The sequence below is a fragment of the Ciconia boyciana genome, chromosome 7 (genome assembly GCF_034638445.1).
Source record: "Ciconia boyciana chromosome 7, ASM3463844v1, whole genome shotgun sequence".
Lineage (NCBI taxonomy): Eukaryota > Metazoa > Chordata > Aves > Ciconiiformes > Ciconiidae > Ciconia > Ciconia boyciana.
Window position 1 is genome coordinate 54,156,651 of NC_132940.1, and position 71,723 is coordinate 54,228,373.

The window sequence follows — 71,723 nt, forward strand, 5'->3', positions numbered from 1 at the left end:
TAAAATGTAAGCATGAATGGAGCAGAATTTTCTTTCACTGGCAACAGTGTGCATTGAAAGAGCACGAGCAAAGCAGAAGGCATGGATTACTGTCTTCAGAGACATCTCCATTTGTGTTGGCAATATATAGGAGGAAAGAGGTAGTAAGACCTTATCCACAGCCAAGTTCTTGGACCTGATACACAAACATGACTGAGATTTGAGGAGCTGATACAATCTGATATGTAAACATGTTGATTTTTTCCAGCTAGCTGTAAGAATACACTTGGAGGCTTTTCAATTGCTAGAGGGTCAGTTGAGGAGCTCATGGCATCACTGACCTAATTCTTTAATAAATCTTAGGAGACCGGGAAACTGCAAATACTGAAAACTGAGAATGCTTGGCCAATATGCAGAAAAAGGCAAGTTTGATAACCAATGCAGATCTGATGGTGGGTTTATAATGGAAGCTTTTTTTCAAAGGAAAACACTGTTTTCATTTAAGTTGAAATGTTTTAAAAGGGACTAGTCTTAACAAAACATGCTGTAAACAAAACAGAAGTGAAATACCAACATGTTTTTGACACTCTTGGTATAGCACATTTTGAGCTTTGTTTAAAAAAAATTTCAAAACATGTTTATGTTAAAGAAAATAGAGGTTAAAATGGGAATCAAATATTTTCCATTTCCTATGGATATAGATTGCTAAGAAGATTTCATGGAAAATTTTGATGTCATCTTGTGCTTCTTGTGCTCTGTTTCATGACAGGAGAGGAGACAAAAAAAACCCCAAAACAATGGGATTTCCTGTGAACTGGAAACTCAAGTTCTTTGTGAATCTGTATGGGTCACTGCAGACTCATTCACAGACTGGTCAATATGGAATTGCCCACATATGGAATTTCAAGGTGTCAGTGTAATTAACTAGTAGCCAGTGATCGTGGCTCTATGGGAGCAGATATTCCCAAATGACCTTTTTCCATCAATAGTATTTCCAGCTTGTCTGGTAACTGTGGGTAGATAGATGTGGTAGTGTTTTGTAAGCATCACCCTGTGCACATTAACAGCAGGTTTTTGGTTCTTCATCCATTAACCTATAGATCTCAAAAGATGAGAACTTGTCATTGAACATGTTTCTAATGGGAGTCAGCGTCTTCATGGCTGATCTGGAGATAAATAAAACATCATTTGCTAATAACCGTGGCAGATGGCACAAAGATTGTCTGTCATCGCTATTTCCCGCTTCACCAAGCATGCAATGTGATCTGGCTTGCCTGATGAACTGGCCCCAAGCAGATACAGTGCAGCATAGCAAAAAAATTCATCTAAGATCATGCTGGTGGAGTGCCAGGGGGGCACCTCAGCCATAACACCTCCTTGGAAAAGATGTTGGAGTGGATGAGCAATGAAGTCTGGTTTCCCACTGAGATGTGGTGTCATGAAGGAAAGAGTCAGTGGGAAGCAGTGAATAACCGTGGGTCAGGGACTTCACCTCCTTGTGCAGCCCAGGCAACAGGAGAGACATCTCTGCCACCCACGGTCTGAAAATTATTAAACAGCAAAGAAAAGGAAGAAAACCTTTTGGAAAACTTGAGAACAAACCTTTCACGAGCAATGGATTGCCAGATGATTTGGCAACAGTATGCAAATACCCCCCATGGACAGAAAAAAATCTCTAAGAAGTCTCTTTGCTGCAGCAGAGGAAGGTAGAACAAGAACCCTGTCTGGAAGCAAAAAAGAGGCAAAACAACAATCAGGCATGATATTAAGGGTGAGGCTGATTATTCACTTGAACAAATACTGATGAGTTGGAAAACTCTTTGATGTTTTCAAGCCAAATGACTTTGTGGCAGATACATTTTAGTAAAGTACAAATCATTAGCCTGATTACAGGCATATCAGTGTAAATGTTGTGTCCCCTGCGTGTCCCCCTTACCGTGTCTGGTATTATGAAGAATTAAAGTCATATTCTTCTACAAACCATTCTGCAGCGCTTATGTGTCTCATTAACATCTTTACAAAAGGGGCCTGAGTGGTCCATTCATTATGTCTTTTTAGAGCTGCAGCCTCTCCACAGCATGACCAGTAATGGTACGTAGCATGAACACCCACGTGAACAAAAGTCAAACCTTGCCTCTTTCACATGGATTTGGGCAGGGAGCTACGGGGTCACTCATTAGTGTTTCTCCCTACTCCTGCCACAGTGTTTTAACTCATGCATTTCCAGAACAGCACTGCCTGTTCCTGGGTGCCAGATGGGGCCGGGTGGCTGGGTGGTGAGCAGGGAGCACCTACATTCCCCAGGCTGCAGCTCCGTGCTAGGGGTGCACCCTCTTGCGTACCCTCATATGGTCTCCCCTCACCTGCTTGAAGTGGCTGTGGGTTATACCCTTACACTGGCTATGTCACACTGGGTAGACACCATCCCAGAGGTGGTGCCGCCCTTAACAGAGGTTTGTGGTAGACCAACAGTAGGAGAAAAAAAAAAAATATAGAGCAAGGATTAAGGGTTTGAAGCATTTTTTCCCTATTTCTGGCATCTGTCGGTTCCTTCACAGTCTTGTCATCGTTTAGGAAAATGTCTGCTATATATACACTTAGATCAGATGCTCTGAGATCAGCATCTAGTGTAATAGATGAGAACAAAATTCTTGTTGATGTTAAGAAGAGAATTTTTATAAGTTCTTGCAGGTTAGTGATTCATCCAACATTTCAGTTGTGAGGAGCAGCCCATTATTGGCATGTCCAGTGGAACTTGCCAGGGAGAGACCTCCTGGGTACCAGAGCTTTGCAGTCACTAAAGTGGAGACAGGTTGATGTTGAGATGGACTAAGTGACTGGCCTGTGTTCCCTAGCTGCCTAGCTAGTTCTGTTCAGTGTCTTCATGACACCACTAGCCTTCCACAGATTAAAAATCTCTAGGTAACAGTGGAAATATTGTACTAATGGCTCTGCAGATTATGACCTGGTAGCCTTGTACTATTGCATTCCATAGGTTATATGCATTCCATAAGTTATATATTCCATAACTATTGCATACAAGGTTATATGAATGTTTTTATATTAGGATATGGTGGAAATTCTCCATGTATCCTAACTCCACTCCCCTCTGAACAGTTCTTTTCAGAGGACTGGGTAGGCAAAGGGGATGATAGTATTGTGCTGACTGTTAACTTTGGAGATGATTGTGTTTTTATATACAACTGACAAATACATGTGTACCAGAAAAGAGAGCAGTGGCTACAGTCCATCTGCACCAGTCAGTGTCAGATAGGACATGAATAGATTTTAACTGATTTTCAGAGAGCAGAATTCAAACCCTGTGCAAAGAGTTGGGTCTGGTCTTAAAGCAGGACCTTGTGCTGATGCTTGGGGGTATTTCCAAGCAACATCCTAAGCGTGTTGCTTGGTAATACCCCCAAATACAACTGAAATTGGTTCTAGGATTTAGTCCCTGTGTCCTTGCTGAGACACCCCATCCAGCACAGCATGCCTTCAGGCTCTGGGGAGTCCGGCCTCAGAGGGCAAAGGCTCTGCGCACACTGAAAGCACAACCGAAACCCTGGGTCAGTTTGGTGGGTAGTAAAAGGGGTAGTAAAATTGCACTAGCTCTGTTGAAGCAACAGGAGAAGCAATGGTCCTTACCAGTTTGCATTTGTTCTTTCATGACGAGATGGCAGTTTGCCCAAAAAGGCTGGAGCTGGCCATTTTGTACATCTGCTACAAGCTTCAGCTGTTGTTTCCTGCATCTTTGGATTGCTGTAGTTGACCAAGACAACACCATGGTCAAATAAGGGCAAAGTCTGTAAATAAAAGCTGTTTAAATGCCAACAAATAACAAATATGCTGACTCTGGAGGTTGACTGATTGCAAATTATTTGTATTTTGTAGCTTGTGTTTTCAGCTCTACCAGACTCATTGACAGTACTATCCCACATCTAGTTGTAAGCAACTGGAACCATTTAACCACTTAATACTTCTCACAAAGCATTCTGCAATTTATCAGCTTGCTTTCCAAATATCTCATTCCTGCTCCTCCTCTTTGATCCCTGAGAATAGCCACCTATGGACAACTCTTCTGAGCCATATACAATGTGTCTGCTTGAGATTACAGAGAAATCCATGCCTGGAGAGTTCTCTAGAGTCTGAATTTCTAATTCCTATGAGCTAGTAGAGCTCTTTTGCCCTCATTTTATTTAGATTGACTCAGCATCAGGCTTTTTGGTTTCTATTTTCTCGGTCTGTTGCAGCAGGGCTGTTAGGATTCAGCTCACAGAGACTTGTGACAGGAGAGCCATCAGCTGTGCTTGATCTCAGAAGGAAAGGATCAAAAAAGTCGGGGCAATACTGGGGAAAAGGGGCTGCTGAGGGAAGGAAAGCGATGTGTGAATTATAACTGAGCTTCAGCAGTATTAAAATGGGCGAGACGCAGCCCCTTCCTTCCTCACAGCTCCAGCAATTTCACTAGGGCTGCACACCTGAGGACGTCAGATAAGGGTCTGTCCTGGGGGCCACAGACCCTGTACCCGAAGGGCTCAGTTCATATTTCCAATGCAGAAGAAAAATAATTACTTGCCAACCTGAGATGCAGCTACTAGACTGACCAGAGTGGTGAAGGAGACCTTTTTTTGTCTCAGGGAAAGAAAACAAATGGAGTGTATTACCTGGTCTGGCACATCTGAGCATCAGCTGAAGGCGAGCGGCCGACTCCCAGGATTAGCACCCTTCCTCGGTGGGGAGAGAAATCATTATACAAAGTGGAATGAGGCAAGTGAAGTTTTCATTGCAGATGAAGAGTGGGAAACACTGCTGACAGCCAGCTCAATGGGCTGATGAAACAGCAGCCCCAGGGAGACTGTTCAAAGGCTCTTTCGGTTATTTAATGAAGTGTGGTTGAGTTTTGACCCCTCAGCTTCAACGCCTGAGGTTTTCTGTGGGTGTTTTAGGTCTTGCTCCTATCCCTGAGCTCATTGACTACTCGGAGAATTTTTTAAATCATATTTCCCTAGATTTGTAATGGTTTTATTTCTTGCTGCATGAAAGGCCACGCAACTGACAGAACAAATTCATCATATGGTGAAGCCGGGAGAGGGACCAAGCTGGAAGCACTGGGAACAGGAGGGGACCTCAGCCAGCTTGGGCAAACCACCTCCCCAGGCATGGCCCGGTGAGCAAGGCTCCAGCATTTACCAGTTCCCATGGCACTTGTAACAACAGCAGGCTAAAGAAATCAGTTTTATTTAGGGACAAGGGACTTGTCTTAAAACTTTTGACCAAGTGCTTTTAAACCACAGTGGATAATGCACCGTACTGCACAGCACACTCCTGCACTGGCGGGGGCTCCCATTGCCCTCATTAGCAAAGTTTTATCCTTTGCAAAATGCAGGCTTGCTCCCCCTTCTCCAGAGGTTACTGCCAGGAGCACAGCTTCTCCCCCCTCCCTCCCTCCCGACCCCCGTCTGGGGACCTGCCCTCCCGCACCCGACCCCAGCAGCAGCCCTGCGGCAAACACGACCACAGCTGGGGAAAAGCAATGCCAGAGAAACACATTTTCAGCTCCACTTTGCAATTTAAATTAAGGAGAAGGACCCAGGCAGGCAGCCTGCAGAGGCTGCTCTGTGTGTGGCTGCAGGTCTCTGGCTCAGATCACCAGCACCAGTGATATTGCTGTAGTCCTCCGTGCTGGCATGGGACTGACGGTGAACGACAGCACGTCAGCCTGTGATACCGTAAAAATATCTTAGCTGAGGCTGCAGCGATTTTCTTTCGCTGGCCCAGCACCTGTGGTGCCATCAGCCTCTTGGCTAGAGTACATAGAAGTCATTGTTGTTCGACAGGTCGCTGTAATGGCAGAGGGCAAGAGTGGGAGCCTGCGCCGGCAGGGGCTCGGGTCGACTTCTGCCCTGAACCCCCTGCGCCGCAGGCCTGCCCGAGCTCAGCTTGCAGAGATGAGTGTCCCACCTGGGCTCAGCCACAGCCCGATGCTTGTGCTTGAGTCTGCTGCTGCCATTGCAATAAGTCCCACAACACCGGCACGTCAAGAAGTGCTTGGCTCGGTGTTTGGCCTTTGACTCGGGGGCCGTGGCCGTCCCTCCAGGAGCAAGAGTCCCTGCCGCAGTGCCCCATGGGTCAGGCTGCCCTTTCAACTGGCTCCTTCTTCTCTGGACAGGGTCCATGCTGATGTCCGACTGCGAGGAGCAGCTCTCGTTCCAGCTGGCGCCGGCACTCAGGCTGCGCAGCGGCAGGGCGAGCCGCAACGCCTTCCAGAACTGGGAGCTGGAGCGCTTGGACTTCTCCCCCTTCCAGGTGACAAAGGAGACGGACTCCTTCAGCTGGAGGATGCTGGGGTGGGTGCACTGCAGTGGCCTGTACTCCACCACGATGAGCTTGGTGGCGATGGCATTCTGGCACATGATGCCCAGCTTGAACTCCAGCAGGCTGATGCTCTTCTCCGTCAGGTAATCAGGACTCAGGACCACGATCATCCTGCGGCTCCTCTGGATGAAGTCAAACACGGCTTCGGTGGTATCTAAGAGTGCAAGGGCAGAGGAATTGGGGTGCACAAGGGGGAGGGAGCAGGGAGAGAAAAGCTGAAGGAAGCTGTTTGGTGGCATACCTGCACAGATCCCCCCTTCCCACAGAGGGAAACCTGGCACAAGCCCAGTGACTTTCGACTTGCCCACGCTCCTGCTGACAGGGACTGCAGGATAATAGCAGCATTTTTGCTTTGCAGTGGGTTTTGGAGAAGGCTGAAATGGTAAACAAGAAGCCAGGATGGCAGGATAAGCCAGGACCGTACTCTGACTTCTGCAATGCACAACATCACTCCTGTCTGGGGAAGTGCAGGTGTTTGATAAAGGGCAGGTCTTGTTCGGGAACCACCTGCCCACAGCTCTGGCAGCCCTTTGCATGGGGGGAACAAAGTGAAGCAATCACGTCATCACGCCACAGCTCACACTGCCGAGGCTAAGACCCACCTCCCTCCCTCTCATGCTCTCTCATCTAGAAATGGAAGCCTCCAAACTTAGAAAGCAAAAATGTCAGCCTTAAACCTCTCCATCAGTTCCCCTACCCATGATAGGCAGTGAAAATACTGTCCTTCAAAGCATTTCTTGGGATTAATTGCAGTTTGTAAACCTCAGCAAGATGCTTGGCTGGAATGGGGCCAGGCAAAGGCAGCATCTCTTGTATTATGAATGTTGAAAAGCAGAAAACCTGAAGGATGTCCTTGGACTTCTATGGCTTGGGATGCAGTAAGCATATTGAAGGTGTCATGGCTAATGGGTGAGCAGTGGAAAGGATGAGAATTAATAGGGCTGTGGCACTTAGCAAATTAACCCAAGCTGATTAACAGAACTGTAAAAACTTAAAATACCCCACCCACTTACTTAGTGCTGGTGCCTGAGATGGCGGGGGGGGACCTGAGGACAAGGTGGTGTTCAAGCAGGACAGGGATCATTGGAGTAAGAGCACTTGCACACTCAGAGAGAAATCCTCCTTGTAGGAATGCCTTGCAAAGGGCTGTTCTGGGGAGAAGAGCTACCTGCTCCTTCTGTTGCCTTTCACACTGCTAAAGCCTGGATTCCTCAGTCTGGAGTCTCCCTCCCTCCCTGCCAGTGGAACACTGGTCTTTTATATAAATAAAAATATTGCTCCTTCCCTGCAATGGCAATGCCTTTTATTCTTCCAGCACTTGGCTGTCTCTTATCGCACAGCAGAAGGTGCACCATGTTGCACCTGGATGCATCTTATTTTAATATTGTATAGAGCAATACTTTTTTTCAAAGATATATGACCAGCTGTAAAACTCATTGTCACTAGATTATTTGGGGACCAAGAACTGGGGATAGGAAAAATGTTTGAACAATAATATCCTAATGGAGAAAATAAGGCACCGTTTGGTTCTTTAACACAATACTGGAATTTAAATCAAAATATTTGGAGTATTTTTTTCTTGTATACGAGGTTTGGAGGGATTTCCCCCCTGCCCTGACACACACAGAAACACTGATTCATTTAAACCAAAAGTAGATGATAAAGTCAGTTCTGTCAGGATTGTTACTTAATGCTGTGAAACGTTCATACCACCCTATTTCAAAGGCACAAAGAATTGGCACCAATCTCCCATTTTACTGAGTCCAGACCTCATTCAAACCTTTCTATAACTGATTGAGATCTATTCTGAAATCAGCCAAGCTTCAACATTTTGTGAAAGAAAAAGCTCCTTTGCTGGTTTGAAAGGTCTTTCTTTTTGAAACTGGAATCACAGAATCATAGCGAAATGGAGGCAGGAGCAGCCCTTGGGAGGTAACCTATTCTACCTGCCTGCTCAAAAACCACAGGTTCAATTAATGTGAATTATTCCAACACTGTTGACATGAAATGTTTTGATTGAGCTGACAGAGATGGTTTTCTTTTATCAATTTTGAATTTGCAACACTTTTTGAGGCTCGTTTTTTTTGGCACAGAAAATGCTCAAATTCCCAAAGACAGATTTCTGAGAATGCAATGCTTTTAGACTTGGCTGACCAGAATACCTCGGGATGTTCATTTTACAATGTAATCCCAGCTCATGAAAAATCCCGAGTGTCCACTTCGCAATGTACAGGCAGAATGGTCCCTCCCAGTGACACCAACAGCACACGATGGGACAGGCAGCAATAACGCTGTGGGGGTTTGGGTACCAACAGAGCTGGGAATTTGATACTCTTGGATATCTGCTTTATACTAAAAAACTTCCACCTTTACTATGTGGTTACAAAGAACACTGCATATTTTTGTTGGTTTACTTGTGTCTCCCCTAATACACCCCAGAGATGTAACAGAGGATTATAGGAGCCACACATTTGTCCCAGCCCAATAAAAGCTGGGGGGCCATAGATCCCATGCCGATATCCCACAGACCCCAAATCCATAGATTGTCACAAGTATTCATTTTGCTAGTGGTCTGGAAGTGCTAGGCTCTTTCTCAACTTACCTGCTAGCATGCAAACAAGGGAAAAAGCCAAGAAAGTGCCTTGGATGAGAAAATATGAAGCTGAATGAACCTTTTCTACCCAGCTACCTGGAAGGTGATGGGCAAAGCAGCCTAAGACTGAGTTTGATTTCTGTGGTTACGGCAGATTTCCAAGATTGCTATTCAACATTCTGGCTTGGTCTCTCAAGCAAAGGGATGGTGTTTCCTTCCCATCTTTCTATCTTGTTATTGCCGAGTGAGCACTCTTCAGGTCAGAGACTTTCTGTGTGCATGTTCACTGCTGGGTGACATTTGAACGCTGCATGTCACCGTGTTTCTGCTTGCACGGCCCTGGTGGCAGTGGTGGTGCCTCAGGATCTCTGCAGGCACACCATGAAGAGCCAGGAAAATGTCCCCCTCTAAGGAGGTGTCCCCAAGTCATCTTGATGCTGGGACTACACAGTCATCTTTCTTTAATGACCTTTCACAGATGTAATGGGGAGGAAAATGATACTTATGAGAAATGCACAAGGACTGAAATGCAAAAGTGAAAATGTTTTATTGAAAAGCAAAATAAAATAATACTGACACTTCACAGACCAAATATCACAAAGGTAAAAACATACAGAAAAGAGAAGGGAAAACTCTGGAACAGCTGTACAACATCAAATGGCGGGGGCGGGGGGGAAGATATTGTTTCCAATTTGTGCCACGCTGTTTCCCCATGAAATAACAATGAGGAACTTTGTATGAGCTGCATATTGATAAACGTTAGGTTAGAGCACAGAAACTCAAATGAATCACCTGAACTAGACAGATGCTGTGACAGAATCCCATAATGGAAACCAAATGTGGCATAGGATGAAACGGCAGGCGTATCTGAGGTGCTTTGCAGATCTGCATTACAGCTGGGACTAGGGTTTACCCCTGGCCTGACAGCTCCCAGCAAAGCCAGTGGTAAAGCTCCTGGGGGAGCAGAGCCTGCTCCAGCACTATTCCTTCCATGCTGCTCCCCCTGGACCTCTCAGGCCCTCTTCAGACCATCGCACCTTTTGCCCTGTGGGTGCTTTCCTGATGTCTCTCAGCAATCCTGTTCTGGGGTTGCAAGAGCACCAAGGGCCACTGCAATGTATGCCAGAGAAAGTCCTGGTCCATTGTTTATTTGGAAAACTCTTTGAATAAAATCAGCAAAATAAATGAGGTGGATTTAACTTCCTAAAATAATCAGACTAACTAAAACATCAAGCAAAAGTTCTCTTGGTACCTCAGCCAAAAGTGAGATGTGATGTGGTGAGGTCTGGGATGTTGATTGAATTTATGCATATCTTTGAGTCAATTTTTTTAAAATTAAATTGGAATCTAACACAGTTCTGCTTTGGCCTCAGGGCCTTCCCTCTGCCTGCAGATCTGGCAGCCGATTACAGGGACGCTGAAAACACAAACAAAAAGGTGAAGCTGGGCAAAATGACGTGGTTGCAATGGCTTCACAAAGCTGAGCATCGTTTTGGGTGCCATCTCGTACAAAAGCAGCTTTTTGGAGTGTGGGCAGCAGCTCTGCCCCTCCACAGACAGCCACAGGAGAAAAGCTCATAACAGTAAAGCTTTTAAGCACCTCTGAGCAGATGAGGCGCTCCACTGCCTTCAGTGAAGCTGACTGCAATTTTACTTGCTTAAAGCAAAGCGTACTTGGGGAGGGAGGATGAAAAGGAAGGTGAAGAAGAAGCTCGATTTGTTCCACGTTTGCACAGTACCTGCCCAACGGCATGGGTGGCTGTGGCTCCCCACTGCCCTGGAATAACATTATTAATCATAAGATGCTAGGAGCAAGGGGCTTTGCTGATGCCAGCATTCAGCCCCACACCTTTAAGGCTGGGCTGTTTACTGGGATGCCCTCGAACCTCCCTGCTCAGCTGGGTGAATAGTGCATAGACTCCAAATCGTAATGCTTTTTTAATGCCATTATAAATGGCTATGCTTCACCCACTGGACACCAACAGAGTGAAAGCATGAGTCAGAGGTGACTCAGGAGCAACCATTATCAACAAAAAATAAGCATGCACTTAGTGTGCTTAATACTGAATTCCACAATAAAGTGGGCAGGCCCTTGCATTGGGAGCTGCAGGAGTATGGAGACATCCCCAGAGCTTGTAGTTTCATGTGAAAACATTGTGAACAACAGTACCAGTCAATGCCAGGGTCCCGCTGTGCTTTGGTCTGTCCTACAAGGGAAGGGACACTCCCCTCCTCTGTCTGAAAAGCCTATCTGCTGGGGGTTAACTCACCAGGTCCTCTCCTATGCCTGCTGCCTCCAATTGAAGCAAGGACGGGTACTCAGTGGTTTTTTTATATTTCCATTTTATGCAAAGGTTGCAGAAGCTGAGATACATCCTCTGTTCTGCAACTCTAGGCTGGAAACAAGATGGGTGGAGACTTGCTTTGTAAAGCCAAGGCTAGTTTAAACCTGAGCCCTGAATTATGAGTGCTGATGTTGTTCATACCCAGGCAGAGAACACTGAGTCTTCATAGAATAGTTTAGGTTGAAAAGGACCTTTAAAGGTCAACTAGTCCAACGCCCCTGCAACGAGCAGGGGCATCTTCAACTAGATCAGGTTGCTCAGAGCCCTGTCCAACTTGACCTTGAATGTTTCCAGGGATGGGGCATCTGCCACCTCTCTGGGCAACCTGTTCCAATGTTTCACCACCCTCATCAAAAATATTATCCTTAAATCTAGTCTGCATCTACCCTCTTTTAGTTTAAAACCATTACCCCTTGTCCTATCACAACAGGCCCTACTAAAAACTCTGTCCCCATCTTTCTTATAAGCCCCCTTTAAGTATCAAAAGGCCACAATAAGGCCTCCCCAGAGCCTTCTCCAGGCTGAACAACCCCAACTTTCTCAGCCTTTCCTCATAGTCTTACCCAGCTGGACAGAGCTAGTAGTTTTTAATAAGTTCAAATAAGTTTGTAGGGTCTCCTGGGGAGTTGGACATATATCCAGTGTCATCCCAGAGGCCTTGGCAGCACCTTGCATGATGCTTTCCCCCAGCCAGCAGCACAGAGACAGTAGGCAAGTTCAGTAGTAAACTGGAGTTCCTTGCAGTGCTTGTGAAGTCCCTGAGTTTATTCTACAAAGAAGCATCTCAGACATGCCCCATGGCCTGTCCTAATGAGAGATTTCCCCTGGATTATGGGCATTACAGCCCTGAAGGATCTGGGGTACTTGGGAGACTGCAGAGTCCCGGAAACTGACCACTTAGTAGAAACGCTACAATACAAATATCACCTAGCAGAGCTTTTTTTTTTTCTTTTCTTTTAAAAATGCTTTTGTAACAGCCATTTCACATTGCCAAACTATCTGAATGCACCTGCTCCTACAGAAATGTGGGGAGCAAAGATGAGGAGCCTCGAGTCTATGCTCCCCCCACTGAAGCAGAAATCTGTGATCCCACAGTGATCAGAACAGCCACCTTTCAAACTGTTCCCCAGCCTCTGCAACAGGGACCAACAACCAGGAAGGAGTGAAGACACTTAGGAGAGGAAAGGAGCTCTGTCCTGGATGCTAATGAAGGTCCCATAGGAACTGGACCTAGGAGTATTGGCCTATACAAATACCATGCTATCACAAGGTGCTGGCTGCATCCCACCTGGATAGCCCACATTTAGACCTTGAGCCCAAGGCTTGTGTGGCTGATGACAAGGACATGCATTTGCAGAGAGGAGGTGTATGCATCTTTGGTCTCTCTACTGCCAGGGCAGTAGAAAAGCTGCAGGGAGGCATGACAGTCCTCTGAAATGCTTGGGACGCAGTCCTTCATGGCAAAAACCCTGAGTTCCTTCCCACTCCCTGGCCTAACTTGTGGATTTTTGGGGTTTGTTTTGTTTTGTTTTCTGATTGTGTCAAACATTTTTCAGGGATACGTATGAGCGCATCAAGGCTCAAACTCCTGCTAATTTTTTTCACTGGCATTTCCACCTGCAGCTGCTTCCAGAACCTGCCCTTTGGGAACTTGGATTTCTCGCCTTTCCATTTAATGACAGTCAAGGCCGCCTTGGCCTGCTTCAGCTCCTTCACTTTGCTCTTCTTGATGGCTTTGTACTGCACTAGAATGACTTTGATGTTGCCCTTGGAGGCCATATTCTCTAGACCAGCCTTGAGCTCCAGCAGGGCCTGTGTCCCCTGCAAGACGTAGTTGGGGCTCAGGACAACAAGTAGACGTCGGCTTTTCTGGATGAAGCTCAGGGTTTCATCTGTGACAACTGGGAGAAAGAAACATTGAAGTGGTTAGTGATGGCCGAGAACATGCTGCTGAGCTGCTAGTGTGACACCAGGTGTCACTTGAAGGGAACAATAAAATCCCTTGGAGGCCCTCTCTAGAGACTATACTGGTGCTTCCCAACCCTGCAAGCAATTCCAGTTACGGCCTCCTACACCATTGCTGGTACCCACTGCCCCATACAGTGACATCTTCTACTCCCAACCCCAGGCTGCCTACAGATGTGTTTCCTCCTCCCCATGCTACCTGGAGATGCCTGAGGTAGCTACATCTAAAAGGCGCTGTACTATGTGGCAGTGACACCACCCAGTGCTATGAGGATGCCATGTGGCCAAGAGGGCTGCTCTGGTAGGCTCAGATTTAGCTTCCTTCTAGTGAGAGTGGAAAAAGAAGCTCTCTGGAGCAAAGCAGGAAAATTGCCAGCTGGACAGCACATGACCTCAAGGAAAAGACTCAGCCTGAAGAAGCATCGGGAAGTCCGAATGCCTATGCTTACATCCTCCCCTGGCAGATGTCCAGAATGACTCTGGGTAATCCCTTCACTCCTCTTGCCTCGGTTTCCCCCCACCAAACACGCACAATAAGTATCTACACCCTCGCTGAGTGTCCTCATGGGTTAATTTGCTTTGGAATTACTACCAACCTAACTCCTGTTACTCATCCAGCTATTCCTGTTGCTGTCATCGATGAAAGCAGATTTGAGTATTTCTAGAAGTGACAAGTAACCTGCTCTGAAGACTTTTAATGAAGTGTCCCAAAAGTGACACCCTTTGAGCTGGAGACATGTCATGGTAACTGTGGATCCTCTTTGATTTTCTAACATCTGCAGGTAGACTGTCCTTAGGTACTTTTCTGTAATTAATGTGAAAATTCCTTGTAAGTGTGAATCCCAGTGCTTGCACTCTCTGCTGCAGGATCTCCCACACTTCATTGACAAGGGAATGCTCTTGACTGGTCAGAAAATACAATGGAGAATAAAATAATGCTGACAAGCAACTTCATTTAGCTGTCAAGCATGTTTGATTAGTTCCTGTCAGCAAACTTGCAGGATAATCCATCTCCCACTGTTTCTTCATCAAGGACAACATAACTCTCTATCCGTGACACAGATGCATACTCTGGAGGCATGACACCAGCTGCCAAAAGCTACTTCCTGGCCCGCTGTGCTTCCCCAAGAAGGAGATTAGTCAAATCCCAGCTAAGAAGCAATAGGAAAGCCCCAGCAGTGTTGCAAACGGCAGTGCAATGACGAGCCACCCCAGCAGTGCTCCGGAGGGCTGGTGCTGGATTAAGGGTGGCAGCGACTGCCACAGTGAGCAGGGATGGGAGCGCTCCAGGTGGGAGGGTGAAGGGCAGGAGCCCAGGAGAGCTGCGCTGGGAGGAAAAGGAGACCCTCCAAAGGGAAAGGGGAAGGATATCAAGAACCAGCAGAGGGAATGGGAGGGAGATGTACGTCTTGAGAAACAATTGGTGAGAGCAGCTCAGAGCAAACCTACTCTTAGCCTGGCACTGGCATCAAGCAAATAGAGCCTGGAGGGTGCCCTGCCATGTCATCCAGGCTCTCTCTAGAAGGAACAGCATCAGGACTGCAGCTGTCTCCCTGTCCCTTGAGGCACACGTATTTATTTGCCCTCAAACTTAGAGGTGCTGTGTCCTGGCAATGATCTAGGAGATACAATAAAAGATCCCAGACGGATTCTGCTCCCTCTGTCACGCGGCTTGGCTGGGACTCCAGCAGTCCCTCCTGTCCTACCCAAAAGGGACCCCAATGGACTTTATCAACACAGGTTCTGTCATCAGTGGGGTGCTGACCCAAAGCCCATGAATTCAAAGCGGGGCAGTCTGCACTGGCAAAAGTTCAGGCTTTGAACTTTTAGTAGGCATCAGGTATCATACATCCAACTGAGCCTCCAGGACACTGGAAATTGTTGGCTAGATTTGTGCCCCTGCTGTGGCACCTGCGTGACTATGCATATCTGGAGAGTTTCACAAACTTCCATTCTTGGTGATTCCCTTCCATCCTTCCTTGTATGACTTAGCTTGAACAGTGAAAAAACTTCTACATCTTAGTAAAGAGATGAGTCTCACTACCTGCAACAAAGTACTCTTAATCATAGCAGCTTAACTGTATGCCATGTTAGACACAGACTCTCTAATTAATGAGGGTGAGTGGGAGGCCTTCTGGGAGGGCACGTTATCTTCTCACTGATGTTGGCACGGTGCTCTCCACACCTCCCTGAAGCAGACACTCCTGGTTTTTACAGGCACTCACCATTACCCTCTGTGAGCTACCAGCCTGGTCCAGTATCACACACCCCCTGCCTCTTTTCTCTCTAGCCTTGACTTTATCCCCTTTTTTAAAGGCAGCTCAGAGGGTTTGCATGAAGGTCGGTGGTCCGGTTTCCTCATGTTGATAGAGCAATCACTCCCGCACATCACTCCTGGGGAGAGCAACTGAAATGACCAACCACCACCACTTGCCCACCACAGCCTTTTTGGTGGCCTGGAGCATCTGCGACATTGTCATGTGAAGCAAAAACATTAGAAGATACCAACAAAAGATCGTTAATAGAGATGGGGAAAAAACCAAAGGATAAAGTTAATCTGGATAGGCCAGTTCCTATCAATTATCAGTACCTCAAAGAACAATAAAGAGAGGATGCACACAGAGCACAGCCCCCTGTGAAATACTCACTTCCCCCAGGGAGGCTGTCTCTGTCGAAGATACACAGCTTGTATCCAAACTCGTTCTCCAAGACTCCCCGCAGCGTCAGCAGCACAAATTCCTCCTCCTCCGCATTGCGTGCGTAGGACACGTACACATCGTACTCCTTCCCGTCTGAGCATTGGGAGTGCAGAGAAACACAAACGGCAGAAGAGACACACTTGTGATACTGTGCATGCTGAGCCTTTGACTTGCTTCATGGGAAAAGCAGGTATGAAGACACGCTTTGAGCCCAGGCATGGCAGGTTAAGACACATCAATTTCCATAGTTACAGGACAGCAGCGCTGCCTCTTTGATTACCCAGCCTGAATGTGCAGGTACCCAGACGCTGCTGGGTCGCTGAAGGCACAAGACCGCAGCAAGATAACCAACCCATTCTGTCCAGGGTCCTTTTGTCTTGACATCTCTGACATCGCTTCCTCTCATTGCTGTCTATCCACATGAGCAGTCCCACCAGAGACTTGCACCCTGCCTACACCCTCTGAGAGCCGCCGCACCCCCTTGGCAGGTTCACACCACAAGCTGCGAGGGTTCGAACACCCTCCTCATCCCACAGAGGAAGAAAGCTCAGCTCAGAGTCCCAAGAGATGAGCTCCCAGTAGCACAGGGAAGCTGTGGAAGAACTGAGGACAGAAGGGTGATTTCCAGATCCATCCTTTTGGATGCCTTCCCACATTTTAAAGCAAATCATCCTGGATTCGTGAATCCTTACATAGTCACCAGAGAAACCAGGGACTTACTGAAACCTGGTGACTTATCTTGACGATCTAGATCAGATGAAACAGCTAACCATCGGCAGGGTAGCCCCCCAGGGAGCCTGACACATCTATGCTTCACCTCTGCAGAGAATATAGAGGACTTCTCTCTTCTTTCCCCTGACCCAAGCCTGACTCCTCTTGCTCTAAAATGACCTACACAGCTGAACACAGGTATAGAAATAGAAGGTCAAAATGTCATTATGCTGCTAAGAGGGTTAAAAATAGCTTATATGAAAATTCCCATATGAAAACAAAAGGTCTGGCCTGTAGCAGGATAAAATAAATGCAAGTTCTTTAACTCCTTACCTAGAATGGTTTCATCTGTTCCAAAATGAGCCCGATAGAAGAGGACCATTTCAAGCCAATAAACGTGATAGATGACTATCAGCATCACAACGAGCAGGATGGTTGCCCCCAGTCCACAGGCCAGCTCCACAGTGTACTTCGGTGCTACAACTGGGTTTGAAAAGAAAGAGGTGGTCTGCTTTACAGAACAGGTTGGGCCTTCAGCTAAGCAGGAACAAGCTTGTGTCACATGCAGCCAAACACCACAGAGGAACAGCCAAGAGCCAAGCTGGCCCTTCAAAGGAAGGTGGCCAAGCCAAGGCTTTTCTGGCACGACACGTGATGGCTGGCCACCCTGGAGTCCCCATTCTGGGTTACTAGGTCTGGTTGGGCTGGCAGAGCAAGTCAAAGCACAGGCTGGACTTCTGTCTCTGAGCAAGACCCTGGGAGCAGACAGATGGTAGAATGACCTGTTGATGGAAACCACCTGCACAGTCCAAAGCCAGCTCATGAACGTGACTGTCTCAGCAGCATATGCAAACTCTTGGGGCAACACAACAGCACTTACTTCTAGGAGAGCCAGCCAAAGCTCACCTGCAGCAAAATAAAGGCAATGGCCATCATCTTCCCTCCCCATCAAATACACACAGTTCTTGTGGCTTTTCCCAGACTGACAGCAAGGATATAACTAGCCATGGCCTGATTGTTTTCTACCAGAAAAGAAGAATCAGAGTTCATTACAGAAAAGCTGAAATGCTTGCAAACAAATAGGACAACCTGTGGACATCAAGCCAGAACATCACAGGCCCCCCTCCAACTCATACAGTGTCTGTCACACCACTGCTGCTTCTTTGTATTATGGACTTACGATTTATTGATTTAAGAGTATTATAAAATAACTCTTCTAACTGTATCCCTGAGCAACTCAGTTTTTATGGCGATCCAGGTGGCAGCTGACATGCACACTGGCAAACTGCACAGTAAAAGAACAGCAGTGTGTGGAAACATCACCAAATTCCAAGACTTAATAAGTTTTTAATAAAACTGAATTACAAAAAAGAAAATGGAAGGAATTTAACAACTTTCATTAGGTGATGAGCAGCAGAAGTACATGAGAAGGAGAGGGAAATCATCCAGAAAAAGCAGGAAACGTATATAACCTAATGTAATGAAAGAGTTGGAGCCAACTTGCTAAAAACTGGAAGACAAGTGTTGAGGGGTTAGATTCTGGCACGCTTGATGTTCCTGTGTGCAGTGGGATGGTCTACAGTGAGCTTAGCTTAAGGTTGTTCTGCCAGCAGTGGTCAAGGAGGTTCTTGGGTTTTGCTGTGGAACAGAGCAGAAAGGAGAGGTGGTGAGTAACCAGGTCTGCTCGGAGCAAATCCACCCAACTGCCCAGGAGCAGGTGGAGGAGGAAGAGAGGCACTAGTACAGGTCAGTCCACTAGAAAACAGCATTTAGGGACTGCTGTATAGAGAAAGAATCTGAAGATTTTAGATTAACTTCTGCTACATGTACAAACATTATCATCCCAGAAGAATTATGTATGTAGGATGAACACACCGGCAGATGGTTTCAGCCTCAGTTGTGTGTTTGGTCTATTGTTCCTTCCTAATGATCCAGAAAAGGTTTGTCTCAAAGGAATGGGACTAAAAAGGAAGGAGGACAAGTACCAAGAAGGAAGAGAAAGAGCTCTTCCAGTAAAGACCTCTGTGAGCTTTCCCACGCTAATAGGGCAGAGTGGAAGGAAGAAGGTGTCTGGCATGTGCTACACAAGGCAGCACAGGATCCCTTATAGGAGAGGGGAGGTCTGACCTACAGCAAGCAGGTGTTGAAGCTCTAGATGAGGTTGATAAGGAGGTGGAAATATCCACCTTAATCAGGAAGCCTCACATACCTATAGTGAAGGATCAGTTCTTATTACTGAGAGGGGGGTCTGGGAAACAGGAACAAAAACTTTGATGAAAGAAAGATGTAGGAAAAAACCCACACTGAACAGAGCTGGATCAGTCCCATACCATCCATGCTGAGATGGCTGTATCTAGACTGGAGCATCATCACAGCAAGGATTAAAACCAGAGAACGTTGCGGTTAGACTGTCTCACTCCCTGAGCAATGTCAGTGAGCGCAGTCTGCCTTCTACAGGATGCCAACTGGTAGCTGTTGTGTCACGCAAAACCCTCACACAATCAAGTAACCTGAAATCATTTCAAGCAGCCTGTCCCCTCAGGTCTGCTTCAATTGTGGTACATGGGTGGAACAACAGGTCTATCCACCCCTCTCTCTCCCCAGGCACTTGACCATGGTAGGGTATATGTGACATGCGTCCTTTGCTCCCTGCCTCCAAGAAGTGGTGCAGTATGACAGCAATAATACAGCAGTGCATACAGGACAGCATGATGGAATGGAACAGCAAATTCCATTTGGAATTTGCTGATGGAACAGCAAAAAGGCCTGATGGAATTATTTGTTCCCTTACTGTTTCGCAGGGCAAGGCTCAAGGCAGGACTGACAGCCCTCTCTGAGCATGCCTCATTTCACATCCATGCTCTGCAAGTGTTTTACCTTTCATGCGCACTATGGCCTGGCTATGGTCCTCGCCTTTGGCATTTCTGGCATAGCAAGTGTAATTCCGTTTCAAGTCCTCTGGTGTGGCTTTTGCAACTGTTAGAGTCCTTATGACAGTTTTGTCTTCAAAATCTCTAGTAATTTCACTGTAAGAGAAAAACCAGAGCATTACATACGTGAAACTGCAGCAAGTTCTTAGTGACAAATACTCCTTTCCCTGATATAACCTGACTCCTTCTTTAGAAAGACCAAAACACCTAAACTGATATTTATAAATTGATACACACTTCAGATTTTAATACAGCTGCAGCTGTTCCTTTAATTGATTTTCCTTAATATTTATTTTGCCACTCATAATTTTCTCATTGCAGTTGTGGCACATTGCATTTTAGAGGTAAAGGAAGTTCTTGCCTACAAAGCAACAAGATCTCGAACTCGGGATTCAGAGCCCACGTCACACTCCCTGTGCCATCCTGGATGAGTCACTTTGTGTCTCTGCCTGAATTGATCATCTGCAAAATGGGGATAATAGTATTTCCTTTTGCCTTTCCTTTTTCTACGTAGGTTTGCAAACCCATTGGGGCAGCGGCTGCCTTCCACATGTAATTCTGCACTCAGCAAACGGGACTCAACCTCATTTGGGTTCTTCACGTAACTGAATCTCTATTCCTCCTAATCAATACTATGTATAATACTACATTTTTGTTTTCAGCCTCTGTTTTTTGAAACATTTTTATCACTTATGCTATTTGGGAATATTCCTTTAAATAAAATCGTGTCTGCCCCTGTTTTAGAAGTCCCACAATAGCACCAGCTGTTTGCACCACTACCAGGACCTGAACAAGTGATGATGTGAACCAGTTAACAAAGCTCCCTCAAATCCTTCTGTAAGACGAGACACTGTCCAGCTCCGGAGGCCTCCTCCTTGGAGCTCCTGGTGCTCATCATGGCGTGGTGCAGACACAGGGGTTTCTGATTAACAGGGAAGCAGGGGACTCCACACTCCCTTGCAAGGGAAAATTGGGACCATCACATGTCTGTACCCACACCTCCCTGCAGGACCCAAGAAAGGGTTAGATACAAATGAAGGTTCACATTACTATATTACCTTTGTGTGACTTTTATCTTGGGGTCCATGATGTCATCTGTGTTTTTCCCATCTATGGTCCACCACACTTCAGTCCGGGAGTCCTTCAGGAAGGTGAAGAAGACCTCACAGGACAGAACAAGGTCATCTCCTGGGAGGAAAGGACCACGGTGAGATACCGCAAAGCAGGAACAGCATCACCCTGACTTTTGTGCTTTCCAGTGATCCTACCAGCCTGAGCTCTGCCTCCCTTCAGGAGGGAATGAGGCCAGCATCCACCTTCAGACATCCAATAACAGTTTAACACCCCAGACATGTTGATTTATGACAGACAAATAAATAGGAAAAAATATCCTGCCTTCTCAAATGTGTTACAAATTCCTTGACTGCACCCAGTGACCCACCCAGAGGGAGATGCTCCATGCCAACCACTTCCTTGGAAAGCCAAGCAGTGTTAATCATCCCCACTGCACAGGGGACAGATGCCATAAAGCGAAGGATGCAGCTCCACAAAAGCATTTTGGTGTGGGAATGCTTGTTCAGGCATTTAACTTCCCCTCACGATCAGGCTTGGAGTGTGAATATCTTCGTGATCAGCCTGTAAGTGATTTTATCTTATAGAGTGACTCTGGAAGAAGTCTGACCTTCTGAGCCAAAAAAGCTGTGCTTTAAAGCGAAGACTCTGCTGCTAATCATCATCATTGGCACCACATTTATTACAGCAATTTAATGAGACATGATCCATTCAATATAGGGAATTGCTCCAAAGAGCTGTCAGTCTAAACAGGAGGGGTGGGGGAAGGGGTGTGGTACCCCCTTACACAATGCTGTGAGGCCAGCAAAAGGAGAGCTGTCATTAATTAGGAAGTAATCAGCCAAAAAGCGAGAGGAGATAAGCAAGAAGTGACCAGAAGGCTGAAGCCACTGAGGGGCTGAATGAGGGAGGGTTGGAGCAAACCACAGCCAGGGACAGGGCTGAGACAAGGTCCTACAGGAACTTCTCTAAGCGGCTGAGGGTCCCCATTTCATCTGCTTCTGCAGCTGCAGTCCTGCATCTCTGTGCCTGAATATCTATCTATATTTGTGCTTGCAAAAAATAAACTTTTAAAGCTGTGCTCCCCTATTCTGGCATCGAGAACTGGCACCCCACACTGTCTGCCAGTCAACCTGTGGCAGCTCATGTGCTCTGTGAAGGAAAGCACCGGGGATGCAGTGGAAGGGGAGAGCTTCTGTGCCTGGCTGGGTCTCCCAGTCCCAGCAGGCAGGCTGCCAGGGCAGCAAGAGCAGGCAGCAAGCGTTGCAATTTACCTGCTTCCAGTTCATAGACAACTTTCTCATTCGGAGAGATGAATTGTGGTGGCAAGGCCTTGTTCGGAGATCCTGTGGGAGAGAACAGAGAGAGACCCATGGGGACCTGGACTTCATGAGAACCTGGGGTCCCTGCATCCTCGCTCATGATGCCCTTGCGCCTCACTGCACATGCCCCAATCTAAGTTGTGATACAATCCTGCTGCAGAGTTCCATGCAAAGAGAAATCTAATCCTAGTCCACAAATTCAGGGCCAGACCCAGATTTTGGGGCTCTTCCAAAGTTTAGGTAAGTCTACGTACAAATTTTTGGGCCCCTCACATCGGAAGAGCTCCATACCCCTCTCATCTCCCACTCAACATCTCCCCCAAGGCACAACCCGTACCAGTTTCTTTTTATTGCTGCTTCTAATAATCAAAATACAAACATCATTTCCTGTCGCAAGCATTTAATTCAGCTTTTAAAGCAGCAGTTGCCATGGGACTCAGCATGTGCTCTACTGTTCACTAGGTTTCAAGCTCTGTCTACAATTCCCTGGCAGGTAGCCTGAGCCCTTGTGCCTGGGGCAGACCTGTCCGAGCACTGGGCTGGGTAACTGGAGCCCTGCCTGGCCGATTAACAGTCTCAGCCTCAGCACACAAGGCTTTGCGATTGCAAGACGACCGAGGCAAGTTGGCTATAATGGGACGATCCCACAAATAATGACGAGCAAAGGGCACTGGAGACAAAAATGAGCAAGAGTGCCAGGGTTATGCATTCACCTGCCAGCAGAGGGTACCCCTGCCCATCTCATGGGCTGTACCTCACCAGCCTAAGCCTGGTCACCCTCTGTGTTGTTGGGGGCACTTGACATGGTGGGGGGTAGGACCTCCAGCGCAACATGTCCTGGACAGTTACATGAGGCTGAAGCAAAAATATACCAGGTCAGTCAGATAATGCAGATTGAGCACAACCACAAATGGATCCTGTGACAGACTCTTCTAGCTGTTTTCACCACTTCTGCAGTTATCCACCTGCATTTTACACATTTTTGAAGTCATTCTTACCCACCACCTTCATCTTTATGGTTCTGGTGAGATTATAGGTTCTTCCGTGGTCCTTGAATGTCACAATACAAGTGTAATTCCCTTTATATGCACTGCGGACAATGCCGATGACAAGCCTGGGCCCTTGGGGGTATCGCTCATAGAAGCCATGCACCAAGTTGCAGTTCTGGAGTTAGGCAGAAAAAGACTTGAGTTTGGGATTCAAAAGTAAAGATATTGGTTTAAATGCTACTACAAAGATCTGTTTTTAAACTGTGAATATGATACTTGGGATCATGATGTAGGTCAGACCTAAATACCATGAACTTTGAGCATGCTGGAATACAAACTGGTATGTTCACCTTGAAAAAGAGGTGATGAAGCAGATGACCCTAATAGTTTTATCCCATCTTAAATACAGGCAATTTTATATATTTAAAAAAAAAAAAAAAAAGAGATCTCTGATCCAGAAGTACATTTGCAATCAAGGTGAGCACCTCAGCAGGGTGAAGAATGAAAGTAAAAAGAAACAAGAAGAAAATGCTGATGTATTCACAAATGGATACTAAGACTAAAGGACATGTCCCCTGTTGATGTCAGTGTGCCTAACTCTTTTGGGACTAACCAAGCTACCCTGACTGACTTCAGCAGAGGATGAGGCCCCAAAATTGCAATTGGCAAACGAGAATCTGTAGTACAAAAACCTTAATAACTCTTCTCTTTCTATCAGGCAAGGCAGGAAACCTCTTCCAAGTACCAAGCTAGAGATCCCTTTTCAGAAAGGGGTTATGCGGATGACATCTTGATTGTCATAAAATCCAAAGATGTGCACATTTTCTAGGAGATTATTTCTGAATGGTACATTTCCAAATCAGATACATCCTAATGGGGCAGTTTAAGACAGGGGTCATATACCATTTTTAATGATTTTTATTAGGCATGGGATGACTTGCTGCCTGAAAAATTACTTCCATGGGGCTTTTTGTTTCATTCTGCTAATTGATTGTTGAGATGTGAATTTCAATGAACGGTACAAGTAAAGCATTTCAACTACTGGAGTGAAACTGCTCCTCTTGGATACAAAAGTAAGTTTTTCCTGAAGGGTTTTAGAGTTGGGGGTTTTTTTAGGGGTGGTTTTTGATTTTGGTTTTGTTGGGGGATTTTTTTTTTTTTTTTAAATCAGCAGATATATTTGTTGCCAGCTTACTTTATTATTAAATTCACTCATACAGAACCTTCTATCTAGAAATTCAAAAGCACTTTATAAGCAGTTAGAGAATTCAGTCCCATAGCCCTCTGGCTGCACATCCCCTGAGAAGTCTTATTCTCTCTTGACTAAAGGCTTCCACCTAGAAAAAAACACCGAGGTCAAAATTTAATAAAATTGAGCAGTAATTCTGTAGGCAAGAGCCTAAGGATGGCTGGAGACAGCCTAATTATCAGAGCAGTAGGGAGGGTGGGGTAGGGATGTCTCCATCTTCAGAAATGAGGTTTGCTGAATTGTGTCAAACTGGGCACCCATGGTCCTTGCAGAGGCCTGATGTTCAACTTCATTTCCTGACCTCAAAGGATTTTGGAAAGGATGCTATTTTTATTAGCAGGTGGGGGGGTGGGGTGGGTGGTTTTTTTGTTTGTTTGTTTTCAGAAGAGGGAATATGAATCACAGTTTCCTTTACAGGGATAAGGACAGCAGGTCAGGTAAACTGCCCACAGCTGAACTGAGGTTCCTAAATCCCTGCTAGAGTATTCTCCACTTGTGCACACTGGTAAAAAAAGTTTCAGTGTTAGCTCTCAACTCCCTTCCAAGAGCAGTTTTACCCTTGAACTCAATGGAAACAAAACTCTTAAAATTAGTAAATCTTCATTAACAGCTTCATCACTGAGGAGACTCCAAAACATAGCTCCATTATTCTCATGCCAACCATTGCTTTTTCACGTACAACACTACATTCCCCCCACTGCCCAAATAAGTCCTTCTTACCAAGTACCACTTGACAGTTGGTGTTACACTAGCAGGGTAAAACCCATCAATATCCGGACATATGATCTTCTCATTGGCGTGCTCCAAGTAGAACATCTCCTCAGTGGGTTTTATTGAATGGCTCACACAAGAATGTTGGTCTTTCGGAACAACCTCCAATGGAAATGCAACTTTGCTGCAGTAGGTCGTATTTCTAAGGACAGAGGAGGACAGGGCTAATTAGTTGAAACTTGTTTACTCCTATAGCAGTGGAATGAAATAAAAAAATCACATCTGCAATAACGAGCACCATAGCGTGGATGAGGTATGTACAGCCTTAGTTGACTCATTTATAAATGGGAAAGAAAACACCATCAGAGATGGCCACGCTATCTCAGAAAAGCCTATAAAGATGACTAACAAGCAACATGCACTCCCCTACTGGTAAAGCAGATAACAGGGTCAAAGACAAGACGATCAAGAGACAACGTGAGGAAGATCAAAAAGAGCTCTTGTGCTCAGTGCATAGCAGATGCTATGTTCATTTTGTACAACACTTAGAGACACTTTTAATTTCCTAGAAGTCTGAATTTCATGAATCTTTGCCAAATTAGCATGCAGTCAAAACATTACCCCTGCATCTGAAGCTATTTTTACTCTAGACATACAGATCACTTCTTAACAGTGAGTGCCTGTGGATTTTGCCATGGGCTCAGCAATAATATTTTCACGGACACTTGCAGCTAGCAGGGAGAAGCATGCTCATTAATGTTTGCAAGGCTCCAAGCATTATTACAGTGTAAATTGGCTCAGCACTGAGTGGTCTTATAATTGCAACATTCTTTTCCCATTAATGCTTATGTAAATGGTCTTCTCCCTGCAGAAAGATCTAGTGCTAACAGCATAATTTTCCCTCTTCCATGAAAGTCCTTCGATTATGCTGAAGACATACAGAAGCTGCACCACACAACCTACCTGAGCATGCACGTATAATTCCCAGTGTCATTGAGAAGAGCAGGCCAGAACCAAAGGGTGTCTTTCTCCTTACTGATGTGATTGTCCGGGAGACGAAAATTAATGGGCTCCTCCAGATCCCTGTCCTGCCCAATCCTGTACCAGATCAGGGTTAAGCCAGCAGAATGAGCTGTGCTGTAGTTGTACTTCAAGAAGGTCTCGAAAAGTGGGCATTTGATCTTGGCAGGTTCCCCATCATAAATCTGGATCTGCTTCATGGTGTCCACACCCCAGTCATCGCAGCGTTCTGCAGCCAGGAAGAACAAGGCACCTTAGCTTGCAAGTCTGCAGGAGAAAAACAGTTCTGCCCATGTTCCCCACAGCCCTTAGTCCTGTCCCCATTAAAATCAGAGGCAAAAATGTAGTGTTTTCAGTGAAAGCAAACTGGGCTTTTATAAAGCAGAGTAAGAATACTGTCTTCATTTCTAGAGAACCTGCAAACCTCTACTTTCATTTGTACACCTCCTACATTTCTTCCAAGCTATTTATCACCCATCAGGACAATAGGATAGGATAAGATACTCCTGCATAACACCAGGCTTCCTAGGGAGCTCCAAGAATATTCAATGCTAAAATCTTGTGTGGGAAAATAAATTTTGGATGAAAACAATGCTAGAGGTGTGTGTGCATCCATGCACAGTGACAGTAAAGATGGAAATAGAGGTGTTGAAATAAGACCAAAAAAAAAAAGTAACAATGCAAACATCCACCCTCCCTTAGAGCTATGGGCCATTGCCCATGCCATAAAAAGCTGGACTGGGGGTTCTGGGAGCGAGGACTGTCTTTCCTGTGATGGATTCATGCGATGCCTGTGCACACTATGATAACACAAAGAGTACAAGCACTAGTAAGTGACACGTAGCAACTGTTTATAGTGAAAGTTTGGGAAGGGAGGCTGAGCAGCAGAAGAGACAGTATAGAAGAGGTGGCAGCAGGTTCTCTTGGGGATCCCCAGGCAGCCCCCAGGTGCAATTCCCAAGCACAGTTCAACAGGCTCAATGTGGCTCACGGCAGACTCAGGCTGACATAGAAACTGGGCAGCGTGAGAAAAAGCTGTGCAGTGCCTTTTTTTTTTTTTTTTAATTTATTCTTGTCATTAGTGAATAGTTTCAGGACAAACAGCACAGTCAAAACCCATTTCTCTTCTGAGTGCTCCTTTCCACTCCATTCCTCCTACCCATCAGGATGCCCAGTCACGAAGGGACTCGGTGCAAGCAAAGCATGGTACCAGGGTGTCAGCAAACCTGAGAGCAACCTGCACTGCCGGTGCTGGCTGAGACACACGGAGAAGCTGCTGTCACTGCACCTCCTGTCTCCCCACGCTGAGGAGGCAGAGCGTGGCACAGCACGCTTCCCAGCGCATCTCTTGTAGCTGCTGGGAGGCATTAGCCAGGGCAGCCTGATGTCTGAGAGCCCAAAATGAGTCGAACAGGAGAGGGGTGTGCTGCCTGCAGCGGTCCCTGGAGGTGGTGTCTCAGCATATCACAGGCACACCAGAGACGACACTGCAAAGCCTCTCCAGTTTGCAGATATTAGAAGAACTCGGACCGAGAGGAAAAACAGAATACAATATGCTCTTTGAGCCCAATTCTTCTGAACTGACTTCACAGGCCCAAAGCAGGATTTCTGGCATTTTATCTTCCTTAAATAGACACTGGGATGTAGCTTGGCCCCAAATTCATACTTAATTAAAAAAAGCAAAGAGATAAACCTTTGAGAAGATGGGCCCACAGCACTTAAAGGCAGCAACGCTAACTCCTGTGGCTCAGCAATGGATAGTCACAGTGAGGAGGAATCTGGGCCAGTAAGAATAGAAATGTTTTCTGGCAGGTTTACACATAAATGTAAATGCAAACTGCACTGCTCCTCCCGCGGTATGCCAAACACCCATATGACAGAGTGCTACTTCTGGAGGAAGAGAGTGACTTGGGCTAGGAAGAGGCAGTGAAGCTACCCAGAGTACGAGTATTTGCTTGTAGGAACCCCAAACCCAAATGGCTGGAGAGTGCCATTGCTTGTCATCTAAGAAACATATAGACATTTCTTTCAAAACAGCACAGCATCATCCAGTACGGCTGCTACCACAGCCAGCACCAAGGCTCATTTTGAAAGACCAAACCACTATTGAAAGCCTTATACCATGGGAAGGTGCATAGTCAGTCACCACCATGGTTAAGGCCAACTGGAACCAGTACGCTGCTTTATGCTGGTGGGGTCAAGCTACTGGATTAGGCATCGTGAAGTTTCCATAGAGTGGTGAGACCAATGAGCCTGTCAGACTGCCTGCTAATTGCACAATAAAGCACTGATTACTATTCATGGAGGGGGGCATTTTTTTTAATAAAGAAACACTTTCCCTCTGAAAGGAGCAGACCTGGGTCTGTAAATCAGGACACCCGGGTTCTCTTCCCAGCACCTGACTTTGCTATCTCCTCTTGGGCTGCATAAAGGCAAATTGTCCTTATTACTTCAAATGGCAGGATTGGAAAGGAAGAAAACTATATAAAGCATTACAGTGCTGAAATTCTTGGAATCAAGATCAATGAAATTTGCAATCATGAACAGCTCTTGCATGTTGCAACAGCTCATAAATCAGCATTGTAAAACTACTTACCCGTTCTACCTGAATGAGTTATTGAAAATAAATACAACTATTTTATTTTTTTTCTTCCTAGATTACTCAAAAGCAATGCATGGGCCTTCTCTTCTTGGCTGGGGAAGAGGCGACTGTTATTGTTCTTTACTCTAAGAGCTGTACCTGGATATTTTGTCTCAGAGCTGGCTAATTCGCCTCACTTCAGAAAGACTGTCACACTGAACAGCTAGTCCTAAGGCTCCCCGCATGCGTCCTGCCTTGGGGTGCTGCATGCTCCAAGCTGAACCCCAAACACAGCACGTAACTGTGCTGGTAACAAGCAGCTACACCACAGACCACAGGAGCAGCTGTGCAGCTTGAGATCGCAGGCTGTGCTTGCCACCCTGCTGGCAAGGACTCCTCCTGGCTGCCAGGGCAAAGCCAGCCCAGCACGGCTCCAAGGGCTCAGGGAGCAAAGCCACAACCCATCGCTCACAGCAGAGATGGTAGAAACACCATGGGCTGGAGCAAGACCTCCTTCACGCATAAAACACCGAGGACAGAACTTGTGGTGCTTCGCACAACTTTCCTCCTCCCCGTGCCATGCTGCCAGTAGTACTGCTATCTCGATTTCTTGGGGTGTTTTATGCCTGAGGTAGCTGGGCTCTGCCTGACATGGCATGTGAGGGGACTGCAGGGCATCCCTCACACACACCTTTGTGAGCCGCCGCCTCCTCGGCTACGATGTGGCTCTTCTCCCTGTGCCAACAACATCCTTTGCCATGGTGGCACTTTTGCAGCAGACCCCATCGGATGGGTCAAGCCCAGGCAGCTGGCTGCACTCCCCACACACATGTAAAGCGGAGGGGATGCTCGCATTATTATTGCTGTAATTTTATTTGCATCCAACAGCTCCCTGCAACATTTTGTGGCCCTTCCACTATTTTAACCTTTATTGGATATTCAGACCCTATTTGCTGCTAACACCAGCATGCAACTACTTGGATGTCAGTCTAAACTGGAGATAGCCTGAAAAAAAAAAAATGGCATGACTTCACACTGAGCTTCACTGGCATAAAGCAGCTCCTGCTATGAAAAAAAAAAAATATATATATATACACACACATATATATTGATATATCCTGACTCCAGTAACAATATTTGAGGGAGCATTGCAGAAAGAAGATGCAGGAACCCAGTTCTAATTGTGAGAAACAGCACTAACTTCTACGGTGCTGTGCCCATTTGCAGCAACTCACACTTGTTTTCACTGGCTAAGCCTAGGAAGCGATTTTCTTCTCTCTTGAAATGTTTCCTGCACAAAACAGCCATTGGAGTTAAGAGCAGCTCCTGATTAAATCGAGTGGGATCAGCATTCATGCTCTGACTTCAGAGGTTCACTAACAAATGGAAACCAGTGAGGAGATGGGGAGCTATATGCAACTCCATGGTTCCTTCCATGCTGCAGCAAACGGAGCGCTACACACATAACTGAGGGATACAATCAAATTCTCTAAAAATCCTCCATCCCACAAATGCATCTTCCTAGAAACACCTCTGCAAAACACTTTTGAAAGAAGCCATCTTTTTCTCATTACTGATGAGGTGGTACTGCAGATGCCTCAGCTGACCCCTCTTAGTGCTGGGTGCTTTGTAATCACACAGCAGGGCAGTCTGTGACCCATAATACCTACCCGTGACAGACAATGCAGGAAAAAGGCAAGAAACGGTCCTGTTTCCACAGCCCTGCTTGGGAAAAGGGATGAGGATTATACAGGCTAGAGGGAGGCTGCATGGCAGAAGGAAACACCCACCTCCAGCACTGGAAGAGAAAGTGCAGACAGCAAGGTCAGGGTAAGGATGCCCATCTTGATTTCATGTGCCTCGAGACAAAGAGCGGGCTGCTGCACTACTGCTCCTCCCTGGTGCACGCTGGGAACTAGGTGAACTGGCAAAGGTAACTCCAAATGTCTTCCTTGCTTGGACTGTATGTCGCAATCCGTGTTCATAGGGGTATCCACTACTGATACAAGGGACAGAAACCTCTTCTGTTACAGAAATAGTCAGACCTGTCCTGTTTCTGAAGCTGCTGCTACAACGCCCCTAAACACCAGGTATCCCAAAACAGACGACTCCTCAGAAGCCAAACAAAGCTGAAGAAAGTGGCTTCTCCAGATGCAAAGTAGAAAATGAAAGGAGAGAAAAAAAAAAACCAACGATGCTGCTCAGCTGCATAAAGGGGAAAACAGACATTTCTGGAAACCTTTCCCAACCTTTCACTTATTGCACTGATTTACCCCCTTGGGAACAGAGCTCTCAATACAGGCACCTAAAATGCTCCTGAGATGCATCTGCAGCACCCATTACAAGCACCCACACAGTTAAAATAGAGACTAAATTGGTGCAATTATTTGGATTTTTCAAGAACAGACAAACTGCTTACCCCATGGATCAAAAAAGAAAACCAGAGTAAGGCCACATCAAGAAATGCTGTCCCATTTTCTCCACCGTTTGGCATTTCTATGCAGTCATTTTAAGTACCTCCATTTAAAAAAAAAAAAAATTCTCAACCACCAAAACTCTACCAGCTCCACACTGCCTCCACCCCTTCCCTCCCTGGCCCTCCTCTGGGGCTACAAAGGCTTCCCCTAGTTAAAATTTCTGTGAAGAAATAATAAAGAGCCATTCTTATGAGAGGCCACTATCACGCCGGCACAAATTACCCTGCCATTTGCCAAATTGATGGGTCCTTCTTAACTGCCTCTAATCTTGGGAGGGGGCCCACCCCGCACGCAGACTGGGACTGTGCAGTGGCAGCAGGACACGAAGCCATCAATGCTGCCAGCTGAATGACACGGCAGACCCCTCTTCCCCACGCCATTTCAGCAGTAGCATCAGATGGGGCTGCACTATCTCAACAGCTTCCTACTTTCTTCAGCCGCCCCTGCTGCATTACCTTAAAGCAAAGCTGACATGAGTCAGCCTTCACCTGGGGAGCACAGCCAGGCCAGCAGTTAGTTTGATGCAAGAATCAGCATCAATAAGGCAGAAAAAGCTGGTCAGGCAAAGCGATTAAGTGGGAATTAATCATTGCTACCTTAAAAAAAAATTTTTCCTCCACCCTATTTCAAGCTCACAGCAGTCAGCGATAAGGAAGCAGAGGAAGTCGGGCTGAACAGAGGAGTAGCACTGTGAGCATAGGAGGTGCCAGCTGTGGCCAGCAACCACATGTGGGTGCGCTTTCCATTTACGCCAGTGCCAGGAGCACCCACTCTTCCACTGTGTCTGCGGTTTTCCTTTCACACGTGCATCCTACACGAGACCAGCCCACAGCAGCGTGCTCCCCGGCCGTGTGCTTTGCTCAGCAGCTGAGCAATAAGGCAGCGTGGCAGGGCAGCGTTTCCCATGCGGTCTGTATCCCATCTGACCGTACAACGCGGCAGAGGGAGGGTAGCATGGAACAAAACAAATGAGAACATCTTCCCTGAACTGGGAGAAGAGGCACAGACCCAAATATACTGAAATAGGTGGGAATGGCAGAGAACTTGGATTAGCCGTAGCCAAGATCAGCTAGCTCTCACCATTTGCTCCCACTATCTCCACAGCAGCGGTAGTGGCCAGAGAATGCCTAAAAACTGTTCGTAGCTCAACACTGCCTTGGAGGCTCAGCCTGGAAGCTGCACAAACTCTGCAGGAATTTATAATCTGACTTCCAGTGGAAACACATCAAAAAGGGCCTGTCATAACCTTACTGCCTTCTTCCCACAGCCTCTCCAACAGAGCAAGTAAATGGAACTGGTCCCAAATGGAAGTGGTCCTGGCACAAACCTCCCTGTGACCAGCTCGGATGCACAGCACACAGCCCAGCCCCATCCGCACGGTTCTGTTGCAATGGCAGCAGCAACATGGCTTTATGCTTCTCCCAGGTCTCACCATATTCATCCTGTGTTGCTGCTGAGCTGTGATGCCCCCATGGAAGCAGCTCCACTGGATGCTCCACACAAGGATGAAGTCTCTCTCTTTCCCCTCCCCTCCCTTTATCATTTAAATAGATAGGACAGCCAAGGCACGACATCCAGAAAATGATGACTCTGTAAGGGAGCCCGTAGCTCCTGACTCCCAGTTTCCTTATGTAATCAAGCACAGCCTGTAACATGGGGAGGGGTAGTTGTTGTTTGTGTCTCTTAAAAATCCTCCATGGTGAGCTCCGTGACTTCACTCTCTATCTGTGCGTAAAGCTTGTTTTTACTGTATACGGCACAGAGTATTCAGTTACCTCCGGCAACTGGGCCAAAAAAAAAAAAAAAAGTATTTGGTTTTCTCTAGCAAGCTTGACATGTTTTCCTGCAGGCTTTTTTAAAAATTGAGATCAAAACGATAAAGGTAGGGGTATGAACTGCTTCAGAGCCTGAAGGAGAAAAGGAGCAAATAGCTACTTTCCATCCCACTTCATTGAGGAAACTGCTGCGTGAAGCAAAGCAGAGCAGCACAGGAAGAGGAGAGACAGAAAGAGGAAACAGAACGGCCCATTGCAAAATCATCTGTAGGAGAGGCAGCATCAAAAGGAGGTTTACCTGGTTAGCACCACTGTAGAGCTGTGCTTAAGCTGGCAGGGGCTCTTCTGTGTGCCTGGGACATCAGACTGGGACTTGACAAGGTCCAGGCTCAACTCCTGGCTCTGCCACAGGCTTGCTTAGTTAAACCCATGCGGCCTAGTTATCACACTTAGCCAGGGTCTCTATTGCCTGCTTTTAAATACAGTCAACAATTCTGCACTGCCCACCACAAACATCCACAGGAACGTCTGCATAAAAACAATGCTGTGGCAGTTGTTCTTGGATGAGGATGGGAACTGAAAAAATGCAGCAGGCAGTAAAATGCACCGTAAGGGTCTACGAGCCTGGCAGAAGTCACTTGTGTGCAATAAAGTGTATGAGACTGAGCTCACAACTGTGCAGGGGGACGTGATGGATAAGAAGGGTAAGAGGCAGGTCCCCGATGTCCCCTGAAGCCTTATTTGATACACACAGAGGAGCAAAAGCAACCGCCCAGTATCACATCAGCAACACACCCAAAACAGACTGCTTTCTTCCATATGCTTCTGCACTTCTGTGCAGATGGGTCACATCATATTGACGCGTGCACAAAACTCACCCCTCACAACCTATTTCCTCAGCTGACAAGAAGCAGAAGCGAGGTCTTATCTCCTCGGCAGGCACAACTCTGGCTGGTGCGGAGGGAGGCTGGTAGCTGTGGTCACAGCTCTGCACCCAGGCCAGCTCTGCTCTGCAGGTTTTATCTCCATCCACTTCAGGGCTATGCACCTTTCAACACCCTCAGTGTTAAATAACTTCATGCCCCCAGGCGCCATAAACTTCTACAACCACAATAATTCACAGACGGGTATGGATGGTTATAAAATCATGTCCTAAATTAGGACAGCAAGAAGCTGAGATTGGAAGAGTAGGAGGAAGTCAGGAAATCCCAGGAGAAGACGATGGGGGAGGGATTTAGTCTCTTTAGAAAACAATAATGCAGTTTAATCTATTTTTCTTTTGACTTTACACACTAAAATAAGCTTCTCAGCTTCTGGGGCTGTCACAAATCATAAGGAAAATAAGGCCACTGGAACCCCATCAGTAGAATAAGAGCTACATAGTAATAATCCTGAGGAGCTGCGCAGGGCTTTCCATCTTCAAAGTGTTTTACAGACAGTAATTTATTAATCTGCAGATTTCCCCTGGCCATAAGCAACTACTCTGTCTCTCTGCAAAGCGCGAGAGACACACAGCACAGATCGGCCCTCAGGAAAGATGGTGCAGGCAGCAGCTCTGACCTCCGGAGCCAGACCTCGGTTTCTGGCTCGCTGCAGTCAGACCTTCGCTGCCCCAGCCACCGCCTGAATCCAGAAGCACTGGTGAAGTCTGGCACTTTGGAGCCAACTTCAGAGGGGACCAAACCGGTGCCTGAGAGCCTCTGGTATGGGGGAGGGTAAGAGACATGCTCCAAACCCAGGAAATAACAGCAAAGCCCGAAATAAAACTCCCAGGACAGAGGCTCCCGGCTGCCTTACGGCCACTGCCTGCCATGCTGGGGTGTCACTCCGGGCAGAAGCTGGCCCCAGTCCTGGGCTCATCCTACCTCGCAGCCCCAGGGGAGCTTCCTATGCACACACGATGCTTCCTCCCACCAAAGGACTATTTATGCGCAGCAGTTACCTGTTCACACTAGGTGGGTCCTTTAGATGATCAGCATGAGGCTGCTCCTCCTCTCCTGGCAGCAATATTCTTCTGCTTTTCTAATTCTCCAAGACAATACTCCTAACCATGATCCTCTCCCCATCCCTCGCCCTGAGAAAGCTAGGAGCTCTTGGAGAATGAGAGAGCAACCTGGTTAGCAGAGAGAGAAAAATGGAACAAGGAGCACAACTACAGCTACATCTTCTAATTAAGTCAGTATCTAACATAGGCCAGCTTTGTTTGGAAACAGGAAGATAACATTATTCCATATTCATACTGGCCATTATGTTCTTTGTCCAACTGGTTTTTCATCTCTTTTAAGCGAGTGTATGTTTATATGACTTCAGTAGTGCCAAAGAAATCATTGTAAGACCAAAACTGGGTTTATTGGTTTTTGCTATCCTTCTCTGGATATCAGAACATTTGGGTTCATTAAGCATCCTACAACACAAGTGCAGAGGTCTAAGCCTTATTTCCATCTTATGGATGGCTTAGCTAAGGCAAGGAAAGCAGAAGACCCCGAGTACCTTTGCAAACAATGTCCCAATGGTCACGAGTAAGGAATTCAAACCCAGGCACTACAGATCATGTATATTCTCAAGACCAGAAGAGATTTGCCCACACATACAGCACGAGTGAGTAGCAGACTCAGGCACAAATTCAGTCTCAAACTCCAAGTCTTTTACTCTACACTACTCAGATCGCATTTCTTTCTTCTTCCAGCTTGCAGCTCCCTTTCAGCAAATGATTTTGTTTCAGCATCAGCCTCCGTACACAGCAGACACAGCAGAGTCCAAAGAATGGATGTTTAGAGCCACAGTGATGTTGGCAAAAGTTTTGGAGGGGGAAAAAAGTTTGCAGATTTGTCTCTCCAGTAAGAAGCAGGGTGAAGTACAATGCTGAAGCTTTCTGGCACGCTGCCAGCCATACTGGCTAAACTGGACTGAAAGGCTGTCTGCATTATAGCCAGACCAGTGCTGGTGTTTTATAGCTGAAATGTAGTAAATGTTTGCTCTTCATCCCCTCTGTAAGCACAGAGAGCTCGGGACCCAGCAGAGCCAGTACCCCTGGCTTGGGGCAGTCTGGTCAGTGCCGCTGACCACGCTGCTCCCCCGGGAAGGACCACAGAGGCAGGCAGGAAAAGTGGCAGCAAACCACGACAGGGCTCCTGCCCCTGCCTCCTGCCTTCCCCAGCCCGCGGCCAGCCTGGCCTGGAGAGAGAGCTGGTCCTGACAATACAGCATTACATGACCATTATAGCAAAGCACAGAAAAAGATCCAGCTGAAATGGCAAATCCCTATCAAGTTATACACCTTAAATATCCCAGGAGCTAGGTTCCCCAGTGAGAACTACCCATCTCCATGGCCTTGCTCGGTGTTAGAAGACCACTGGGGCAGCTGCAGACTGTGCACAACCTTTCTGCATTCGCTCCGGATAACTTCTGCTCTGCTCCCCTCACCTACGCTCCCTGCTCCAAGAAGAAAAAGCTAGCACAAATGCTGTAACATTATCAGAGCATGTCCTGTCTCCCACACTGGTCTGTGTTTACGACTTTGCAAGGGTGAAACGAGCTCCAGTTGCCTTTCGGTGCCAGTCCCAGGAAACCCCACAGTGTAACAGAGGGTTGCACAGACGGCTGCCCCTCCATCCAAGTACAAACAGCCATACAAGCCCGTCATGAATAACAAAAGACAATTTGACAGCCCAAAGTGGTTTATGACGTCCATGGAACAAAAAGGGAGCTCTGAACTGAAGAGTGGGTCTGTCACCCACAGACCTGCAGAAAATTAAACGTGTACACTACAGTGGATTTGCAGAAGAAATGTATTTTAACTGATCATGTGCCCCACGCATCATCCTTTGACACTTACGTTCTTGCAGCACTCTGCAAAGGCTCTAATCATCCTGTACAGAAAACCTCTGCTAAAGGAGGAATATTTAAAAAGCACTAAATACCTCGCAAAAAATGCACAGAGGGTTCTGCCAGATCAATTGGGACGAGGCTGTGTGACCCAAACGCCAGGGTGGCGTCGCTGGGTCCCCCCTTCCCCAGGCACTCCTTCTACCTAGGGCTTAGAATATATGGCCCAGGTCTCCTCCGCTTTCTCCTTCGCTGTTTCCCCATTGCTCACCCCTTCCACCAGGCCCCCGTTAGCCAGGATGGGACATCCCCTACTGAAGACTACAGCGTACTGTGAATGCCTGCAGCCCTTGGGCAACCCAAGGAGAAAAGCCTCCCAGCCTTCAGCCTCTGTGATGAACCCTGCACTGAGATGAACCTTGCTGAGGTGTGTGTTGCGAATCTGGCCCCGATAACTCAGTGTGGTCCAAGAGATAATGATACAAGAGCTGTTCGTCTGCTCAGGTTACTATAACTGCTTGTTTGCCAGAGCTGCAGAGGGGCAAGGGCTCATGGGGAGACTTGTCAATCCCCTGCACAGCCCTTATTTTTGAACATTTCCCCCTATAAAGCCAGCACCTATTCTTTCCTCCCTCCCCCTTTCCACTCGCCTCCTGCAAATCATGCTGTCTTCTTCCACCCCCGAATAGGAAGTCCGGAGCTGAGATGCACACAATCTGCCTCTTCACAAGAGCTGGGCTGAACATGTGCCAAAAGAGCTGCGAGCATGACAACATATTTCCTGTCAGGAAAGTGACTCAGTGAGATGGGTATGAGAGCTCCTCTTACTCAAGAAGTTCCCCTCTCCCTGTGCATTGCTGAGGCATGAGTCAGAATCCGAGAGCCAGAATCTCAACCTCCTCTGGATACAGCCACAAATAGCAGAGTTCGGGTTCAAGCCCAGGTCCTGCTTGCAACTCAGTGACAAGTCAGTGCCACATGCCAAGCCCTGGTTTCCCCCCTCGCAGAAGGGGAATAACAATACTGACGAAGTGGGCAGCTTGAATTTGCAAAGCACTTTTAGGTTGAGGCGGTGCTTATTGCTATTTGCTAATGCACCTGTTTACACCATGCTCGTAGCCTCTATACGTGAGCATTACAATACCCACACAGAACTAACATCGTGTTCATGCATTTTTCTAAAGTATTTTACACACGACCATTTCATCCAGGAATACTGTAAATGCTTAAAAATCCCTGTGGCCAGTTTTCTTTCTCTGGCCTCAGATCAGCTCTTCCCGTGATAAGCGGGCAGACCCATCGCATGCCATGTCCTTACCTGAGCCGCTGCTGAGGGTGACCATGCACAGCCAGAGTGTAACCAGCAGGGCACCAACCATCTTATCCTGCTGAGACAAAGCACACACAGAGGTTCTGGTTATTTTACGCTATTTCATCACTGCAGACAATTTTTCAACTCTGAGTGTATGTGTTTAATCCTCTGCCCACCCAATGATCCTTTAATTCTGGTACATTTGTTGTTTTTTTTTAATTTCATTAAGATTCCTTAAGAAAAGCATCTGTATGGCAGCATTGTCCTGCCTGCAGGCAGCTGCATGAGCTCTCTAAGCCTGGGAGGTGATGGCTCAGAAGAGGACAGCCGAGCTCATTGCCTTAAGTCACTGGAATATTCTATGTCCGTGAGCACAAGGAGTAAGGTAGATGCTTGCAGGCTAGAAATCCCAAGCTTTGACTCCCAAAACACTAAGGTCCTTTACCGAGACCTCATTCTGCCAGTGCACGCACTCGTTTCTAAGAATGAGTGCAGAAAGCACTCGTGATGGTGAGCGGCGGCTGAAGCACATTTGCACTGAACGCGCGTCTGACAGTTCGGCGTGACAACCATGCCGGTGCAGTTTGAATTTGCAAGCTCTGCTGGTGACCTGCAAAGAGGCTGGCTGCCAGAGTCCTGACTGCTTCACCACGTTCCTGCAGGCAGGTCAAGGCAGGACAAGGCTCCACCAGCTCTTTCCGGTCAAACCCTCCTTGGTACGGCCACCTTGCAGGAGTAAACAAGTGCCAGGTTTGTACGCTTTTATGAAATGATCTGAACAAAGGTTTATACTTTCTAAGCAGCACTGATAGGCAGAAAACAATCCCAGACTTCTCTGTTCCCGCGACAGAGCACAATTTCCTGTAATTTGAGATAAATGTACACTGCCAGAGTTCCACTTGCTGCCCACTCCGGTATCTGGCATTCGGCTCTCAGCTGCTCACACACTAGAATTAAATTTCCCTGTGTTTCTGGGTTTTCCAGGATGCAACTTATAAACTGGTAGTCACAAAAGCTGACATTTACTAGATGCTCTCATTAATGGGGTGAAGGTTGCATTTGATATTCTTGGGTGCTGTCAGATCACAATGGGAGAAGAGATGGTTAAAAGGCTGAACTTCTTCAAAGCATCTCAGTTCCGCGGGGAGATGCGGTAATGAGCATGGTGATACTGTCAGGAGCCCGCTCATGAGATGACAGGGAAATCTGCTCCATCAGGGTGTGCTAAAAGGGTAGAGAGAGAAGCCACAGAGCTCACTTAAACATGTCCCTCATAAACCTGTCTATAATATATGCATTACGCAGAAGGGCTTCGAGCATAAGCAGAGAGCACCTAAGATTGCACAGATTGCAGAGATTAACAAGAACAGGACATGTGAACTGTACTACTCAAAAATCCAGCAGTGGATATTGAATCCTTCCTTTTCAATGCTGGCATCTGAAATGCCTTTGTATGATGCTTTCCCTCTGCTGGGCTCATCTCTAGGAGACAAAGGAAATCCAGAGCAAGCCTGCTCTACCCTGCGCAGTCAAAGGGCTGCAGACTGCCTCCGAAGCCATAAGGCCTTCAGAAACAGGCAAGAAGCCGGGAAGAAGGTGAGTTTTCTTCCCTGGGGTCCAGCTGAGAGGGCTGGTCATCCCCTATCTCCTTTGTCCAAACCAAAATGTCAGCTGCTAATCAAACCCTTCTCTACTGCCATCTACAACCAGCTCACAATGTCACTTAAGAAGACTCCATAGGGAGGAAACAAAATTAAGTACTCCTACCCTCTGGAAATGCTGAAGAAATATAAAGCACCTTTACGCCATCAGATTAGACAGACAGAACCAACACGCTGCACTTTTGGTGGGAATTTAGGAACTTTGGGCAATTCAGATGCTGGAATAGAGGGAGTGTAAACAGTGGGGGGATCATTTCCATAATAAATATCCCTCATGGTTCCCTCTCCATTTGTCATTAGATAAGTGCACAGCATGTCCTAACTCACCCTTATTTTCCAGTGATTCTCTCCTGCATTTTGCACAAATCAGACTGAATTCAGCCCTGAAGCAAGCAGGGACAACTACTGACTTTGGATGAGCTTCTCTCGTTTAGAGCAAGGCCGTTTATGTGGCCTGAGGCCAAAATAAACTACGTTTCACTCAGTGATACATGAACTCTGCACTGAGCTAATATTTACATCCATTAACTATGCTCATAGGAACATGCTCCTTTCAACTGTCTCAAAGAGCCACCAGGTCTCTGTTCCCATGAGCAAGGTATCTAAGGTTTCCATGCTCTGCCTGCTAGTAGGAAAATTCTGATTTTATAGCTGGGTAGAGCAAGAAGCCCTTCTGGTTCATTCCAGGCTCTCCAGAGATCTTATCAGTGGAGACAGACAGACACAGAGCCTGTCAGATTACAGCAATTTCTCCATTACAGGAATGGGACTCAGTTGACCACGGCCCTGGCTGCTCTCACATATACAAAATACAAGGGGCCGCGGAAGGCACGTGCACAGAGTCGAGGGCTGGTGGAGGGGAGTCACCACAACCTCCTGGATGCTCTGACCATGCCAGCATTTGCCAGCCGAGATGAAGGAAGAGGATTCTCCCCCTTTGCTGAAGAAATGGAGAGCCTGCACACACAATGGAGGAGGAGGGGACTATAGGGCAGGATGGTTTCTGCAGTCCAGCTCCATTCCTGTGGCATATGATTATTCCAAAAAAATTCAGTTAATGCCACAGGATCTGATGATTTGTACTACTAACACAGCGCAGGGACCAATTCTTATGTACTAGTTCTGCTAGCACTGTGATGCTTTTGCTTTAAATGCTAGCACTGTGATGCTTTGCTGAAATCTGTGACACACCCCAAAGAGAAAAGTCTTCTTACAACAGTCCTGTGGTCACACAATGTCGTCATCTCCCCCCATTTCGGGGAGGATAACATGATTCTGCCAGTGACAGCAGGAAAAGAGCATTGCATCCATTCAGTCACAGAGCGGGTAGGTTTTGCAATGCCCTAAGAACGTGACGCCACAGGACTACAACCCACCCCGGTCTTGCCAGGAACGGAAGAGTTTTCTCAGCCTTTTCCAGCAACCTGCTTCTTCATTTCGTGACATCAGAAAGCATGTTGCCATTTTGCCTGTATATGATGCAATTCCAGTGGTGTCTCGCACAGTTTGGCATTGCTGCACTGAAACACCAGCATCTCTGCCCGCAACTGAAGGAGCCAGAGATCAAAGAGTGCAAATCCCAGGCTGCAGTGGAGGGGTTCACCCAACTGCGTCCACCAAGGTCACAGACTGCACCTCTAGTACACAAGTAAATAAAATAAAAAGCAAACACTAAAGGGAGCCAGGAATAAATCAGTGAGCAGAAGAGCATACCAGCTCAGAAATCACACCACAGCTAGAAAGCAGGCAATCAGAGCAGCCAGAAGAAGGCTGGAGAGCTCTGATACATCCTCAGCGCTCCAGGAACTTCTCACGAGACCAATACACTCTGAGGTATTCTTAATGTTTCCATAAATTAACATTTTAATAATAATAATTCATAGAGGGGTTGGGGAAAACAATCCATCACTGCTGTTGCTAGAGTTTTTTTTAAGGAACTTACTTGAAATGTTCCTTTTGTTTAAAATCAGAAATTGTTTCCTTTTCGTTCCTGAGCATTTTCTTCTTCAAATTTTCACCTTCTGTCTACTGGGGAGCAAAGAAAAGTGGGGTGGGGGCAAACACAGTCATGGAAGTGTCTTCTGTTCTTAAAAGCAGAGGTGGTGGAAAGGTTTGGTTTTTCATTTGATACTGGCCAGACATGGCCTTTATGTCAGAAAAAAACATGAATATTTTCATATAAAACACCCTTCCTAAACAGACCTAGGCAAGGAATCGTTCACTCCTGCCTTTAGCAGCATGGACTCTGCAAAGCCTACGCGCTTTCCAAACGTTTATAAAACCCAAGACAAATGTCAAATAATCAACGAAGAGAGCTGCACTCAAAGTAACTACTGTACACCTATTCTCAAAGACACTGTACCAATTCTACAGAACAATGCTGCATTTTCCAAGAAAACGCCTTTGTCCCTCCTAACCACAGGCACCTAGGGAGAGCTGACAGGCTTTTTGCTTTTCACTGAGAAGTCACACTATGGCACGCAGAACAAAAGCACCCTTCAAAACCTTGCCACTAAGTGCTCTGGCTGAAAGGGCATTTAAAATAAAGCAGTTTCAGAAAGAGGAAAAAATAACACCGGCCAGAGCAGGTTTTACATATTATTTTCTTTCTGTAATTCTGTCCCAAGCCCCCCTGAGTCAAAAGCATTCAACAGCGCAGGACCAGCCCCAGGAAAGGGGATGCAGACACAGGAAGGCTAGCAAAACCCAGGGTGGGTTAGTTTAGGAAATGCTTTGCTTCTACGCCATGTGGACTTGAGGCTGAAGGCTGATGGGCTGCAGAGCGGGGCTGGTGCTCAGGAGAGGGGCACAGCTCCTCTGCTCCCACATCACTGCGTGCCCACAAGCCCTGGGTCCCTGCATCATCATGCAGCAGCATTGGAGAAGGCCGCTTGATGAGTTTGCTGGATTTTCTTATGAGGAAAATACATGTACAGTCCAAGTAACCTCAAAGAATCCAAAAGGCAGACAAAGGGCAGCCTGCAAAAGCAGATGCTGAAAAGTAACAGCAAAAACACTAATGGAAAGTGGGAAAAGGCCCTTCCGCCCTCCAGGAAACACTTTTGCTTTTCAGTATGTGCAGGAGTAAGTCAGACAAAGAGGGGAATTACTGTAGCATAAACCATCTTGATGCCACTTAGCCGGGATTTGCGCAGTGTCTCTCTGACCCTGCCTCTCCTCCGGAGGCCATTTGGGCACTGCACGGCACCGCCCTTTGCTTCGGCGCCAGCGTTTCCACTCGTGCCCCTGCCCAAAGCAGAGCCACTCCTGCAGCGAGCTGGCCGGTCCTGCAGACAACCCTCCTGAGCAACGTCACATCACACTGAAATCTCTGGAGACATGGGTAGAAAGACAGGAGACAGGTTTTGGAAGTCCAGCCTTTTCTCCCCAGGAGGAATTAGCATGTTCATTAAAATTTTCCTTCCCACACAGCTTCCAGGAACAGAACGGGGAAGAAACCAGCAGCGATTTGATGATGAACACCATAAGCAGCTCAGTGCACTTTCCCTGCTCTCCTGCACGCTACGCCACACTCATCACTTCAAACGCAGGCACACTGACCAACAAAGGGCCCCCAATGCTATCCTCAGAAAAAACATGCGCATCTCTCCTAAGGGCAAGGAGCCCAATTCATCTTGGCAGCAGCTCCCTAACAGCCAGGCACATTTCAGCAGGAATCAGCCAGGGCTGAAACCTGCCTGCAATGAGGGATACTGCAGGAGCCGCAAGTGTGATCCAATCAGCGCATCCAATGGTGACACATCCAAGGCAGGGACCTGCAAGATTGATGCTGAAGCCCCACTTTTCCTGGGGTAGCTGCACTCACCAGGCTATCACATGCCTGACAATAGAGTGGGCTGAAATAATTTTGTTCTGGGATGTTTCTATTATAAAAGCAATTTATATCATTAAAACCAAAGGAAACATTTAGATTTGAGCAGACTGCAACTTTGTCACTAGCTAGAACCACAGCAAATTAAACACTTGCTTTTGCAGAGGGGGGAAAAAAAAAAAAATTAAACTAGTGGCAAAGTCAGATGGAATGCTGCCCTGGAGAGAGGTCTCCCCCATCACTAGCACAAATCAACTTCTGTCTGCCCTGGCCAGAGCTGGCCACTGTCACACAGGACCTGGAAGCACTGGCTCCCGGTGCTGGGGAGCTACGGTGCTCACATGCAGCTTTACACCCAGGTCTACTGAGTATGCAGAAAGGGGGGGGGGGGAACAAACACAACAAAAACAAACAAATGAAAACAACCCAAGAAAACCTGGAAACAATCTTCTCAGTCTGTGGCTCAGCCAGCTCTTCACCAGCTGAGGACATGACACCTGGCATCCGAGGTGGCTCCGTTGCCCATCACCCACCGCTGCCTCTCCCTGGCCTCCTGTACTGCACATCCAGGCCAAGGGCTGCAGTCTGCTCGTTTTTTACTAATTACTTCATACTAAATCCCCAACACGGGAATGAACAAACCCAGCAGCGTGTCATCCCAGGAGGTGGTCCCAAGCTATTTCTCCGTCAACACAGCAGCACAAACTGCAGGAGCAAGGCTAACCTTCAAGGAGCACCAAGAGCTCCCGTGGGCAGAGCTGGCAGCAGCCCCACCTTGAGCTCAGAGGCTTGGGGAAAAGCGGGGAGACATTAATTAACAGTGAGTCATTCCTGGGAGCTACCTCGGTAGTGCAAGAGTTGCCTCTGCCGGTGCCAATGTTTGGGACACGGAGGCGATTGCCAGGCAGGGAATTTGTGATCCGCTATTGGCATTTAGATACCATCTCCTGGCATCTTTTTGGGCCAACAGATTTAACACTAATAATCAGAATTCAGAGGAAGAAGCTATTTTTCCCCCCTCAAGAGAAAAGGAAAAAAGTGCAAGCTAGACATGTGGAGAGAAGTGGGGGGGACTTGAAAACGTATCTGAAGAAAGTCAGTATCCCCTCCTTTCCTTTTCAGTTCTGCTGGGGTCCTCTCAGGGCTTGGCAAAGCAGAAATGCTACAGATCTTGCACACTGCTCTGCTGGAGCCCAGGGTGCCACTGATTATACTGACAGCTGTTTAGCAGGCAGAGCACGCTGCATTTCATACATTTAAAATAAACTAGCTCAATAATCTGTCACCTCTCTGAAATATATGCGCACCTGGACAAGACAAACAGCTGGGACTACCACTGAGAGATCTGTGGAGTGGGCTGAAGACAGGCAGGTTGAGCCACAGCTATGAAATCAAACAGCACGGATTACAAATGCATACACGCTGGCCACTGAGCAGTTCAAACGCCAACCTACAAGAGCACTTCTGTGCTCAAGCAAAAGGTATCCAGCCAAGATAGTCTATTTTTTAAGTCTGAATAGCCAGGGAATGAAAAGCTTCCAACTGAGCTTCAAAGAGAGCTGAGACCTTCCATGAAGCCAGACACAATGCTTCTATTTTGGATGGCGATGTTATAGTGAAAGGAGAGCTCTGAGAAATACCCACGTATCGCGCTACCGGAAGATAAACTGACAAACTAATCTTTGCACAGAAAAAAGAAATCCGCAACCAACATGGCTCAAAGACCTGAGGAGACTTAAGGAATCCAGACTGAGAGTCCTCCCTCGCTGGAAGAGTCCTGATTAGCTCTCATGGAGCACATGGAGACATCCAAGAACAAACATTTAATTTATACATTCTGCCTCCTGACCTTTTTAACGGCTTTTAAATGTAAGCAACTCCACTGCCCTCCTTAAGAGGTTATTCCACTGTCCCTGTGGACATAGCAGCACGTCCACATTGTGGAACAGATTGCATAGCAGCAACCCCAAGCTAGCTCAGCCCAAGTCTCTAAATCCAGAGAATACAATGCAGACTCAAGCAGGTTTACCAGCTGAGCTTACTGCCTTTTGCAGGACCAGCCTGGGACTCTTGAACCCCAGCACAGCTTTCCCAGGAGAGGAGTCTCCTCGCAAGCCCAGCCTGGCACAGCAAGCGCTCTGCAGCCCCACTGCACATCCCCACCATCACAACAAGGGCTTCACCCAGCTCTGCTGAGCACTAACTGCAATGGGCTCTCAGACTCAAAAAACACTCCAAGAGTTTCTTTTAAGTTCAAGCCCTTGCTGCCAGCTACATACCTGCTCTTTCACTTCATCTCCTCCCCTTATAGCCCTCAGTGCTTGCAGACCAGATTCCCAGGACAGCTGCTCTATATTCAGCCAACATCTTCCCCTTCTTGTTCCCCCAGAGAGGGACACAGGAGGCAAAAAGCCTCCAAGCACCGCCATGCTCCAGAGCACAACATCACTGTGTTTCACTCCCCTTTCCAAGCATCTTTTACTATGCCGTTGCCACAAAATCCCCAGGAAGACTGCAATGGCTCCAGCACCGCTAGCACATTTACCCATGCTGCTGCCAGTGGTGAAGACCTGATCTGCAACTCTCCCTGCAGCATAAGAGGAGGATTTCCACAAGTGAATGTGGGTATCCTGGGATGAGCAACATACTCAAGGGTAAAAGCAAGTCAGCTGAGGTTTTCTTTTTCAAGTTCGGGCCACAGAGCATTTCCACACCTGGCACTTGTAATAATCATGTTAATTTAATTGCATTTAGCCTTATAAGAATAAGCAAACAAGAATAAGACGTGAAGATGCTTCATTCCCCCTCCCCCAGCTCAGACAGGCTGCTCTGTAAGTGTGCTTTACACATTAATCCACAGCAACATTTAAAGGAATAGAAAAAGGAACAGCAAAGGCACTGAAAGCCCAGGAGATACCTGCCTCTCCCAGGACAACACCCCACTTACAAGCAGCTCTCCGGAGGTCCTTCGAGCCCTCCCACGGGCCTCCACTTTCCCAACCCGCTCACTTGGTCCTCCTGGTGACTATCAGAGCAACTTTCTTCTGCATGCCTGCCCCTTCCTGGTCAGCACAGTACAGCTGCATTCTGCAAAGGGGACTAGAAAAATCTGGGTACAGACAGAAACAAAGGAGGAAAAGAGAAACAGAACGAGACAATCCTTCCCATGCCATGTGTATCACATTTGCTCCCCATGTCTCTAACATTTCCTTCTGCAAATATTAGGTTGTGCCATTGCAGGGAACTTGCTTGGGCTTTGCCTGCACTGACCCCATCAGTGCAGCTCTAAATTCAACCTTCAAACAACGGCACCCTGAATTTTCAAGTCCAGGAGCCTCCTGCAGGAAGGTCTGCTGTGACCCACAGCACCTACACAGTGGGAAGGCTGAGAGGGAGCTAGCTGCAGGCAGCAGTATACTGCAATTGTCATCAATATTAATTATTTGGGGAGAATATGATTGATCTCACGAGGGCAATGAATTCATTTCTCCAGCTGAATGACAAACAAAAGGCAATATATGCGCTGCTGACATTTCCAAAGGCTACAAGGAGCAATGACAGGAGGAAATACTGTTCTGTGTTAAAACCCTGCTGCAAAGGACCAAAAATCTGAAAAGTCTCCAAAATTTCCATTTCTGAGCACTTTCAGTGCCAGGAAGTGGATGCCTTCATATTCTCAAATCTGCACTGACCCTAGCCCTGGGCTGGCTCAACTCTTTGCAGAGAGGAAGCAATCACTGAGTGTCTTTGGAAAGCTGGGTTGAGTTTCCCTCGTGCTCTTTGACACTTCTTGTCAAGCACTACAGAGTCCTTACGCCTGGCAGACAAGGAAAAAAAAAAAAGCCTAGAAAGGGGAAGACATTGCCTTCCCGGGTAGCCACAACCCAGGGCTATTCAGCAGGGCTGAAATGCCAGGAGGCAGCTCCCCTGTGCAAAGGGAGAAAAGGAGGACACAATAAGCCTGGAGAAAAGCATTCACACCCCTCCGTGGCTTCGGGTCAGGGGTGTCTGTGTGTGCACAGCCTCCCAAGGAGCCAGAATTAAACAGTCTCCCTAAAGTCCACACAGCAACACAAGAGACAACAAGAAAGGTAGAGAAAGGTAAATGCACTGAGGCTGAAGCTATTTTTGCAGGAGGATGGAGGAGGGGGAAAGACAACCCAGATCACGGGGATGTTAGTCCAGCAGAGTGCGAGGTTTGCCACGTCCTTCAGTCACCCCAACACATCAGCTCTGTCCACCTCAACTGCAAACGGCACAGTTTGCTACAGCATCCCATTTTGGGATCCAACAGCACATTTGTGCTGGTTCAAAGAGGCTGGTGCCCTACAAGCCCTTCACAGCCTGCCAGCGTTATCACGCTGGACAGCAACACATGCGTCCTCCTCCCCTTATCCGGATCCCTCCTTATAAACAAGGGCTGGGAGGTGTCTGTGCTTGAAGGAAGAGGGGGGAGGCTGCTACTTCTCAACAGAACAAATCCAATTATTTGTATTGGAGTGAATTTGTACGGCTCTTACTGTCAGAATAAGTATTTTCTACAGATCCCAGAGCTTTGAATCAACAGATTGCTGATAAATTTAGGTAGGTGGGCCCTGGATGTTACTATGGTGGGATGCAGGTGAGGCGGTTTTACTTTTGGTTATGAGATTTGTTTTTTGCAATAGCGCTAACCTCAGAAAAAAATAACTAGGAATGTGGACTCCTGCCACTGCCATTTACTATGTTCCTGTAAGTCTCTAAGGTTGAAGACTTTAAAACAGTCTACTAGTTTAGGGTAGCAACATGAGTTTCTGGTTAGTCTACATGAAACCTACAGAGGCATCAATCACCAATTGTAGTGCAGGAAAAATTGTAGTGCCTCCCTGATAATCAGGCATCAGAGAGCTTATAAATGGCTGTCCCCTGAACAGAGCGCATTAGTAGAGGCTTCTGAAATCTGTGCCTCTGTTTCCCTAGCCACTCTTACAACAGCCTCTCCCTACCTTGCACCACAGCTGTACATCTAAACATCTCTAAAGTGCTTAGAGATGCTGAGATGAAAGATAACACATGAGTGCAAAGTATAGATTAATTCCCAGAGCTCAGCAGTCACTGGAGCTGATGGGGCTAAACGTACCACATACCCACCATGGAAAACTTGGGTTCTGAGCCTGTCTTAAATAGTAACTACTTAAGCAGCAGTTCCCTTGGAACAAGTCATTTTGGGGCTGGTTGGCTGGGCACATGGAGCCCCAGCAGGCAGGAAACACAGAAATGCAATATACTACTATGAAAAATAGATGCTTTTCCAGAATAAGGTCTCAAACCTGTTCCTATAGAATTTGGTAGTGGGATTTCAACTCATTTCAGTAGGAATATGACAGAGCTGTTCAGGTTTTAGCAACCATCATGTTAAGAACATGGCCAAACATAAACTGAAAAGCTATTTCAATTTCTGTTTGTTTTTAAATGACTAAAAATCCAGTTTAAATATCGCAAGGAAAACTTTAAATAGAGCAAGATAAGTTTTGGCTTCCTTCCGAGTAGAAGGCAAACCCCAAAACACTACTGAAAATCTAACAGATGGGAGTTATTTTTCACTCTTCAAAAATTTCATTCCCTTGCACTGAGATTAACTGTAATTAGCTCTTTATTTACATCTAGGACAAAAGGTAAAATGATAAAGAAAGGCGACTATAACCACAAATCACAGGCATTAAAAGGCAAAAAAAAGCAAAAATTCCCTCTGAGAAGAAAACGTCATGTCTTTCTCACCAAGCAGCATAATTGTTATAAATATATAGTTAAACAGCTCCACAGCATCCTGTCAGAACTAAGGATAAACACTTAGGTCACAGTTTTGCAAGCTTTTATACATAAGTTAATTGAATATGTAAGAATCACCCTCTGAACATCTGAAAATATCACATCCCTATGAGTGGACAGGATCAGGCCTAGAGAGTCAAGATACTCCATTACACTTTTATTTCAGACATGCAAGGGATTAAGCAAAACCGGGATTAAAAAAAAAAAACACAAAAACCAAAAACCACACAGCAGCTTTTCTAGTTAAAGACACAGAGAGGTATTAAAACTTACTTTTTCTTTTTTAAAGAACTCTTCTAATAACACCTTGGCTTAGTAAAGCTGAAGAGGCTTCTAAAGTATTTGTGCAAGTGTGTGATTCACGAAGGACAGAGGAAAGAAGGACCAAACCCAACACCAGGGACCTCGACTCTACTCACTGCAAAAGTTAAGGACCAGTATAATTCTCATTTTACTCGTACGTGAAAGTGAAGCTCTCGCTCTGTCACACTCTTTCCTTCTCTTTCCCTAACGTTCTCAGAGACTTCTATCTTTAGCCAGTTATCCTTGCTGTAATTTTCTTAAAATTGTAATTGGGTAATCATCCAGACTCAGGGGAAACCTGTGTCAGAGGAATTCCTGGGGATATAGCACCCATTTGATGAAACTGAGAGTTGCTAAATTAACAAAGGACTGACTAAAGATATGATTCTTTGCTTGTAGTAGAAATGCTGTTTTACCAGCAACTATTTTTAAGGAACCCTATAACAAAATATGTACGCTTGTATATTCATGTTCCTGTATTTTATTTTCTGTCAAGTAAGACTCTGAATTTATGAATATCATGATCTGTGCATGTGTCTCATTGGGACCTCTGAGGTTGAAGGTAGCAAGCATGCTGGCTAAGGCTGAAATTCCCAAAAGCGTAGGTACCATTTGAACTAATTTCCCCAGATCAGTTTCTTTTTTGCACTCTCTCTGAGCATACATGTGGCTCAGTCACTTACAAAAGCCCTACACATAACAAAACTGTGGCTGAGAAACGTGAGATTAGCCTTCTGCTTTGTGAAAACATGGGGGGGGGGTGAAGAAATCCTAAAATACCTCCCAAAAGAAGAAGCTGTTTTGTTCCAGTTTAGCAGTGACCAAATCTCAGCCATACATTTTGCTGGCAGAGCAGAAAAAAGTGGTTACAAACCGTGGAGGGAAAGAAACCCACCTGCACGTGGGCCCCCGAGCTACACCCAGGCTGCAGAGCTGGAGCAAGAGAGGGGGTCATCTCAGGCGTGGCAAACACTGACAGCCAGCTTTGCCTTCCTTCTGCTCTGCATCTGGCCCACCTCGCGCAGCCGGAGGAGCACCAGCTCTCACCCGCTGGGTACAGAGATGCTACCGGCCAGGCTGCATCAGCCTGGCAGCACAGAGGAAACAGCTCTTGGCTCTGCTTACGGGGACAGTGCAATCCATGAGCTGTGTCAAAAGCAAGGCAGGGGAGGAAGGAGGAGAGCAGGCAATGTCTGAACTGTGAGCTCCACTGTAGAAAGTGTTTCAGTTCCCAGATAACGTAGCGCTCTTCACAGATTTCAGCTTATATAGGCTTTTCCATGTATCTATTTTTATTCCCGAAGCATTCCCCATTGCTGTCTGATGAAAAGAAAGACCGGACAGCATGGATGCTCACAGATATGGGAACGCATTCACACGCTAATTATAATCTTCCTAACTGTCCAGCTTGCTAATGCAACCTGTGCTCCGAGAGTCAAGCTGGGACACCTCCTCTCCCACACCGCCAGCTGCAAGGGTTATCTTCATGGCAAGTTTTTGCAAGTCAGAATCTTGCTGAAATGGGAAGACATTTGACAACAGTGGGGGACCCAGGACAGATGGGGAAAGGATTATGAATCATGTGCCTGCCAAAATAACCAACATAAAAATCCAAACATAAGTGAGAAGAAGGAATAAAAGAACACGTACTGGCCTCTTATTCTGAAGGAGTGAAATGCTTCTTCCCTGGTAGTGGCGTCTGCACATAGAATCATGGAATCATTTGGGTCGGAAAAGACCTTTAAGATCATTGAGTCCAACCGTAAACCTAACACTGCCAAGTCCACCACTAAACCATGTCCCTAAACACCACATCTACACGTATGAAGGGTTATTGCCAGAAACAAGTTAGATAAGGTATTGAAGGAATAAAGCTGGGACAAGCTCTCTCTGCCTCCTCCTTCCTATATGCATATTTCAGAGCATAAAATTACAGCACCAGGGCCTGCAAGGAGGCATTCCTCATCCCTCCACATATCCAGGCACCACCCAACTTCCCGCCACACCGCTCTCCCAAACCTCTGAAGTCTCTCTTACCTATGTGTTCCTGCGAGGCACTTTGGGGTAGCACTACCTGACCCAGGGTATGAGCCTGCTCAAGCCCAGATCAGTGCAGTATTCATCCCCGCTGCACACTAGCTAATGCTCAGATGCAGGATACCTGCGCAGAGTCCCAGAGGTCTTGAAGGACAGAGCCCTGAGGTGTTCAGACACAAACTTTCCTTCATGGACTCGAGGGACCAGACACAAGCAGACTTGAGCAAGCACAGCTCTTCCTATGTAACAACACATAGACACTTTGAACTCAAGCTAGATCCAGAGACATGGAAAGAGCCACAGGGCTGCATGTGTGTAGACCTGCCCTCTGCCTTGCACAGAGGCACTGTGTTAGAAACTTAACCTCTCGCCCCACGGCTCTCTGTTTCACCTCCATGCAGCATCTCCCACCTTCCCAGCTTAATGTTTCCTGATCATTTCGGTGCCCTGCATGCTTCCACCACCCCAAGTCCTCAGTCTTACTCTCCACATCCCACGTTATTCTGCATCCTTAACTGCTCCTACAGAAGTGATCCCGGTGACAGGAACAACTCTGCACCTACTTCAAGAGCTTAATCCTCTCCGCTTGTCCTTCCCTGCTCACCACAGCCAGGCAGGCAATGGGAGCAGAAAGCAGGACCCTTCCCAGCACCAAGCCCTCCCACCAGAAAGCCCTTGGGCTGGAATGATGCTCTCCATGCAAACAGGAGAGGCTTTTCCTGCAAGGAACACAAGACAGCAAGTAAATCTTCCAGAGCTGCCAAAAGCAACCTGTTATAAATGGCCCTCTAAGTTATGAGATATGGACTCTCCACAGCACAGTTAATAAATAATACCCCACGATCCTTCTGTGTATGGAAGTGTAAGTTCAGTGACAGTTCTGCTTATCCAAGAGGGGCCCCAGTTAAAAATGGAGTGTCAGGAAAATAGTACTTTTTAATTGCATAGCAAATATTTTTTTAAAAAGATAAGGAGCTTGCTGCAATTTCCCAAATACAGAAGTAAAAAGCCTTTCCTAGGACAACAAAACTAAATGCATGGAACAAAAGCCATCATTTTATAAGAAAAGAAGATCTGTAAAAGAAAACAGAATTATATCCAAGCATTATAACCAGCTATTCACAAAGCAGAGGCTAGGATGGAAAGAGAGAGCGTGCATGCAAGAGCGTATTTATAATCCAGTTTACAGTAACATCCTCAGGCCCCAAGATCAGGATCCCGTTGTGCCAAGCACCGTACAGATGCACTCTGAGAAACCAGCCCAGGCTGAGGAACAAGCACTGCCACTGTACCGAAGGGAAGTGACACTGGCACAGAAAAGGGCCACCTGAAGCACTGGAGCCCTGACGGTCTCTTCCCCCCCCCCCCCTTCCTTTTCAGGAAAGCATTCCCACCATCCAGCTTCCAACCAGATACCCCCCGCCAAAATGCTTTGCATAAGGGAGCTGCTGTCCCCAACAAACACACAGCAAAAGGCATCTTGCTGCCAGCATCTAATCGCTTTCAGGCTGTTTTCTTGGACGTGTCTCTTCCACTTTATTTTCTGCTGTGGCTTAAGCCTGACCCCTTCCTCTCCCCCCTTCCACTTCAAAGATCTGCCTGACAGTAGAACAGGTATCAGAGGCTCACGCATTTGCAACGCAGATGAAAATTAAAGTTGCATTCGTCAGTGCACGTAGCGCTTTAGCTAGGAATATCCAAATTTCCCTGGCCCAAAGGAAGGAATTTAAGCAAACCACTCCGCATCTCGGGTACCGGAGGCACGGCCAGCCCGGCTGCAGAAGCGGCGGCGACTCGCATCTGCGGTCCTGCAGCTCGGCTCAGACTTGCCTTCACACCGGCTGCGCCCTTCACCGAGGGACGGCGGAGGGGTCCCCGGCTCCGGCAGCAGCACGGGCGCCACAGCGCCCGCTCGCCTCCTCCGTCCTTCGCTCCCGTCACCCCCGGCCCGGCGGGGCTGGACGCGGCCGCGCACGTTCGCTCTCACCGTGCAGAGGCGTCTCCGGCCGGGGGACGCCCCGCGCTGCTGCCGCGGCGCCGCGAAGGCTCCTCGGGCTCTCCCGAGCGTCTCTTTCTCTTCCTTTCCTTTTTTTCCCCGCCGGCCGACGAGTGGGGGCTGCTGCCGGCTGCGGGCCGCCACCGCCCGCCTCCCCCGCGCAGCGCCGGGGCTGGAAATCGCCTCCGCCGCCAGAAACTTTCCCTTCGCGTGCGGGGAAGTTCACGGCCGGGGCGGAGCGGAGCGGGGCGGGGCGGGCCGGACCCTCCCGCCGCCCACGCCTACAGAAACACGCGTGTACCCCCCCCACCCCCACGCACCGTGGCTCACCTGGGAACGCGGAGGGGGTGCGCGGCCACGTCCCGCGTACCCGCGCCGCGCTCGCTCTCTCTCTCTCTCCCCCCCCCCCTCCTCCTCTTCCCCGGGCCGCGTCCGCCCCGCCCCGCGCTCCCCGGCCGCCCCTGTCTCCGCCGGCGGCACTCCTGACGCGCACGGGGAGGGTTCCCCCGCCCGCCGGCCGTGCCGCGGGGCCGCCCCCGGCTGCAGCGCGGCCCCGAGCCCCGCAGGGGGGGGGAGAGGGGTCACCCCGGGGAACTGGCAGCAGCCGGGGCGGGGGGGGAATGCGAGCCGGCGGGCGGTGAGTGAGCAAAGGCGGGTTTGTAACGCGGAAGGCTGCCGCGATGTCCCTCTCGCAGTTTGCGGGGTCCTCCTGGGAGGAGGCGGGTTACGCGGGAGCCACGGCTCCCTCTCCTGGCCTGAGCCGTCCTGCCGGCTGGAAGCTGCTGGCGGCGGAGGGGCAGGCGGTGGCTGAAGTCAGCGCCCCGTCCCCGGGGCGGCCAAGGGACATCTGGAGCCGTTGGAGCCAGCCCGCTGCCTGTTTCGGTAAGGCGGGCTGGCGTGCACAGCCCTAATGCTGCCGCAGCCCCCTCCGCTCTCTGCGGGTCGCCTGTCCCCCCCAAAGCAAAGTTTCCCCTCCTCCCCTGTGTGCTGGGAGGGAAGGGCTCGTTGGCGAGAGCCGTGGCACCGCACAGCACCCTGGGCGCTGCGATGCGACCTCGTCCCAGAGAAGTGGCACCTGCTCAATGCAACGTGGTAAATAAAACGCGTGTCCGCTGTGGAGGGACGTGCCCAGAGGTGCTGGGGCCACTGCTCTGCCAACAGCTGGCCCTTCCTGCTGCCCCTTTTTGACATCCATGGGGCTGCCCAGCACACCTGGCACACCTCTGCGTCAGCAACACCAACACCTTTGGCTTTATCACTGCCACGGGTGCAGCCCAGATGAGACTGAATTTGTTCATGGGTGAGGAGCGGGCATCTGAAATGGACTCCAAGGGAAATAATAGTGAGTCTAAGGAGTGGAAGAAGAATCTGCAGAAATTTGGGCTGGCACCTTCTGCTGGAGAATGTGTCCAGCGACAATCAGTGCAGCCCCTAGTGCAGGAGTGCCCTTGTCCCAGTCAGGGAGGAAAGCTCTGTCTCCTCTCAGGTTGGCCAGGAGGCTCTTCCATCCTGGCAGCAAGTGACCTGGCCTTATTTGCACTTTTGTCACCTCTTGGCAGCCTGACAGCAAAGCAATGTATCTGGACATGAAGGCTTTGGTGCTAAGGAAACTCCTATCAGTTCAAAGTGCTGTAGCACTTCTTACACTATTGGCTACAATACTGTATCCATTTTGGACTGAGTTCAAGATTTCAGTCACTATCCCCAGGAGGTGGCTCCAGGATATCTAGGGACCAAATTTCACTCCACCCCGTGAAGCTCCTCTGCAACAAACCTGTCCTGGAGAGCAGGGCCTGGCCAACCTCTCACAGCCACCACTAGAACATGTCTCCCCATCTTCTCCGCAAGGCTGCCTGAGGTACCACTGCACACACGCTGCTGCTGGGAAAGGAGGTCCTTGTCCTCGTCAGCCCACCCCAGCTCATCAAGGTGGGCACACCTGAAGTTCTCCCCACCCCGAGAAAGAGCAGCTGTGGCCTGGCTGTGCCACAGGGTGTGAAGGACCTGTGATGGGAGGCCAGCAGATTCCTGCTGCTCTGTCAGGAATAGCTCTCCCTCCTGCACCTCTGTCCCCTTCCCTTCCCAGGGCTCTGGCACAGCAAAATCAGGCAGAAAGTTTCTTATCTCAGCAGCTTTCTTGTCCTGGTAGCGAATGCCCTTGAAAATCTGCCTGCTTGGCTTGTGCTTAGAATCAGCTCTACTCAAGCCACCTCTAACCCAAATCTATCCAAGTATTACAAGTAACTTGTTAAGGCAGAGCTCTGTGTAGACTAATTTACCCCACTCTTAGGGCAGATTAGTCTGTATTTTGCTCCATGCTACCTGCACAGCTCCAGTAGCCAAGCTATCTTGTCTGGAGCTACTTTAGGTATCTGTGCACTTGGCTGCATTACTGAATATAGGCAAAACTGGAATAGCAAGGCACATTTTGTGAGCTGTATTTTCCAACATACTTACAGAGAAATATGTGCTTAAAATCTGTTGAAACGCGACAGTCCACTTTCCTCACAGAAGATGAAATAACAAAAGGATTGCATATTTTAGTCGTGATATTTAATGCAGCTGTGGGAGTAGCTCAGCTGCTCTGGTGATTGTTACAAGAATTAAATAATAATAATAATGATACCTTGTTCTACATAATATCTGCCATCCATAGATACAGATCTGGGATAGGACATGTCATTATTCTTGTTTGGGAGGATCCAGGCACTGTTGCAATACTAGTAATGCAGGTTAACAGTCAGCGACAGATACACCCTGGGAAATTCATACCGTTCCAAAATCCTAGCCTGCCTCCACCAGAGCAAATTAGGGTCTTTAGGCCAGTGTCATTAATTTTCTCTGATTTTGATGGAAAGCCAGAATACAACTTTAGACTTCATTGAAAGGCTCATGAATTAAAGTTTAAGACAAAGTTTCCAGAGATTGTTTTAAGGCTACAGCTGATAGCAAAGCCCCAAACCACACCTGCTTATTGTGTTTTCATGGGAAAGGTTTCAGACTCTTTTTGCTTGTAGATTAAAAGAATCAGCAATTCCCTACTGTGAAATAAGGGTAATATTGCTCACTTGGGCTCAGTGCTGTCATAAGGATTATTTTTGCATTGCTATTTTTTCTCCCATCCTCTCTCCACACTTGCACATGCTATTTCTGTGCAGGTTAAAATGCAACACAGTTACACCCTAGAGTGAATTATACTACAGTTTGAAGAGCAATTCAGTAAACAGAAAACATTTTTTAAGCACAAAAAAGCAGCATTTTTAGGCAGGGAGCAAAGAGTAGCATTACTAAGTGAAACCACGGGGGGGACTTAAATAGCAGAGGAATGCGTTGGTGTTTAGCCAGGACACTGGAGCTGCTGGCATTGCAACTGCTGCAAAAATATTCCACAGATCTCCAGTAACAAGTGGCCAAAGGCCTCGGTTTGCTGCTGTTCTGTTCCCGTTAGCCAATTTAGAGCTAGAAGCACAGGAGGAGGAGGCTGGATTATACAGCCCGGTTCTCTGCCATGTCAGGCACAATGTTGTTTATGGTCCTTTTCATGAAAGGACCATGCTCCAGCTTAAAACAAGTTTGTGTTTTCTGCCTGTTACTCCTTCTGGGAGATTCTCTCAGACTGTCCATGTCCCTGATGGTCAGGACCTTCATGTCATTTCCATCACCAGTTTATTCCCACATCTTCTGGCACCAGCACTGGCTCTCATTTCAGTAGCTGTTTTGCTCACTGCTCCTTACTCAGGTATTTTTATGGCGATGGTTCTTGCCTCCTTTTTCCCCCAAGCTACACAGAACTGGCTTTTCAATCTTCTTTCCTAAATGACTCTCAGTTCACCTCAGACCTATTCCCTCCATCTGCTCTGGTTTCAATTAATCTTAAAGTGCATATGGATGACCAAAAGTAGTTATAGTATTAAATGGGAGGAGGTCTCACTGATGCTTCATTAAAGTCCCTGTTTCTCACTGAAATATCTCACCTGGTAATCCCAAGATTGCATTTATCTTTCTGCAACTAAGCTGTAGTGGTGACCTGATATTTCTTCTCCATTTTTGCTTGCAATGGTAAGTTCCCAGGCTGGATCAGAAACTTGCTACTATTCCCTTGTCAGTTCCCAATTCTCTTATATTTGTCCCAACTCTCAGCCTGCACGCAGTTTTCTGATTTGTTTGTTCTTAGCCAGCATTTCTGATGCTGGGATATCAAGGTAGTTTCATAACCTCTAAAAGACATGTTCCTGCTTGTTACTTTACTCACACCCACCTAACCCATTTTTCCTCCTTCCTAGTTCAGGAAACAAGCCCTAGACTACATATAATTATAGTCTGTGTAGTTATATATGAATGTGCCTTCTGTGTTTTACACCTACGTTTTAACTGGCATTGAGAAGAGCACGCCTGATAACCTAAGATACAGGACATAGAAGAAACCGGAGAATGACAGGCATTTCTAACATAGCAGCACATGGACCTCCCATCTGCTTCTGTCAAGGAAGCTGAGGTTACCCACACATGGGTGTAAGGGCTGAATATTTTCTGCTGAGACCATTTTCCAGCGAGGAACCTGTGCCTGGCTGTGCAGGCACGCCTGGCTTTCAGACAGGTATGCACTGCTCATTCACCAAACTGCACAAGGAGTTGCAATTGTATTTGTGTCAGGTGAGCTTGACTAACACAGATCATGTATTCTTTGCCATATTGACTATGTCCAAACTAGATCTCAAATCATTTCACTCCCTGGTGAGGCATGTTGTGTGAACCTCTATAAAAACCCTGAACAGCAAGGAGGGATTGGAAGCACAGCTTCGTTATGAGTTCATCTACATTTATTCCTGGGGATGTAGCAAATAGCTGTTGTCCATGTTCATGTGCTAAATATCGTTAGTGTCTCTTCCTCTGTGTTACCGTGGTGGTAGGACTGCTAATGCAAACGGTTCTCAAATGGAAACTTGACCTTACATGACTCGCACCTAAGTCCATTCAAATCTCTGTCACAAATGTTTCGATACAGCCTAAGGCCGGAGATATTTTCCAGTCCTATGAATCTGTGTTTCATACAAGCTAAAACTATTTCAAATCAGTGATGGAGAGGAATATCTTCTCATCCTGCCAAAGGCTTCAACTTTTGGCAGGTATCTGACCCACAAGTACACACATGTTGGACATGGTTTGTGTTTAGGATGCCTGACCATCCTTCTGCACAACACATTCAAACATACTGAATTTGTATAAATTGCCTGACCATGGACTTTGCAGGGACACTCAAACTGGGCTGGCATTTCAGTTGGGCAAGACCAGCAGCTGTCTCAAACAGTCTTTGAAGAAAGCATCTAGCCTGGGCATTAATTAGCTGCAGCTTACCTCCCTTGCTCACTGATGCCAGTGAGAAGCAGCAGGCTGTCAGCAGATTAATAAAGCTGGATAGTCTGAATACTGCCTTGGTCATCTAGGCAATTCCATACTGCTGGGTATATCTACACGGAGTGGTCTCTGGAGTTGTTTTTGGACACCTTGCTTCTCTGGCTTCTCTGGTTTGCTGACACCATTGCAAAAGCCAAAAGGCACTGAAGTAACACACTGTCTTTCCTGGGTAAATGGATCCAATTAAAAGATCTTTAAAAAGTAGGAAAAGCCTTAATATGTCCTGTTTTTATCCTACCTAATTGTAAAAGCTCTTCCTGTCTTGACATAAATTTATACAGATGTTTTCATGCTTTAATAGTCTTTTCAATAGTCTTTTTTTTTGAACAAAACCCAGCTTTTCTGAGTGTCTGTCCCATGATGAACTGCAATGGTTATGGAAAAAAGAGAAAATCAGGTCTGGTGAATGAAAAAAATTCCATTACCACAATCCAAAAGCTTATTATTATAATCAATAACAGTTTACTTTTTCCCCTAAAAATGCAAGATCATTCTGCAGAATGGCCTTTTAAATCTTTGATTTCACTTCAGCAGTGATGAAGCAACATTAACCTTTAGACTCACAGTTTATCTGTGCATAAGTTAAAGATTTCTTAAGGAAAACAATCCTTTTGTGTAGCTCTTAGAAAGGTTACACAAGCGACAGAAGATTTTAGGAGCAAACTCAAGAAACTGCAGAAAACCTTACACAGTCCCTGGAGAGGGCAGCTGCAGGTTAGCAAGGCCTTGATGTAGGGAGATGCTGTTACTTGCCAAAATCGGGAATTCCTCCGTAACAGGCTGGCGTGTTTTAACCAAAGGGCAGGACCCTCTGCTCCTGTTAATCAGCGCTGAGCTGATGGAGCTGTAGCAGTTCACGCTGGTGGAGGTTCTTGGCAATGTTGAGCACTGTGGTTAGGCAGAATACCCATCTGCACAAAGTGATTCCTGGCATCCTTGCAGCTCATTTCCCAGGTTAGTGTATTTCCAGGCATTTGAAAGTTCCTTTCTCTTAATAGCTGCTATCCATCATTATAAAAATGAGCATAACAGATGAAGCAGAATGGCCAGTTTTGCTCTAACTCCATTGACCTCACTGGATTTACATTAGAGAAGACTTTGGAGTAATAAATTTGCATTTGCACAATTACTAGGAACGTGCTGTAATCCCTCCCACCCCGACTGCTATTGATTTCCCGGGTGCCAGATCAGCGCAATGCAGCCCTGTGCAGCTGCAGTGGACCAGCTCCGGTGGCAGGAGCAGGGGGATGTGCTGGCCTTGCTGGCACTGTGTCGCAGCGATGGTGCTGCTTGGACATGGGTGGCTTCTGCCAAAGGCCCACCCTACCCCTTTATCATTACCTCCTGAAGCACCAGGGAGGAAAGGTTCTGGAGCAGCCTCCTGGCAGATGCAGGAAAGGTAAAATAGTCTAACAGATAGATCAGTTTTTAAGTGGAAATCAGCATGACTATAAATGTCATCATGAGCTCTGTGAAAGCAGAGGGCACGACTCAGGGATGCTCCTGGTGACTTCTAGTCCTGGGTTTGCACATCTATCTTCAAGGGAAAATCAGAAGCCCTTAAGACTTTTTTCTTTCCTGTAGCAGGAAGAAGGATGGAGCCAAAATTTGCAAAGGTGCAATAAATGTTATTAGCCTCCTAAGGCATAACAAGCTTGGGCAAAGGGTTTTGAAGGAATGGGTGAGCCACAGGAATATTTCATTAATTGCAGATGGTATTCAGAGAACAGCTGTAAAGATCTGCAGAGGAAATATTCAATTTTTATGAAGAATTATGAAAGGATGCTGCCTGCATATGTGGGTATGACAACCTACAGCTCTCACAGGAATTTGGGCACCTTGAGGAAAATGCTTTGGTTAGGGCAGTTAATTACTGATATGTAATTTGACAAAAAAAGACTGAATTAAGTCAATGGAAATTGGATAGATTTATAGGCATCCTTAAGACACCAGCCACACTTATGGAAACTTTTTTTTTTTTGGAAGCAGATCACCCACCTGCCTCTTCCTTATGAAATGAGAGATCTTTAAGATCACTGAAGAGGAGGGAATCAAGATCAACGCATTTGTTAGCAAGTCATAAATTTGCAGGGAGAAAGCGAGGGGAGCAGAAAAAGAATGAACTTGAATTTCACAAGGGCGAGAGGCACCCTCGAACCCCAGCAGTTGCTCGGCTCCTGGCAGAGAGCCATCAACTGGGAGATGCAAAGTCGCAAAGCAGCATCTGACAATGAAGTTCACAAGTCGTTAACCAGCGATGTAAAGATGTGCTCGACAGGCTGCAAGTTAAACAACCTCCCAGGTTTAACACTTAGTCTTCATAATATGCCAGAGAAACTTCTGAAGAGAGTAATTGGCGAAAAGGAAATGAACAATAAACCCTGTGATGGAAGTCAACGCTCCTGGAAACTTTTATTATTTTTTTGGTTAAATTTCTCTGTATTATTATTTCTCTGTGTGTAGCATGGATGAAAGATCCTGGGTGAACTGAAGTCCTCTGCCCATCCTCAGAAGGCTGAAGTTAGAGGACATTTCAAAGCAAGGTTGCTCGTCCTGGTAAACATAAAATCTTCACCTGATCTGAAACAAAAGGTGTCCTTTCATGTTTGAGCCACCCAACTTTTTTTAAAACCATTTAAAATACTTTAAATTTGCATTTTTTTCTTTAAGATTTGACTTCTATTTCAAGCACATTAAAATTCTCCCCTCTACTCCTTTTTAGTCAAAACTCTTCACTGAATTCTTCTTCAGTTTATAAATAGTTTTGGTCCTCTAAACCATCATTTTTATGACTTTCATATTTCTGGAAAAAAGGCGCTGCTATTATTAGTCACCTACAGTCTTCAAGATATTACCCAAAGTATTGTCAAACAACTTCTGTTCCACTATTACTGGGAGGGCACCCTATTAAATGGATGTTTTTTCTTTGACCAGTCACTTCAGACAGGTTTCTCAACCCACAGTTGTGCAATCAGTTAGCAAATTATTTTGAGGTTGAAAATACCCTTAGAGGAAATTTCCAGTTTGTTCTCACATGGTTGTGTGCTCCCAGCCGCTTTCTCTCAGCTGAGCCCAAATCACCATGTTCGGGTTCGCAAAGAATGATGCCCATCCATAGGAGAGGGAATACATGTGAGATCCCACCCCAATGGAGAAGTGCATTGCGTTGGGCCATATTAAATCAGGAAAAAGTCGTGTATCTGGTGCTGCAGTACAACACGGGGAATTTAATGTTTCTGATGCAAATGTGGCTTTATGGGGAGGGAGCTGTTTGGACAAGAGCTGTGACTCCCCATCACTTTCCAGATACATCTCTGCATAATGTCTGGCTGACGCCTTCCATTAGCTCCACTTTCTTGCTCTTACCACACCTGAGATATAATTACAACCTATTTCATCTGTACTTAAGTCAGGTTTAGAGTATAATTTTTAGCACGTTCAAGATCTAAATAAAAGTTCTCCCTTGCAATGGGTGATAGTAGAAAAGGTAACAGAAAACAAATGTCTCCTAGCAAGCCAGTTAAATAACTTGCAATCTGGACTTCCTCATGAGGATAAATATGGGGCTGCAACTCTTCCCTTCGCCATGAATGCTCTGCTCTGCTGGTGAAAAGAGATTTCCTTAAGGTTTTTATCCCATGAAATCACCTAACCTATCATTTTCAGGCATGGAATTTTTCTGCTCACATATGCTGTCAGTTGTTCTGTGGGGTTATTTCTCATGCAAACCAAAATAGTTCCTGATTTAAAATGTTCCTCAACCTGACTGTTCACATGATAAATGACATAATGGAGTCGCATTCATTAGCACTAGAAGCAAACTCCAAAATAGAACCAGACAATTACTAAACAAACATTCTGTAATTATCTTTTCTTTCCTGACCAGCTGAACAATGAAGAAAGAGGCAATGTGTGGAGCTCATGATTAGAGCTGGTCATTTAGGCAAGAAAAAATATCGGATTCAAGTGTATTTCATCAATCAGAGTGTGGAGGGAGCTGGTATCAGCCGATGGGACCAATATTGTGGCAGATGTTGATTGTTTTCCCAGTGTTGACTCCCACTGACTTCCCTTTTTATAGTTTTAATCTGTCTCCTACATCACTTCATGCAGCCTTCTCTGGCTTATTTTCTTCTATCTTGCATTAATAATTCTATTGCTTTTAGGCATGCCCTTGAACTTCAACCATTACCAACACCTTGATATACATCTTCGGACATGTCATGCTATATATCACATTATACATGTTTGAATACTACATGGAGGTGTTTGCAAGTAGGCATGTCCTCATAAGAACTGCGAGAGTCTTTTACAGACCTTTGTTAGTCCTTCTTTGGAGCTCATTAGTCCATTATCTGGCAACATAATAGTCTTATTCTGAGGCACACCATTATTTCAATTACAGAATGATCATAATTAGGCTCTCTGCTCATTAGGACTTCATCGCTTAGTCTACAGATGGGAACCTGTATAAATCTTAATTGAAAGAAAACAAAATGCTTGTTGTTTAAACATGAGTTTAACCTTAAATACTATCATACAAATTAAGGACAAGCTTAAGTGCTCTTTTACGTATAGCAAGGGTAACACCTCTATTACTTGCCCAAGCAAAATAAATGTTCCAGATGTTTGAGGCAAAACAGCTCAGAGATGTTGCATCTGCTTGTGAAAGAATTTGTGTGGTTTGGACTCTAAGTGACTCTGAGCAGACACCTCTGCTCTGTATATCTCAAGTCCAGTCCCCAAGGGCCATGGCTGCCTCAGAAATGTTGACTCTAGAGGTATTTGTTGGCAATGCAGGTGAGGGGCACACAGCAAGGAGGGCTCGGGGAAGTTTCTGCATGATGCACTGATGGCTGAGCAGCAGCACGGTCCCTTCTGCAGGCTGGTAAAGCTGGGTCCTGCCTGGTGGTAGAGGCGCAGGGAGTTTGGTTTCTTAATACTCCATTCTGGCAGACATTTCATTTGTTGAATGAAGAATCAGTTCCTTTCAGTGTGAAGCACAAATTGTCACTAGGGAATATCCTGAAGGGAAGAGTCTGAAGTTTAAGAATTATTTGTTCAAAACATTCAGCATGTATCTATGAACAGTGAGGCACAGCCAGCAACTCAACAGCTTCAATGCAGGGTGAAGTTTTGTCATTCCTGAAAGTATTTATGACAGATATTATCGTTAGTTTAACTCTTGATGAGCCCTAACAAGGGAGTGTTTGGCATCATGAAGTTTTGCGGCTCCATGGAACAGGGTCTCTGAAACAACCATCACCCGAGTCCTCGCTGGGGCTTGTTCCAGATCGTGAAAACCCAAGCAAGGTGGATTGCTAGAGACTTGCCTAAGGCAGCAGTATGTGCACTCAGTGTAGCAGAGCTGGTGAATCCCACAGGCCTCTTCATGTGCCTGCCTGCAGAGGAAAGGAGCTGTTGCAAGTCTCCAGGGAGCAGCTCTCCATTTTTCTCTCCCACTGTAGCCAGGTGTGCTTGTACTTCTGGAAGTAGCTAGGTGACTCCTTTTCATTTCAGTTATATATCCAAAGGGCATGTGCTTGTCTTATTGCTGGTAGCATGTGTCATCTATTCCGGAAACAACTCTCCAGGCGTGAGGTAGATAAAATTTGGTGGCACTATGGATAAAATCAACTACTGCTAGTTTCCATAACAAAATAAGGAACAGCCAGCCTTGCATTCAACACAAGAAAGAATGTTTAATATGCAGAGAAAAAACTCACAAGAAATCTGTTGTCCTCTTTCCATTAACCTTTAAGATTAGCCTAGAGAAATATGGAAGGTCTGTCCTTTCCTCCTCCCATCATTGTGCTTGGTACAGTCTCCGGGGCTTTACTTGGTAAAGTGCTATCGGGCAAAGACAGCTCTATCTTATGTTGCCTTGTAATAAGCAGTGGATTAAGGATACAAGCACAGTTACTTCATCACCGTGACCTAATGATATTCAGTAAATACAAGTGTTTTGAACTGCTTTGATTCCAAGAGCAGGGGGAGCAATGATGGATTAAATCTTCAGTGTTTAAGATCAGAAATAAAGTCAGGGGGATGCTGCAAAAGGCCAGGAAAACTGCAGAAAATATTGACTGAAAGTCACTTCAAGTGTTAGGGAGCATCTCGTCCTCCCAGACCCATGGAAAACATTTAATTTTTTTATAATTTTTTTTTAATCAATCAGTATCATCAGACTCATTCTGCTGGTAGATATTATTCTGGTCTTCCTGATTTGTGTATGCTCAGCAGATTATGCAATGTCAGATCAAATATTATTGCTCAAGGATTAGTGCCTTGTGGTTTGAAGATGCAACACGTAAGTGGAAGTGCTGGGGCAGAAGTGGAACCGCCTGTGATCAGCATTGCCAGTGGTGAGAGCAGGGACTGGTAGGAGCAAGCAGAGCTGCTGGCTCATGGCCCACCTGCCCAGTTGTCAGACACATGAGTATGCCTGGGAGAACTGGGAATTTTTTGGCTTTGAAGATGAATCAGAAAAGCATTGGTCTAAGACCACTTAAAATCAAATTTGGGGAGTTTTGCCTTTTTTCTGGTGAGTACCCCCCGCCTCCATTTCATGCTGAACCACTCCCAGTGCAATACAGTTTTTTAGAAGCCTTATGCAAGGGTTGAATTGGTCAGGTCTTAAGAATAGTGTTATAAAATTAAAACTTATGAAATTGCAAATATAAAAATAAATCAGCTTTTTTATTTCCTTACTTTTTGAAAAGATCTCTCTCGTTATTTTTTTAGGCAAAATTATTGAGTATGGCCCACATTAATTTGTGGGTTTTTTTGCCAAAAAGTATTGTCTTAGTAAAAAACAGAAAATTCTGTCTATCTCTGCATACAAATGATTGTTTTCAGCTGTGATTTTCTAACTCCCAAGGGAATCAATGAGTAAAGAAGAGCTCTTCATAACACGTGTATATGTGTGTATGTCTGTATATAGATATTATATTGCTTATTTATTATTTATGTCGCAGGAGCTTATTCAAAACATCAGTCTCTCTTTTTCTTTGAAGATACTCATCTAGAAAAATTACTGGCCTCTCTCTCCATCTTGTTCCTTTCAGTGACAGCTCAGGTCCCTTTTTGTGACCCCATGGTGGGCTTCAGTGCAATGCCCCAGCCTCTGCCGTGCATGGGCTGGGAGCTGGAGGGCCTGATTCGTTCTCGTGGTTCCAGTTGCTGTACGACACCAGATAAGTTGTTTCACTCCTTGTGTCTGCTCTAGCCCTCCCTGCAGTGATGGCAATGAGGAGAGGCACATGGACACACGTGGGATGCAGTCCATGGCCCCATGGAGGCAGATGTGCCTGCGTGCTGCACCAGCACTGCGCTGCCCCAAGGAAAGCCTCCATCGCTCTGTGCTGAGCTGGGACCTGAGATTTCAGCGTCCTGCTAGCATTGCTGGTCTTCTGAGGTAGCAAGACACAGAGGGCTCTTTTGATTAAAAATAGGTCAACATTTAATTGAAATGAAGATACATTTTCAGATGTGCAGAAATTTGAACCAGCATTGAACCTTTCTTTTTTTCCACCATTTGATGCTCATTATAGAAAGATGTGCAAAATTTCTGGATTTCTGGAGTCAGTGGTGACCCAATAATGTAATAAAGTTCTCCCCTCGCTGCCCTCTCCCCAAAGAATTTCCTGAAGTTTTATTCATCATTTCACACATCACTAAGTAAACATCCTCCTTCCCATCACTGGTCTGATGGAGACTTACTGCATTACTGTGTAAAGCAGAAGGATCATCATATGAAATGCAATACAGAGGCACAGGCAATTTCGGTATCCTTGAGGTATCTCTGCCAGGAGCATGGAAAGCAGTTCAATTTCAAGTGTAGTGAGATTAATTTGCAAGTCACTTTTATTGACCCTTTTGTGATTTTGCTATTCTCTCCAACAATTACAAGTCTTAACTAATAAACAGTGTTATTATATAGAATAGGGAACATTTCCACATTGCTCTGCACAGTGTGGCTGGAGAGGACAGACTTCAGCTTGATTTTTTGAATATTTTCCAATTAGATGACCAGGCACTAGTGTTCAAACCTGTTTGGTACAGGTTTCCAATCATGGCTCCTTAGCAACTGAAGTAGTGTTAAATTAAACTGATAAATGATGCTCTAAAAAAATGAAGAACTCCAGCAGAGAGATTAATTTGTGATGCCCTTTTAGGAAAGATTTATAGCATGTGATGTGCATTTGCTATCTGCCAAGTGCAATTCTTCATCACCTGAGTACACAAGCTTTGCAAAACTGTTTTCTGATGAAGTGTAAAGTTAGACCTACTCAACCATCCCAGCCGGTGAGGAAAGATCTACCCCTTCGTTAAAGCTCTTCCTCTTCACCCTGGCTGCAGCCCTGGGGAGACCTGACCAGCCTGGGAGATGGCAAGGCTGTCACTCGAGGCACTGGCCAGCCGTTGGGCACTCAGACATCGTCTCCTAACGCCCCCGGCCCTGATGCTATGGACCAACGCTCTCCAGCACCAGTTTCTGCCATGCTGTTCCCCTTCTCTTCATTCACGAGATACTGAACTTATAAACAAAACAAAACCACAGCCTCCACACCCCAAACCACGTTTTATCATTCCTCCTCTGTCCTTTCCTCCTCAGTTTAATTAAAACCATGGTTTGAATCCAGCATGTGGAAGACACTGAGACCAAGCCTATTCATTTTTGGTGATGAGAGAAGGCCTGCTTGCTCCACTCACAGGGGCTAGGCAGCGTGTCCCTGCCTCCTATGAACTGCTCCTCCAGAGGCTTTCATGTAGGGCAACACTGAGACAGACCAGAGAGGGGTGGGGATGGTAGGAATGAGGTTTGGGGTGGACCTTGTGTGCACAATGAGGTGATGCTGTGCCTACCTTTCCGAGCCCACTCTGGGAGCCTGCCTTTATATACCTGGCGAAGGGGATCAACACTCAGGCCAACGCAAGACTGCAGGTGCTTTTTCTGGGCTGAGCTCCGCAACCATTTCCATGGCTTTCCTCTGGACTACCCTGACATGTGCCACTGCCCTGCTGTGACTTCCAGCTCCTTCACAGTGAAGTCGCTAGTAAAAAGCTACTTGTTTTATACCCTCCAGTGCCCTTTTCCTTTTCACTGATTGCTTTATATTGCAGGCAGTCCTTCTGACGTGCACTTCATCCATTTGCGACAGGAAGCTGCGTCAATGGGCGAGCTCTGAATAAACAGCAAGAGCCCAAAATTGGAAATAGGGGTTGCTCTGCTGAGCACAGTTCTGGTGTCCTGGCTCCCACAAAGGCCAGAAGAAAGTAAGAGAGTCACTGTGAGTTATGTTTCTTCTGCACCTCTGTTAGTGTGAATCTAGTTTATGCATCAAAATGGAAAGGCTTTCCAAAAAATACTTCATTGTTCTGCAAATTCTCCTTTTCCATGGTGATGTCCAATTTCTTTCTGAATTGTGCTTGGCTCTTGTCCTCAATAATTTCCAGCAGCCTTGTATTTCATGGGGCATTTATATACTGGCTGTAAAATCTTTTGATGGGCTTTAAAAGGTTGGATTAAAGGATTTGACACCCATGAACTACCTGCCAGTTGGCTGCCAGTGCCTTCTAGCTTAATTTCCTCCTGTTGTTGCTATCAAGCAAATTCTTACCCAGATAATATTTCCAATTTGCCTTGACGGTGGCAGTGATTCTCAAAGTATCTTCAGGCTCTTCATCTTTGGTAAAGACCGAAACAACAGTCCCAGGCTGGCCTCCATCAAATCAACACATCTACTCCTATGGGATTGCACAGTCTTGAGCTATGCCCTAATCCTTTCCCCTGAAGCCAAAGACATTAGAGATGGAAGCAGCCATCTCCAGGTTAGTTATTCCATCTCCAGATGAACTAGTCCATCCTTTGGTTAAGTGGTCCACCTGCTTTCCCAGACAACACAGAGCTGAACGTTATAACATGTTCTCCACTCCCCTTCTTAACAGGTTTTATAGCAGGACTTATCCCTGCTTCTTATTCTGCAAGCGTAGCCCATAGACCAATGAACAGGTCATTTGCTCCTGATAGTCACCTCGTGCCTCTCATGACAGTCCCCTGTGATGTTTCCCTGCTATGAACAATGACTTACATTTTCCAGTATCTGTGCAGAGTAATAGGTGCCCATGGAGTCTATGCAGCCAAAACCTTCTTTCTGGTTTGAAAACACAGTCTTTCTAGCATTATTTGCCCAACAACCTGCAAAACGCCAGACTATGGGTCATCAAAGAAGAACAGGAAGCCCAAGTGACCCATTGATTTTAGTGGAGTAGATCTGTTTCAGTGCAATGTTCCTACTGTTCTGTTGATTTTTAGAAAATGACATAAACATATTCCTAGACTTCTTGTGAGCCCCAAGAGAACAGGTGTTTTGTTATGGAGCAGAGGAGAGTTTATGGCTCCCTCTGACTTTTAATTTCACCACCCATGAATTCTGTTTGTAATGTTTTGGATATAGCATTGCGTTTCCCTTGCTCCATGCTGTCCTCAAGCTCTTCAGGCAGACAGCAGCTCTATCACAACTGGGGGTGATGCTGGAACTTACCTTCCTTCAAGGAAGACGGCTTCCAAGTAAAAGTATACTTGAGGTAATTCCAGATTTATTGAATCAAGTCTTTAACCTCAAGAGGTAACGTGTGCTGTATTTTATATAGAAAACAATTTTCCCTGCCAGATGAAATCTTAGGGCAGAGTGACTCTTATTTTATATAGCTGCTTGGGCATTTCTCTATCTTGGGATTAACGGTGATGGTGTAATTTAGATTCTGTAACAACTTGAGACATGGATTTACAGAGTTATCAGTCTAGCCACATATAGGCGGCTTTGCTTTAATTGACTTTAGTGCTGAGGAAAGGAAGAACTTGATGAAAGAAAGTCTTTCTCCACCTGCCTTGAGAATAAAGGTCCAGCTGAGGCAGGACCAGCACACTTTGCCTTTATTGCAGTGCAGGCGCTAACCGCAGGTGGGATGGCAGAGGAACGATGTCTGGGCATGCTGTCACAGCCTGCACAGAGCAGGAGGGAGGTTTGCTGCCTTGTGGTGCTCATCCCAGGGCTTGAGCTGGATGGCAAAGTCTTGTGAAGCAGTCCAAGGGGAGCTTATAGCCCACCTGGCAAGTCTGTACTGGAGGTGCATTTGTTTGCATCACCTACTCTCCTAAAGAAACAAGGCAGTGTGATCATATGACTGATGTCCATCTATCTCATTCCTGTGGCTCCACAAACTGCTGACTATTTTTAGTCTGATTTGAATAATCTCAAATCAACTCGAACTTAATAGTGACTTCCTACAAGTTTAGGAAAAATAGCTGACCAGTAGAAAAGAGAGAAGTGTTAATGCTCTCCTGAGGAGGAGGACACATCAAATACGACGACGTTGGGACAATGTGAGTCTGGGGCTGTCAAGCTGAGACCTCGAGTGGGAAAGGGCTGTCTCCCTAACCAGGACCAGCTTCGCAGCTTTACCCAGTGCAGCAGAAATGCCAATCTCCCTGCTGCTTCACTCAAAGCCTGGCCACCCTCTCTTTTTTCTCACTGTGCTGGCAGGAGATCTGCAAGTACATCACCATGTGCCATTTCAAGCTTCATTTGAATAAGCGTCCCATATAATAGACTTTTATAGCTCTCTTTCTGTGAATTCTAAATTAACACAACTAATTAAAATGTTCCAAAGTTTTATGTAAATAACTAATTAGCATTTGAGAAGGAATAGTAAATTCACAGATGGTTGCGCTCCATTCAGGGCCCACTCTGCTCGCACTGGCTGTGTTGGGTCCCTGGTGCAACATCCTCCCTGGCAGGAGCCAGCTGCCCGGGTTTCACCCCAAGGATGACCCAGCACCATCCGCCCTGCCTGCAGGCAGTGGGAACTATGCGTCTTGAAGGATTAGGCCCATTCTTTCTATCCCTGACACCAGAGCTTGCAAGAGTAAGGAGAGCATGAGAGCATGGATGGGAACCTCAAGGAAGACGAGGTTTGTGCACAGGAGATGAGGTGGGTGTCTGAGCTGTGATTTTCAGTGTTTGTACTGGTGTTGCTCTATTGCTCCAAGGATGTTCCTCTGGAAAGCCTTCCCCAGGCATACCCTTTAGGTGTGCAAGCTACGATACTTAACACAGCTGAACCTCAACACTCCTGGGTTCCAGCCCCAGCGCTGCCATCCCTGGAAGTCTCTGTTCTGTCACTCGAACACTGTGCCCAAACATCTGAAGAGTCAACTTAAGCTAAGTATTTTCTTCTTCCCTCACAGGATTGGGGCTAATCAATGTTTGTAGCATACTAGAGAGACTCAGGGAGAGATGGTGCAGGAGTAATAACACATTGTGAGAATGAGGAGGTCTGAAAAATAGGTCCATATCTAATGCTAACTGCTGTCCAGGTGGAAGTGAGAAGAATGTCACTTCTGTGACATGCAGACTCTCGTATGTATCGGAATACTTACGTTTATACAGCCCCTATCACCCTGCACATCTAAGTGCTATTACAGCACAACACCCCCCCCCCCCCCCCACACACACACACACACACACCCCGCCCCACCAATACAAGGAAGGTGTTTACAAAAGTGGCCAGTTGGAGTTTGTTTGCTCTAGAAGAGAGAGATTATCATCAGAGCAAAGCAGGGAGAGATCATTTTCCCCTCCTATTGAATAGGTCCTACACAACCACCCTCACCTGTTTTAAGGGCATCTCTGAGTGTTTGCACCTTTTGCTTCCAGAGCTGCAAAGGCCTGTGGTA

General features: G+C 46.6%; 1 protein-coding gene across 4 annotated transcripts; it reads right to left on the reverse strand.

Moving 5' to 3' along the window:
• Nucleotides 1-5,783: 5,783 nt before the first annotated feature.
• Nucleotides 5,784-38,072, reverse strand: IL1RAP (interleukin 1 receptor accessory protein). 4 transcript variants are annotated; one of them, XM_072867196.1, is made up of 10 exons: nt 37,936-38,072; nt 25,903-26,188; nt 24,949-25,141; nt 22,989-23,154; nt 21,943-22,014; nt 20,656-20,785; nt 19,545-19,693; nt 17,001-17,150; nt 15,906-16,049; nt 5,784-6,508 (listed from the first exon to the last, which is right to left on the reverse strand). In XM_072867196.1, the coding sequence occupies exons 1-10, from the start codon at nt 37,994-37,996 to the stop codon at nt 5,784-5,786; spliced, it is 2,076 nt and encodes a 691-aa protein (XP_072723297.1). In that variant the 5' UTR covers nt 37,997-38,072. The 4 variants fall into 4 exon arrangements, with proteins under 4 accessions (XP_072723297.1, XP_072723298.1, XP_072723299.1 ...); XM_072867197.1 differs by lacking the exon at nt 5,784-6,508 and adding an exon at nt 9,471-13,193; XM_072867198.1 differs by lacking the exons at nt 5,784-6,508; nt 37,936-38,072 and adding exons at nt 9,471-13,193; nt 37,268-37,288.
• Between the last annotated feature and the right edge of the window lie 33,651 nt (nt 38,073-71,723).

Excerpts from the sequence above, each read along its gene's own strand:
- IL1RAP (XM_072867196.1), bottom strand. The coding sequence starts at position 37,996 with ATGGTTGGTGCCCTGCTGGTTACACTCTGGCTGTGCATGGTCACCCTC. Across the intron at positions 20,786-21,942 it reads TGTCTATGAACTGGAAGCAG|GAGATGACCTTGTTCTGTCC; the intron begins GTAAATTGCAAC and ends CTTTCCTCCCAG. Across the intron at positions 19,694-20,655 it reads AAGATAAAAGTCACACAAAG|TGAAATTACTAGAGATTTTG; the intron begins GTAATATAGTAA and ends TTTCTCTTACAG.